The sequence below is a fragment of the Sabethes cyaneus genome, chromosome 3 (assembly GCF_943734655.1).
Source record: "Sabethes cyaneus chromosome 3, idSabCyanKW18_F2, whole genome shotgun sequence".
Lineage (NCBI taxonomy): Eukaryota > Metazoa > Arthropoda > Insecta > Diptera > Culicidae > Sabethes > Sabethes cyaneus.
This window is the reverse complement of record NC_071355.1, coordinates 180,725,662-180,786,267: the sequence shown is the minus strand read 5'-3', so window position 1 is coordinate 180,786,267 and position 60,606 is coordinate 180,725,662. Positions and strand designations below refer to the sequence as shown.

At 39.9% G+C, this 60,606-nt stretch overlaps 6 protein-coding genes across 7 annotated transcripts; 3 read left to right on the top strand and 3 right to left on the bottom strand.

Annotated features, from left to right (window-relative positions):
- Positions 1-3,987: 3,987 nt before the first annotated feature.
- Positions 3,988-7,092, bottom strand: LOC128742643 (mRNA-decapping enzyme 1A). The gene is made up of 2 exons (XM_053839067.1): positions 6,414-7,092; positions 3,988-5,180 (listed from the first exon to the last, which is right to left on the bottom strand). The coding sequence occupies exons 1-2, from the start codon at positions 6,853-6,855 to the stop codon at positions 4,213-4,215; spliced, it is 1,410 nt and encodes a 469-aa protein (XP_053695042.1). The 5' UTR covers positions 6,856-7,092; the 3' UTR covers positions 3,988-4,212.
- A 3,476-nt stretch (positions 7,093-10,568) lies between these two features.
- LOC128742486 (fatty-acid amide hydrolase 2) lies at positions 10,569-13,230 on the top strand. The gene is made up of 5 exons (XM_053838862.1): positions 10,569-10,804; positions 11,088-11,653; positions 11,712-11,836; positions 11,985-12,166; positions 12,225-13,230. The coding sequence occupies exons 1-5, from the start codon at positions 10,772-10,774 to the stop codon at positions 12,942-12,944; spliced, it is 1,626 nt and encodes a 541-aa protein (XP_053694837.1). The 5' UTR covers positions 10,569-10,771; the 3' UTR covers positions 12,945-13,230.
- A 6,166-nt stretch (positions 13,231-19,396) lies between these two features.
- Positions 19,397-20,737, bottom strand: LOC128743262 (BLOC-1-related complex subunit 6). The gene is made up of 3 exons (XM_053839808.1): positions 20,348-20,737; positions 19,795-20,296; positions 19,397-19,713 (listed from the first exon to the last, which is right to left on the bottom strand). Exons 1-3 carry the CDS (start codon positions 20,625-20,627, stop codon positions 19,668-19,670), a joined length of 828 nt encoding a protein of 275 aa, XP_053695783.1. The 5' UTR covers positions 20,628-20,737; the 3' UTR covers positions 19,397-19,667.
- Positions 20,738-20,962: 225 nt separating this feature from the next.
- On the top strand, positions 20,963-41,632 carry LOC128741967 (S-adenosylmethionine decarboxylase proenzyme). Of its 2 annotated transcripts, XM_053838114.1 has the most exons (8): positions 20,963-21,113; positions 21,291-21,502; positions 27,301-27,387; positions 36,152-36,716; positions 36,782-36,874; positions 37,594-37,614; positions 37,802-37,957; positions 39,319-41,632. In XM_053838114.1, the coding sequence occupies exons 2-8, from the start codon at positions 21,351-21,353 to the stop codon at positions 39,454-39,456; spliced, it is 1,212 nt and encodes a 403-aa protein (XP_053694089.1). In that variant the 5' UTR covers positions 20,963-21,113; positions 21,291-21,350; the 3' UTR covers positions 39,457-41,632. The 2 variants fall into 2 exon arrangements, with proteins under 2 accessions (XP_053694089.1, XP_053694088.1); XM_053838113.1 differs by having other exon boundaries at positions 20,963-21,502.
- Positions 41,633-42,458: 826 nt separating this feature from the next.
- Positions 42,459-43,188, bottom strand: LOC128743663 (protein PPP1R35 homolog). The gene is made up of 2 exons (XM_053840282.1): positions 42,816-43,188; positions 42,459-42,752 (listed from the first exon to the last, which is right to left on the bottom strand). Exons 1-2 carry the CDS (start codon positions 43,119-43,121, stop codon positions 42,459-42,461), a joined length of 600 nt encoding a protein of 199 aa, XP_053696257.1. The 5' UTR covers positions 43,122-43,188.
- A 670-nt stretch (positions 43,189-43,858) lies between these two features.
- On the top strand, positions 43,859-48,197 carry LOC128741629 (transmembrane protein 62-like). The gene is made up of 4 exons (XM_053837583.1): positions 43,859-44,418; positions 45,048-46,275; positions 46,339-46,642; positions 46,705-48,197. The coding sequence occupies exons 1-4, from the start codon at positions 44,194-44,196 to the stop codon at positions 46,988-46,990; spliced, it is 2,043 nt and encodes a 680-aa protein (XP_053693558.1). The 5' UTR covers positions 43,859-44,193; the 3' UTR covers positions 46,991-48,197.
- Positions 48,198-60,606: the final 12,409 nt, after the last annotated feature.

The following is a 60,606-nucleotide window of genomic DNA, read 5'->3' as shown; positions in this document are numbered from 1 at the left end:
CCCCATTTGCCCAATTTTCAAAAAGGGACATCGACTGGAGTGTAAAAACTATCGATTGCTCAATTCTGCCTACAAGGTGCTTTCCCGTATCCTGTTCTGCAGACTGAGACCGTTTGCGGAGTCCTTCGTCGGCTCCACGACGGATCAGATGTTTACCCTGCGTCATTTGCTAGACTAGTTCCGGGAGTACAACTTGCAGACACACTATCTGTTTGTGGACTTTAAAGCGGCGTGCGATTCAGTTAAAAGAAATGAGCTGTGGCAGATAATGCTAGAACATGGTTTTCCGACGAAACTAGTTACGCTGATTCGTGCAACGCTAGACGGATCCAAATCATGCGTTAAAATAGCGGGTGAGATCTCAGCTGCTCTCGTGACGTTGGATGGACTGAAGCAAGGGGATGCACTCTCTAACCTGCTATTCAACATTGCCTTGGAAGGTGCATTACGAAGGGCAAACGTGGAAAGGAATGGAAGTATCATCACGAAATCTCACATGTTTCTTGGTTTTGCGGATGACGTCGATATCATCGGAATCAACCGTAGAGCAGTGGAAGAGGCCTTCAGGCCTTTTAAAAGGGAAGCGGCGAGATTGGTACTTACCATTAACACCGCCAAAACGAAGTACATGTTTGCTGGTAGGGAACGTGGGAGCCCAAATGGTGTTGGTGCCGAGGTGGAGTTAGATGGGGAACGATATGAAATAGTGAAGGAATTTATATACCTTGGTACACTCGTGACTTGTGACAACGATGTAAGCCGCGAAGGGAAACGATGAGGTGCAGCCGCGAATCATGCTTTCTACGGATTACGTAGCCAGTTGAAGTCCCCTAGTTTGCAAATTCGCACAAAACTGGCGGTCTAAAGACCACAAATCTTTCCGGTGGCCCTGTACGGACATGATTCGTGGACCTTAAAGAAAGCTGATCAAAGATTGCTTGGGAGTTTTGTGCGTAAAATTCTACGGTCAAAATGAAATGTGGTGCAGATGCATAAACCACGAGTTGTATCATGTATACAAATATGCTGACATAGTAAAGGTAGGACAAGGTGGCAGGCTGCGGTTGACTGGGCACGTGGCCAGAATGTCCATCGAAAGAGTAGCCAAAACTATTTGCACAAGAGAACCATGAAGAGGCCCTAGGCTTCGGGGCAGTCCCCACGCTCGATGCATGTGCGCTGTCGGGGACGAGGGGATTGGAGAACGGCCGTCCAGGACCGACAGTATTGAAGGACCATAATTCGTTTCGCGCGGAATCGATAACGTACCGCCACTAATAAAGTAAAGTAAGTAAGGAACCAGTTGACTATGATCCAGAGGAATAAAAAGTTTCAAAAGCAGATCGTGAAGAATTAGAACTATTCCGAGCTACGCGCAAGTTTTACAAGAAGGTAAACCAAAGGTGGGCGACATAGTCGGCAGGTGGAAGTAGTTCTTCGATGAACACTTCAATGGTAAAGTTGCAGGAGGCGGAACGGAAGTTAAACTAGGAGCATCCATGGAATGTAGTAATGTCCTAGACTGTGGCGAACCAACTATCGGTTGAAAGCTCAATTAAAAACAGTAAGTGAATAAAATGTCCCAGCACATGAGCTCCAAGAAGTCAAACAAAAAATCGGGCTGATGAAGACCAATAAAGCCGTTGATAACGACCGCCTACCAGCAGAGTTTTATAAACATAGCATAGAAACGCTGGTATCGGTTCTACATTGGGTTGCTTCCTAAATTTGGGAGGAGAATCCACCAGAGGAATGGAAGGAAAGAGTGGTTTGTCCTATCTACAAAAAGGATGATCGGCTCGACTGTTGCAATTATCGCGGTATAACGTTGGTAACCGCCGCCTACAGGATACTTTTCCAGATCCTGTTACACCGACTGTAACCGATAGCACAAGGTTTCATAGGGAAATTATAGGGTGGTTTCATGGGGGCTCGCGCAGCTGCGGACCAAATTTTTTACCACCCGAAAGATTTTTCAGAAAAGTCGAGAGTACAACGTGCTCACGAATCAAATTTTTATTGATTTTAAAGCAGCATACGATACAGTCGATCAAGACCAGCTATGGCAGAGAATGCACGTATATGGTTTTTCGGACAACCTGAAGCGACTGATCCGAGCTACATTGGACCGAGTGTTTTGTTTTGTGCGCCTGTTAGGGACATTCTCGAGTTTCTTCGAGACGCGGCGAAGGTTGCATCCTATTCAACATCGCTCTTGAGGGGGTGATCCGACGAGCATCGAAACGAGAGGCATGACTTTCATTAATGGAAGTCATTTCCTAGACTTTGCAGATGACTTTGATGTCATTGCCAGGAATTTTGCGACGGTGCATGCAATCCACCGCCAGACTGAAAGCGAAGACTAGGAGGATTAGGTTAAAAATAGATACGGCTTAAAGGAGACAAACGCACGCCTCTCACGGTAGCCGGTAGCCGTTGACGGCGATGAACTAGAAGTGGTAGACAGGGATAGCACGATCACTTTGACTCAATTCACATTTATTGGACAGTACCGTCTGAGCCAAGCAAAATTTGACAAAGTTTTATATGGGACATTTGTAGAATTATTTAATTATCTACAATTTTGCTGTATCTTTTGTAGTTACGGCGCTACAATGCTAGTAACTCATTAATGACTAAATGAACGTTCACCTAGTCATTAAAGAGGTACTAGCATTGTAGCACGTAGCACCGTAAATACAAAAGATACAGCAATACAAGGTGTGTCTCACTTCGCAATTTTGCATTAGCTTTTTACATCATTTGCATTCATTACAAAAATGCAAGCGAGATTTTTTTGCTGCAATTTTTTTTATTGGGTGCAACCGTGGATGCAAAGCGATATTTGCAGCATTTGCAGTGAATATATTTAATATAAATCTTGTGAGACGCCCCTAGCAGCAATACTTAATATAGAAAAGTTGTAGATAATAACTAGTTCTTCAATCATCCCATATATAACTTTTTGCCTTTCTACTATATAAATATATAGTATAAAGGTATAGAAATCACTTGGAAAACCGGAAATGGAAAGAAACTCCTGCGGGCCGAATGTCATATACCACTCGACTCAGTTTCGAAAACTGAGCATTTTCTGTGTGTGTGTATGTATGTGTGTGTGTGTGTGTGTGTGTGTGTGTGTGTGTGTGTGTGTGTGTGTGTGTATGTAACGCTTTTAATCTCACTCACTTTTCTCGGAGATGGCTGGACCGATTTTTATGTTCTTAGTGTCAAATGAAAGGTCTAGGTGTCCCATTGGTCGCTATTGAATTTCATACTGATCGGACTTTTAGTTCAAAAGTTATGTATAAAAATATGAAAAATATGGGACTTCATTATCTCATAGGTCTCTTAACCGATTTGAACAAAATTGATTGCATATGAAAGAGGAGCCTAGTCAAGTTAATTATAGATGTTTCTGAGAAATTAAATAATGATTATTGTGGCAGTAGAAAGGCTAGGTCACGCCGCTAGGTGGATTAATTCGGGTTTTTAAATTCTGTATGACTGAGACGGTACTGTCAAATGAATGTGAATTGAGTGGTGGTAGATGAGTTCTAGTACCTACCTGGGATCAATGGTAAACGCGGACAACACTAGTAAGCAGATTAAGCGGCACGTTCATGTGGGAAATCGGGCCTGCTTTGTCTTTCACAAAATGCAACAAAAGCATACGCATACGAGCTTGACAATGTACAAACACGTACCTGTAGTTCTTTACGTACTTAAAGCCGTGACGCTGCTCTCGGAACACATTCACTCTTTTGCCGTGTTCAAGCGGAAGAGGCTGCGAACGCTATTTGGTGGAAACACTGGGAAAATCTGTCGTTCTTGACAATTTGTAAACCCCTCTATCCCACCGCCGTCACTTGGTCGAGTGACCAATGACAGAAATTCCAAAATTTCTATAATATCAATGGTGGTTCATCTCGGCGTTGTCAAAACTGCGGTGATAAAAAACATAGCTTTGATAATTTACTTGCTGTAGCAACATATATTTTCTTTGTAAAATGAAAAAACGATTATACGAATGAGTTATAACAGAACGACAATGCATTAAAATGTAGGTAGAATTAAAATTGAAAAGCAAGAAACATGTATCGCCATTATTCTTTCTTCTCTCGATGCCTATCAAGTTATCAAACGCGTTAAGTCTTTTTCCCTCGCATTTCACGCACTGGGTTCCTTTATCGCACTTCGTACGGATTCAAGTTATAGTGCCATCATCTCCTGGAAAGATTTCAAGTAGGCCTCGTGCAGCTTCCGCACAAAGTCAGGGTCATGTTTGATGAGATAACTGATGGCCTGAATTAGCTGCGCTTGAGTCAGAGGCTCTACGGGGGTTCCAACCATTGGGAAAAAACCCGGTGGAGGAGGATGGTGACTGTTGCTGTTGCCACCACCGGCGTTGGCCTTAGTGAGAAGATCTGCTATCGAAGTGCTATTTCCGTTAATATGCTGTTGTTCATGGTGTTTTTTGTTTGCTGCGTTTGCAAAGAAATCGGAGAGACCCTTGGCTGCTGTGGAGCTTGTGGCAAACATGGTCGGAGGCATAAGAGCCGGCTTTCCAGCACTGCCAGTGTTTGAAGTAATATTTAGCAAGGAAGAGCTTTCAGATTTTTTCAAAAGCTCATGCAACGGCTGTTGCTGCTGTTGATGTTGTTGCTGATGTCGTGATTCGAGTACACTGATCTCAATAGGTTTCGTTTTCGGAATTGGTTGGTTATTGTTTCGAACTGCACCCAAATTAGTGACACTGAGGAACTTCGCCAAAGGTGAAGTTCCAAGCTCCTGTGCCGGCTGTGGACCTGAGCCCACAGGAATGCCCATTAATTTGAAATTATTTTCAAGTTCGCTAACCTCGGGGGTTAATTTTCCAGTTGCCTCCTTCGATGGTGTCGTAGCACGATGCAGTTTCTCAATTTGCTCCAACGTAGGTACCGGATTAGACATCAACGTTTGAACAAGAGGGACTTCCGATGCGGCCGGTTGCTTAGCGGCATTGAAAAAATTTACCACACTTTGTGGTGTACTCTGATCTGGCACTTTGCTAGGGCCAGCAGTAGGATTTCTAAGTGGCAATTGATCCGGTTGTGAAAGGACTGGCTGTTTCACTGCGGTGCTGTTGTTGAAATCCTCCTGTGCCTTCGTCAACATTGTGAAGATGTCCACTTGATTGCCTGACAATAGATTGATAAATAGCTTATTAAATGCCGCACGATAAAATAATAAACAAAAGGTAAAAAATATTTAAAAATGACCAATCAATGTGACTCAAGCTTTGATTTTTTTGACGTAGGACTATGTCTTTGTTTACTATACTGGGACTGGGTAGCACTTTATGAAAACGAAAATAGAAGTGTAACGTTTGAATGAAAGATTTCAAATGCTAATAACTACTAAACTACTGAACGAAACTGAACAATTTATATTTCCAAAACAAATTTCCTCAAAACTCTAGAACTAATCAAGCAAATGAAACCAAATTTGGCATGTTGGGGTTTTAGAAAGCATTTTTTCTATGGTATAATGAGACCCATCCGTCTTTTAACAGGGGGGGGGGGGGGGGGGGGGAGATCCCATACAAATGAAATACAAATTTCTTCATAACTCGCGAACTAAACAAGCAAATGGCACCGAATTTGGCGTGTGGGGTTTTCTGGAGGCATGAATTTATTTTGAATTCATTTATTTTATTATGCTTTGAGACCCCTCACCCCTGTGGTAGGAGGATAATTCATTACCATTTCAACCTTTATAATGCACACAAGTGATTTTTAAAAGAAATTTCTATGCCTCAAAGGTTGCAGGCATTGTAGTTATGAACCGCCGGCCAGGTATTTTCAAAGTCACCATTGCATTCAATGAAGATTTTAATCTAAATATTTCACTCTTCTCTTTTAAACATTCACTTAAATAATGACACTCACAGATTCTTATAAACATACATATGCCAGAAATGCAGTTTACATTAGTCTTTAAACTGATGATCTGATATAGTCCTACGTCACCCTTTCGTACAACCCTTAAGGCTGTATATCTTGCAATTTTTTAAATAGTACATAATAATAATAATAATAATAATAATAATATGATAATACGCAACACAAAATGGTTGTTTATACAAAATAATACTTCATATCATTTAAACTTTGGGTAAAACGTCTCGAATAAAAAAAGTCATTGAAACGTGGTAAAGCAAATCATCTGCTCGTATACAATTCGTATATTAAAAGGGGTAAAGTATTAAGTGCATTGTAAATGGTTCAAATGTTTAACTAATTGAAATTGAACATGTTGATGCAGAAAAACTTTCCAACCACAATCGTATCTTCCCTCCAGCAAGTTTAATCGATTCTGCCTCAAATTGGGGAAGTTTGCTAGCAACACAAGGTACGAATCAGAAAACTTACCGCCGACGTTTCCGTTTGCATGACTTTTGCCCATGTCGGTGACTTTTTTATTTTCACTGTTACACTCTGCAATCAGTTTAGAAATGACGTCCCGAATGCGGTCACACTCCGAGTCGTTGTAAAACCAGAATCCTCGAATACGGGAACGCTCGTTGCGGTACAAGAGGAATGGCGTTTGGCACTCCAAATCAATTTGGCCGTTGATCGGCTCGACCAGCGAGTTAGTGTTAAGCCGATTGTTGATAAAAATGCTGTGATACGGTTCTGCGTTCCGGCTGTAGATAAACAAGGCTCCTTCAATATCGGTTTTCTCCCACTCGTTTTTTGTGGTGTTAAAGGTATAGAATGCAACGTGAGCGGATGAATTAACTATGTCCTTTGCATATGGATCTGAGCGCTGAATTGCCACTAAGTTCATACGTAGCTCGGTCTGATCAGCCATAACTTTTTCAGCCCAAGTCGAAAGCGATTCAGTTCTGTGCTACTTAGTACTGGCTTTGTCTAACTACTATGCACTGAAAACAAAACACAAATTTTACCATCTACAACTTCCGAGTTCACCCGGTGCACTTAATAAACGAAGAACAGTTTTTTTACATTAACTAGAAACTACTATCCTGCGTTTTTTCGGCTTCTGAAAGGGAAAAGAACCTTTTTCTTTCCCACAGAAATGTTGCAATCACTCGTGAAAAACAATGACAGTTGATGGCTTTGCTGCTGTTCAGCAGAGATGCCAAATGTAGTAAAAAAAATTCTGAACTTGATCGAAAACCTGTAAAAAGCTGCTCGAAAACCTCAAAAGGCCTGTACCAAGGGGTTTCCAACAGCAATAATTACAACACACCACAGCGAAATATTACTTTTAACGGGAAACTAGCAGTCATTAACTTTTCGTCGGAAAGCCCAATTTCGGAAGCAGTTTTTCGTGCCAAAAGCGGGATTCTGTTTATAAAAATGTAAATACTGCATTCTTCTTGCCAATCAGAACACAGCGAATATATTTTCATAAACAGAATTTTTGTTCCAAACAAAAAAACTGCTTTTGAAATTGGCAGAATCGATGACGACTAATTTCACCTTAACACAGAAAACCACATAGGAGTATGAAAAACAAAAACGTGGCCAAAATTATTGTACCTGGCAGTAATTTAACGAGTCCTACGCAAATTATTTTTTTAATAATAATTATCCCGTACTTACTAAATACATTGAAAATATGCTTGTCAAGCAAGGGGAGGTGCAGTGGGGAGGCAATAACGAAAAACTGATAGTTCAAATTGGTAAATTGCAAACATGCGTGGTAAACGCAGAAAATAACCACGCTAATAATTTTCGCGTGGGACTCTAAATAGGTGGAAACTCCGTAATATTTCAAAGGATTTTTAGTCAGTTAATGCATCAAATAGCTCAAAAAAGTCAGCTGTCAGCAAGTTTCTTTATTCTGATGCTTTTGAGGCATTTTGAGTGATGTCTTTAATGATGCTGGCAACCGTCGTATTTCCCACAGAACTCTGACTCATTTGTATTGCATAGCTTAAAAACTCAACTGGTTTTAATCGCAGACCAAGTATATAACTTGATTGTAGAACACAGCCAACTTTTGTTTGCCTGTTTAAACCGATCCTTATGGTTAGAAGAAAGCGCGCATCGTTTATACTGTGTTTTAAAACCTCTCAACTGATGTTTCAGTGCTTGACAGTGATTTGGAGGACATTTAAGAGTTTCTTTAAGTCTTTTTTCCATAAACAAAAGTTTTTCAGGACAATGATCAGGACACTGCTGTATAAACTGAAAAAGGTGGTTTCTGGAAAATTTCCAGTCAGTTCTCTCAGAATCTGAAAGAATATATCGAAATTTCTTAAGTAATGCATGAAAAAACGCACAAAAAATCGTCAAAACTTCAAATCCAAAAATAAATTGAGAGCGTGAAGATATAGTAGAATCAATATATATATAGAATGACAGTGTCGCTGTTTTTCTACAGGACTCATTGTGGTAAACATGATACTAACAATCTGTATCAAGTCTGTGAATCGGGAACTTCATTGTCAAAGTTGCTTATTGTTATTTATCTGTTCTTTATCTGTGCGCTGGTTGGTGCTGTCATCAGTGCGCTCATCGGTGTGTTTTCATGCCAGTGAAATGTTTTTAAACGCTCATTTTCTTTTCGTCCGGATGAATTGAATCCCTCAACTGAGTCTTTTTGCACCGATTTTTTCAGAAATTTGAAGCAAGCGAAGTTTACAATCACATGGCAGCCATATTCGAAATTTTAAACTGGTTGTCAAAGTTTGACAATGAGATTCCCCTTTTGCTGAATCTCAGGCACACACACATATGCAAGTATAATGTAAATACATTATCTGAATATGTATGATGTTTGCCACGCGCACTGCTGCGACACTGGCATTCTATATATTTTGATTATACTGTGAGGATGCGGGAAATTTTCTTTTGGAACTCCAGATCTTTCTAATGATAGTAAAATTTTTGCTTAGAAATGCTTAGAACATAAACAAATAATTGTAAAAAAACTTAAAAAAAGAAGGCAAAAAGTTGCTGCTTCCACGCCCGACTTACGGGTCTCACCTAAATGTGTATAAATAAACTTATGCTGAAATTTACTCTATAAACCTTTGTCTTGATTATCCAAATTGAATTTTTACGAGGCATTTACTAGAACATATCAAAAACACAGCAGGAACTCAACCTTGTTGGTCGGACTACTTGCAAAAAAATCATGTTGCGAATTATAGCAAGGTTTTGACAGTTGTGCAATTCTGTAAACAATCGAGATGTTTTCAAAATGCCCGACATATGATGCTATAAGTATCTAACAATAAAACATTGATAAATAGCAAGCGGTTCATTGATATTTTGATTTTTGAATTTTGGCCAGGTTTTTGGCTGATGTACTCCTACGTGGGTCGTTTGCTTGCAAGATGTTGTAAGTCAAAAATGAAACGTCCGTGTCACGCAGAGATGCCAGGTGATTTTTTGAAAAGTCTTCACGAATCAAGGAAAAATGTCTTCATTTGTCTGCTTTCGGCTTTCCGCCCATTTAAATTGCATGGTGAAGACATTTCACTTTTTTGTAACAAAAATGTCTTCAAAATGAAGACATGTTTTCACTTCTGGCATCTCTGGTGTCACGTCAGTGCGTCAGTGGAAATACAGTCAACTTTCGCTAATTGCACTAAGCTCTTAGCCCATTTAGTGAAAGACTTTCGTTAATTGGACTGAGACGTCAAAACCGAGGGATGTATCGATTGTTTTTGTCGAAATCGTCGCAGAAAGGTTTATACAAATATGCACTTATATTAAATACGGAATCAAAGTGGAAACTAATCTTTTCGTTGTTGAAATTTATTTCTAGATTATTTAACAAGTAAATAGTAGAATTTCAAGCGACAATGTTAATATATATTGACATTTTAACTGTTTCATCGTGATTCTAAAAATGGGAGGGCCAAGTTCATAATTGATGATGGAAAACGATGTGATGCTATTGTATTTCATTTAATTAATTTTAATATTTTCTATATAAAATATTTTCCACACTTGAATGAACTATATTCAAGAGCCCCTCAGAGGAACAAATACGCTGTCAGAAATGACGTTTGACTTCGTTTTAGATGGGCTATAGTCCAATTAACGGGAGCCCGATTAAAACGTAGCCTACTTAAAGATAGTCCAACGAACGAAAGTTGACTGTACCCCAGAGATGCCAGAAGTGAAGACATGTCTTCATTTTGAAGACATTTTGGTTATGAAAAAGTGAAATGTCTTCGCTTGAAGACATGTGAAGACATGTCTTCACCATGCAATTTAAATGAGCGGAAACCGAAAGAAGACAAATGAAGACATTTTTCCTTGATTCGTGAAGATTTTTCAAAAAATCACCTGGCATCCCTGCTGTACCCCGAAACGTCCAAATCGGGTGATTTATCAATACCTCCACCCCCTGCTGCGTTATGTAATTATTAAACAACACCAAAAGTCTTTTCAAATGTGCGTTGTAATCATAGCTGTTGAGGACCCCTTGTCTACAAGTATCGATTTCAAGTGTTTAAGACCGATATGATAGATATCGATATAGTGTAATTAAATATTACGTTACGCGTATACTCTATCGCGTAGCGTACTCGTCGTAAGCGTAACGTTTGCGCCGGGAGGGACCAGACCAAGTCCAAAACAGTTATATGAGTGTTGTGTTGTGCGATATATCTATATGGTGTGTAATCAGACAGAGAGAAAGTTAAAACGGGTTTGATCAAATTTGCGTCGGCCTGTGAATTTACTTTTAAATATTAGTTGGAGCCAATATAGCTGGTGAAAGAAAATAAAAAATAGCTAAGATGTCCACCAATGAAAGGCGTGAAACGAAAAACGTAAGTAAAATATTAATAAATAACAATAGAATTTATTTTGGTCTGATGTCGCTACAACTTTGAACTGAACCTATTTGATCCGTGATGACGTCGCATAATCTGTACTAGATACGGTTATTTAATTATCTATTGGGACATGTACGTCAATTTATCGTGGTGACGTTAATTAGCTGAGCTAATGCAACTTGTATGAATTTTAATTAATATACGGGACTCGGGCACTTGAAGCTGAGTTCAACATGAGCTAGTCCAGAGAGATACTAAAATTTTTCTTTTAATTCAGAAACGGAATAAACCCAATCAAATAATGAGAGACATAGGATACAGTATTCTGTTTAATATATTTATGGTGCTTCATATGGCTGTGGATTTTTTGATCGAGCTGGTCCTGAAATGGTACTGGGGCCCTGCAAGAATGCGGTGCCCACCGTTGCGGAGGAAACAAATAATTCTTACCTACAGCGCGCAAGAGATAGCCAAAATGATTCGCAATAAGGAGATCAGCTGTCATGAGGTGGTTAGTGCCTTTATCGATCGCCTTAATGAAGTAAACCCAATCATTAATGCCGTCGTTGATGGTCCATTCATTGAGGCATTAGAGGAAGCTAAACTCATTGATGAACGCATACAACGCGGATTGATATCGGAGAATGAGTTTGCTGAGAAACCGTTTTTGGGGGTCCCATTTACGACAAAAGATAGCACAGCGGTTAAGGACAAATTACAAACATTGGGAATTCTCGCACGAAAAACTGCGAAAGCCAAAGAAGATGCTGAATGCGTGAAGCTGATCAAAGATGCGGGAGCTATTATTATAGCAACATCTAACATTCCGGAAATAAATAGATGGTAAAATTGATATTGTATTACTCTCGGTGATTGGATGTTAATGAGACTCTATTTATAGGCAAGAAACTAGAAATAACATTATTGGTCAAACCAATAATCCATACGACAGCCGCCGCACCGTAGGCGGATCCAGTGGCGGCGAGGCAGCGCTTATCGCGACTTGTGGCAGTGCCTTCGGAATAGGTTCGAAACTAATATCTCTCACTAAAATATTGATAGCATACTAGCAATAGCATTCCTGCATACTCTATTACACTACTCAAATGCAAAATATCTATTCAATTTCAGTTTAGTCTAAATAACTTTTTTTTAAATAATTTTACACTTTTAGGCACGGATATCGGAGGGTCAATCCGTATGCCTGCATTCTACTGTGGAATATTTGGACATAAGCCCACATCTGGCATTGTAAACACACGTGGTTGTACTTTCCGCACCGGTCGTGAAGTTTCCACGATGGTCGTCGCTGGGCCGATGACTCGTTATGCATCCGACTTACGACCCTTAATGAAGGTAAGGACAAGATTACACGACAGTTACAAAATCACATTTTATACGACATGTTTTGCAGGTTTTAGTTGGACCAAAGAGCACAATCGCGCTGAAGCTGAATGAAAAGACTGATTTAAAAAAGTTACGCTATTTTTATTGTACTAGTTCTGGGGATATACGTTGCAGTCCAATTCATTCGCAACTGCATAGAGCTATGAACCGAGTTGTGGATCATTTTCAAACTGTATCACCTGAAGGTGTGCAAAAGGTAACGTTGCAGGGGACTGAAAAAACAAGCCAGATGTGGCGCTACTGGATGACCCAAGAGCCAGCGAGTTTCAATAATTTGCTGGGCAACGGAAAGCAACTGTCGCCGCTAGTCGAACTTGTCAAGAAAATAAGCGGAAGTAGCGAATATACGCTTGCGTCTATATACTCTCTGATAGATAGTATTTTGCCACCGGAAAAGGCAGACAAAATAAAGGAAATTACTCGTCAGTGCGACCAAGCGCTGACTGACCTGCTCGGGGACGACGGAATTTTGTTCTATCATAGTACGACCCACACGGCTCCGTACCACTACTCGGCCTTTGTGAATGTGTACAATTTTAGCTACTGGTGTTTGTTTAATGTTCTGCATGTGCCGGTCACTCAGGTACCGCTCGGGCTAGATCCGGACGGTTTGCCGCTCGGAATTCAAATTGTAGCAACCCGCAATCGCGATCGGCATTGTTTGGCCGTTGCCGAGGAGCTTGAACGTGTTTTCAGCGGACACATTCCACCGTTCATTATTGATTAAGGCTGTGACTCGTAGTCGATTTTTTTTTATTCAAAATATTTAATAATTCGTCGTAAATTTGTGAACGAAGCGGTATTGGTATTATGGTTTAGATGTATTGTTCCCGATTTTATTTATCTACTTGCCGTAAATGTGGTCGAACTATTTTTTTGTAAACTAACTATTGAAATGTTTTACTCTTTCTGTTAATTCACACCGAGTGACATCGCTCATATAGTGTTAGTAGCAGTTTCGTCCGAATTGTGTTTGTATACGGTATAGGCATTATATATAGCACATGGTTGCAAAGAAACAGTCAATTTTTTATTCTCGGTGAAACAAAAAATCCAAAATGGTAAATCAACTTTTTTTAAAATTTGCTCTGTTCCTTTTTTTGTTAAACTCCAACTACGTTTGTTGAGGCACATTTTCACTATCAATTGCAAAGGTAAGTTATAAATTATCTCCTATTTTGTTTTGACCAGGGTTACCAGTACTAGAAAGCTTTGGCTGGCCGTCAAGTTAAAGCAGCATTTACAGCGAGAATAATAAATCACGTTCGTGATTTTGCTTGGCATTATAGATGTAATTTTGGTAGTGTAAATTTGCGGGAATTCTTCTTTCATTCGAAGAAAACAGCGCAGGAAGCGTCCGCGTGAAGGAAGATCAAACCCTCCGAAGACGCTGAAATGGTTGTAATGCACGATGAAGATCCGGGCCAAATTCCAGAATTCAGTATTGCATCTGCATCTGGATCAATATTAAAAAATTAATTCATTACAGCAAATAAAAAGAAGTTAAAAGCAAATAAACAATAGAATCTATTTGGTCATGCTTCTAAATCGTCGGTTTGGTCAATATTTACACTGGTGAAGGTTATCCTGTGATTTGGTGGCCGGATTATTTGGAGTGCCGTACCAAGAATTCTTCTCCATTGTAGTAGGTCCTTGGCAACTCGTCGCCAACTATATAGCTCCTCTATTTTTTGTGCTGTTGGGGTTCTTTAAAAACGCGGATTAAACTACACAGTCGTCAGGCAACGTGGTCGGTCCCAACTTTCGCTAGGTGACGATGGGAATCCCTCCCAATAGTGCCTGCAGCACGTGATTCATACGCCTTCACCACTCTCGGCTTTCGGTTTGTACTCCGCCAAAGATAGTTCGCTAAACTTTTCATCCAAATACGGCTAGTGCACGTATGTCTTGCGTAAGCAAAGCTACAATCTCAAGTTCATAGAGGACTACCGGTCTGATTATCTTTTTGTACATCGTCAGCTTTGTGCGGTAGCATATGCTTCTTGATCGAAGCGTCTTGCGGAGGAAAAAGCAGGCGCGACTCCAAGCTTGAATCCGTCGTTGAATTTCCTTACTTGTATTGCCGATATGTATTGGTCCATATCCGCCGGTCCAGTAGAAGGAAGGATGAAATCAATGATTTCCACCGCCGACGGTTTCCCGCCATGGCTTTCATCTATCGCCAGGACAGGTTCTCGTCAACAGCCCGGATGACTAAGCTGCGTCGTCATCAGCCTCTGAGTCTGCCTCTTCTTCGTTGTCCTTGCGGATTCCAGTTGAGTGCTTCTCTGCAGATGTCGTTCGCTCCTTCCCCCAAGGTGTGACCGATTCCCTTCCACCTACGCTGTCGAATTTCTATTGCTATCGACGGTTGATGAGATCAACAATAGACGATAGCGGTGACCAGAGATCTCAAAAAAGAAGTGCCCCCAATCCACGCACGTAGCAGATATCTCGCACCAGTGTTACTTTGATCAGCCGCGTCAGTTTGCCCGTTGTTGTTCGCGCTCGATTGTATAGATGCTGCCTTGAAATCCACGAAAATATGATGTGTGGGCACGTTGTATTCCCGACATTTCTGAAGGATTTGTCGAAGAGTGATAATTTGAATGGCCTATATGCCACCATTGCACGGAACCCCATAAAGCTTGCCTGATACTGCCCTACGATTTTTTTTGCTATTGGGCATAGACGACGCAACAAAATCGTACGTTGCCTCCAGCTGCGCATATAACGCTTTCTTCTCGTCGTCAGCTTTACCATCGTGTGGACAATGCGCGTTTATGGTGGTATAGTTGAAGAAACGGCCTTTTATCTTCAACATATAACTTCTCTCGTTGATCGCCCTGGGCATGGCATAACCTTGAGGATTGATTAACTGCAACCAGGTCCCAGGGCTGGTCTGTATCTTTACACAAATGAAAGATGCACACTAGTGATGCCAAATGTGGTGAAGCCTACCAAAAGTATGTTTGAATCAATTTGATAGAACGTTCAAAATAGTAGCAAGACGTTTGAAGATTCGATTTACGAATCTTAATTTATATACATATTTTCTATTGATTCAGGGCGTTTGGGAAGGTTAATCACAAAGATATTACCTTTGACTTGGCTTGCCCGAACCGCGAATTTTAATCTATCCAGGGTAGTTGCCCAAGGGGTTTTCGTCTTTTTTTTCAGTTTGTTTTCGCTGGAAGACCGAGTAAATGTCGACAAACTAACACGACCTGAACAAGAAAAGAATCTGGAACAACATGATAACAACAAAAATATGGACCAATAGACGATTCAGGTGATGTAACGGGCTACAGAGAAACCAGGTAAAGCTAACAAAGAAAAAGGCAAGAGAAAGGTAAGCGAACCAGTGATATTCAAAATTTATAAAGTTTTCTAATAGGTTTAAATATTACTAAGTTTATTATTATTTCTATAGCGAAAAACATAACATAATTGCATACTAAATGAAGACTTGCCTAGATGCAGGTGTTACATTGGTCAACAGTGACTCAAAAATTCATTAATACATTTGTCAATCAATTGAGTTTTCTTAGTTTTCAGAAGTATTAAGCGAACAAAGTTTTCTTATCAGATTCACGTCAATGCACTGCATATACACATACCATTATGCACATATCAAGTATGTACACTGTTGATGGAGATATACGCATGATGCTAGTAAAACAATATTTTAGTGGGTGATATTATCTTTAAAGACTCAAAAAGACAAAGTTTAAAAATTCTAAAATCCTATAAAGAATCTTTAAATCGATAAAGCATTACCAAGTTCAAATTTGTTTCCCGACTTGTTTCTTAGCTAAGATGGGAGAAACACTCGACGTGACGTACCTATTCATCTGACCTTATCACTCGTCTTCAGACTCATATTCAGCCACCATGAACAACCACATCGCACTACAGTCAATTTGTTTTATTTTGAAAACCTATCTAAAGACAGTACTGGCCAACCAGTGTTCAACCGGCCAACATAGGCTAGTCCGTCTGGAGTACTGTGCAAGATACAAGCTAAAATTTATTATTCTTTTGGGTTGAGCCTTGAAAATCAAGCTGCCAGGCAGCTCCAACTCAACACCCCACAAAAAAAAAACATAACTTCTCTCGTTGATCGCCTTCCCGTCCATCACTCGATTCTGCATTCTACCCATCATTATAAAACCCGTTCCTAGCCGTCACAAATCATTCACACCTTCTAGCAACACCATGTCGCCACCCATGAAATTCAGCAATCTGTAGTTTCAGGTACCAAGCATCCATGTCCATGTCCTCATTTCGTCGCCTTTGTCCATGCCGAATGTTCCGAGTCGAATTTACCTGGTTATTCGTAGTAAAAATTGGTTTAAATAGGTGGCCTTAGTAGGGCCAAGCTACCGAATCTCGTGAGGGGCTGCCATCTTAGGTGTAGTACCGAGACGACACATTTCTTATTTCAGCAGCCCGCTCCGGATCAGATGCTTTTATGAGCCGCTCTAGGAGCCGCCACTGGTATGGGAACAGACGCTCAAGGCTATTTCTCGTTGCTACACTCAACGTTCGCATGAGTGCCTCATTTTCTGTCGGTACACGACCCTAGTTTCCACCGGGGTTGGTAACCCAATCTCCGCTAAGGTTGTTCATATTCCGGCTGGTACCACTAGGAGGTGGGGATAGAAGCTGCTCGATAAAACCAAATCAATATTATTATTTTTTATTTATCATGAGTTATTGAAACAGAACAAAACCATCTAAGAATGGAATCATGTCACTCCTGGTAAAAATTTTTTAGTAACAAACAAATGGAAGATCCTAGCCACCCGCCGTATTTTACAATTATTACGACGTCATTATTACATATTCCGTTTAATGCTACATGGTCTGGTTGACCATCTTTAATGGGAAACTATAGCAGTCATTAACTTTTCGTCGAAGCGCCCAATTTCGGAAGCAGTTTTTGGGCCCAAAAGCGGGGTTCTGTTTATAAAAATGTATTCACTGCATTCTTCTTGCCAATCTGAATACAGCGAATATACCTATTTCAATGAACAAAATTTTTATTTAAAAAAAAACTTAAATTTTGCAGAATCGATGACGACTAATTTCATCTTAATGCTTATATGAAAACATTAAAAAATGGCTTGATTCGTGATACTTTTTGCCCTACGATAAAACTGAACCTTGTCGTGGTGTAGGGCTTTTTAACTAATCAGTAAATGAACAGCGGTCACGTTTACTTCTGAATGTGGGTTTATTTCAAAATACTTTTGTGATTTCAAGTGGGACTTCGGGTAAAAATGTATGTTGCGTTGTTCAGAAAGTGCTTTTATTTCGTTTAAGAATAAGGCCAGTATGGGGATCTCTGATAATTAATAGATGAATGTTTCTGGCATTCATCCCTATTTATCACAGCTGTCACAAATATCTCCGAAAAATGTCGAATTGATTGGCTCGGGGGCTTACGGTTAGTAAAGGGATGTAAGCGGGATAGCAGATCCGGTTTGATGCCGAAGGACCACTCTACAATGTTTACAGGTAATAATAGAAGTGCTTAGGTAGCAGAAGGGAAAATTAGGTCAATTCGTGTCGTGTGTTCAAGTCTCGGCTGGGCGGTGCTGCTGGATAGAGTCAGTAGGCACTGGTCCCGTGGCTGTCCTGTGCTCTGATGGTCGGCCACGGGGTCTGTCGATGGGGAGAGCTGTGGGCTTAAACGTTGCTCTAAGACTCGACCCCTTTAAGCCCACAGCTTGGGGGGCTCCGTAGCCGCAAGTTTACCGAGTCTGCTTTGACAAGCGAGTGGTCGTGGGTTCGAATCTTAGTAGAATCAAGGCATTCGATGTCAAGTGACTTTAGCATGGCTTTATTCTCAGGCCCCTCCATATACCCTTCCTTCATGCTGAATTCTATATATTCACCCACTGAAGCCTCCTGACTGTGCAAATGTCCCTCCTATAGTTAAGTGTACTGGTCAGAGGTACGAATGAGTCCTCGCCAGGGACGGCTATAATATGGGATAGTGCTGGCAGAGAGGAATATGTGGGTAAAAAGTAGATCAAGCTTTGAAGGAAGGGAACCCCAATACACACAAGCACGCATAAATTTAATGAGCATATCGCTCACTCAATAGCGATTATAGCAAAAAGAAATGCCGTGCAGGTCATACAGCAAACACCCGGGCGATATTACAATAGATCAACTATACTGGTCGCAGTAATGAGTCCACACATGGAAAAAAAGCCCACAGCTTTACTGCACTAGCTCTTTGGTCTAGAGGGTTGGAAGGCGGGTGCGTTTCTAATATTTTAAAGGTTCTGTCGACTACCACGAACGTCCAGCTTGTGCTGCGCTCAATTTACTTTGTATCTTGGGACAGTGCATAAATGCTGGGGGGATGAAAGATTAAATTTGCCCTGATAAGTTGATAACCACTAATACTCCGAAATTTGTCTTTCCTATCGGTTCATTTCTGGTTGTTTGTGTTGGAAAACTGACAGCGGGCGCGCGGTTGAGGACCGGTGTTAGGCGGGGCTGACGAATACTCCACTTCTTCACTATATTGCAATTTACAACTCAAGCAGTACAAAAAGTCCAAAGCACATTTACAAATTCGATCTATCATATTTCTTCTCATCATCATCATCATCATTATATTTAAAATATGACATTCCGGCCTTTGGCAGAGAGATCTTAGAGTCAGTTCGTGGTGTCTGCGCAGAGCCAGAACGCCTCCGCCTGCGGGCATAGGCGTTGTCGGCTATGGTTGGGGCTCTACCTGTGTTTTAGTTAGCGAAATTGCCTGTCTCGTCAGGTAGAACTGATGTTTGAAGTCTCCCTGATACTTTGTTGACATCACAAAAGGGCCCAGCGCAGAGTATTATACGCTATTAAGCGACCAGTTCGATAACCCGAAAAAAAGGAAAAAAAAGGTTTGATTCGTGATACTTTTTGACTGGTATATGTGAGGATAACAAAACACATTTCCTAGAATATCAGGCTGCTCCCATTAATTACAACTTTTAAACTATTTATAAGTGTTTGTAAGGAAGACAAGTATAAATCTTCGAAATTGGTTTACCGCAAATTATTTAGACTAACAAGCTGATGATACAAAAATGTAAGCATAAGAAATAAGAATATGAAAAAACATAAATTATCTTGATTTGAATTTACATATACACTTTTATTCTATTTTGTAGACAATCGAATGAATTTGTATAAACATAAAAGAATTTATCGCTTTACCGGATTATTAATAGTATCATCATTATATCAATCGTCATTATAAGTAGCCCTAAACATTGACTTTACATTTCTATGGATACAATGAAAACTTAATCCTACTATCTGTCGAACAAATAAATAAATACTGTCTAGTTTAGCGCTTCTGTTTGTAATGCACTGAAACGCTTAGTACGATATATAGTTTTGTGTACATCCTTCGCTCGGGAGAGTATATTTTAGTCTAGAGGTTACTTTCAAACATATCCACCAGCCTTTTAATTTCGCGACTGACAGTACCATAAAATGAATAAAATAGTTAAAATAGTACATAATCAGTAATCTACCGTGTAAGGCGAACGCATACTTACATTCTGGTGGCCAGCGCTTCGGCAGGTTTGATGGCTTTAGATATTTCCTCTGCTTTGGCCATAATTGTGTACATGCATTTAATGTTTGCGTCCATACAATCTGTCAATTTCGTGACGGCATTCTTGTAAATTTCCACATTATCAGCAGTGATTGAGGATATCGAATGTAGGACGGAGCAAAGATTCTCCGTTAGATTATCAACCGAAGCAGCCAATGACTGGGCCTCTCGTTCCACTTCATTCAAAACATTTGGATCTATTTGATTAAGCTGTGGTGGCATCATAAATGGTTTCGGCATTAAACCATAATTACTGGAACTGCCCGCGCCCGTTGCAGCCGATGGCGTGCTTTGACGTGAGATAGAGGGATTGCCCGAGTCTTTTCTCGTAACTGACACAGGACTTGCCAGTTTGATTTTGTATTCTAGATTCTCAGCAACAAAATGTGTCATATTGCCGTCAACCCGGACTGTACCTTCTAAGTTATATGGAAACGATGTATCTGTGAAAGGTACATGATTATCATTTGGTACTTTATTCTGATTCAAACTACCTTTTCGCTTATCACAGTTTAGTGAATCTGGTCGTTTCCTAGTTTGTGAAGAAGACGACGACGAAGAGGCAGAATCCACTGCGGTACCACTTTGTTTTGTCCCATCTAGTTCTCGATTGTTTCCGGTTTCAAAAAAATCTTGTGTGTAGGAAATTTCGCTGTAAGACTCGGTCATGGCTGCAGGAATGTCTTCTAGCTCTTCACCGTCTAGATCTGGTGCATCAGGGCCAGCCACGTCTTGATCGAAGCGAATTTGATTACCTGGTTCTTCGGTAGACATCGTCACAGTTAAATGTAAGGAAAAACTTATGAAGTAATTCTAAGATATTAAAGTTATCAAGCACTCTTGAACAAACAATTTAGTACGGATTTTCCGGGAATAATGAGCCAGGTAATCGATTATTATAAATATAGGATTTCTATAAAACATGCAGTCAGCACAGTGGACAGGATCTATTTAGGTTCAGCTAGGTACACACTAATGCATTAAATGGTGCTGTCAAAACTCTCTGCGTGTGTGCGTTTGCTTACAAACACGGTTTACACGCATACAGTGATAAGAGTGAAGTTTTTACCGTGGTGTGAATTCGCACAGGCGTTTTCAGCCAGTCTTCGACTGACTTTTGTTGTGAACAGACTTTTCTGAACCCATCGGGAAGGTCCTCTCTCTCGCGGCCAATCGATTTTGGAAGTTAATAAAATTCTAGCAAAAAAAATTTGCTGAAAAGTGTACAAGTTTCGCCAAGTTTTCCTGTCTACGTTTATGGTATTATATGCCCGTTTTGTTTCTTTTTCTTTAGTTTCTATTAACAGTGCTAGTTGAAATTGTTCCGTAAATGAAAAAATTGCAGAATTTTTCTATCTGCATTCGCATGGTGTGCTAAGAGTGCGTATTTGTGGTTAATTTTTTGTCAAGCCTTTTTTTTGCGATCCATCTTTCAAGTGAATACTACAACGTGTAAAAAGAGGTACAGATAAGAAAGCCGGGAACAACGTTGGAATTATGGCGGAGAACGAAGATTTAAGTAGCAGTAATAGCAGTAGTAGCAGCAGTAGGGAGGATATGCACTTTTTTGAAGGAGTCGAGAAGCTGCTGGAGATCTGGTTTGAATCGAACTCATCTGACAAAAATGCCGATCTGAGGAAGATCCCAAGGTAAGCGGGTTTTTAATTATTTACGAATGTGCCGACAAACTATATTCTCTTATCGTGCATCGTGCTATGTAATTAGGTAAAAATATTTTTAAGTAAGTGTTTGATTCTAGCAAAAATCAGCATCAAATTTTCAGGTAGAGGGTATTCTTATTTTTCTTTCCAAAAACCAGCAAAGAATCGCATGGCAACAGAAACAGACAGACGCAACGAAATACAGGGTCAACAGAACAACACATACAGACTACAGGCAGCAGGTTTTTTTTTCTGCTGATGCCTGGGTTGGCACACTGGAATATTCGAGATCATATTGGCTGAGTATTGAAAAATGTGCGGTTAGAGTAAAGGAGTACATGTGGAAGGTTTACCAGACGTCGATGTACATTTTATGCTTTAAACTTTTCTTTCTGTCTACCTTGCACATGCTATTCGTAAATGCTTATGGTAGCCCGTAATACTCGTCTTTGGAAGCGGATATGCTTTTGCCAAAATAAGTATAGTTTGACCTGCACGAAAAAAACGGAAAACCGCATACAGCCTTCGTCGGTGCAATCAACCGGTATTTTGTTTTACATACATTGTCGTGCCGACCTTATTCGTAGCACTTATAGATGAGATAAGTTTGATAAAGAATATTAAAACTCGGAATATTGGTTTCCTGGTTGACCTTGAGGTGTAATGCTGATTAAACTTATATTTTTACTTATGATAAAAAGTTCCGATCCAAAGTAAACAGGTTGCGAAAGTTCCTTACGCTGTAAAATGTTAACATTTAGAAACTTTTTAAAGTTATTTCATTCCATACGCTGTCAAAATGTTAACGTTTAGAAACTTTTTACGCTTATTTTATTTACAAAATGCAAATATTGAGTGCTGGTACATCTTTTCAATATGATTCCGGTTATTTATCACATGTTCCCAGACGAACGAAAACTGTGATTTCGGTTTAAGTAAACAGTTCCAGCAGGTTAAGTATTAATTGCATGGCTTTAACTTATATGATGTGTTGTAAGCCGCATTGGAAAAGTTTACCTTCATGCTCTTGTTTTGTAAGCATATGCAGTAATATGTTCAAAGTTGAAGTCTTGTAAGAAAAGACTATTCATGGCAAAATTGCTTCAAAAATACGGAAATCAAGAAATTCGCAGACAAAATGCAAGTAAAATCTCTGCAGTGAGTTGTCAATGATTTAGGATCAAATTATGGGGAGCTGTCAAAATGCTGATTACGAAAACAGCAGATGCAGAAGAAAAGTGAGATAATAGATAGGTTTTGAGGTCAGAATGGATGATATTAAATGTCATTTTGAAGTACATAACTGCAAATGATACAGCATATAATGTTAATACACCAGTGACTTAAATTTAAGGTCTTGAAGCAGCTGCGCTCATATTCAGTGATGCCAAAATTCCGGAGAACTTTGAAATAAAATTATATCAATGTAGCCAACAGGTTTCCATCATAATCTTAGGAAAGTTTATGGATTTTATCACGCAATTTCTATTAAAAATATTCTGAAAAATAGAAAATGCTATAAAACCAATTCGATTGACGAGTGAAAAACAACTGATAATTTAACTAATATAAAGTACTGCGGTGGTTTTACTTAGATGTCAACACTGACTGCAAGATCTTTGGCTACCTCTCAGCAGTTGCTGTGCATTTACTAGACATTCCACTGCAATCAGCAATATTACCTGAGCTGTTCCGTTATAGATTGGTCCATTTTGGGCCAAAAACGAAATTTTTGCATAAACCATATCTAATTGCATAAATATACTTTGCAAACAATAGGAAACAGACATAAAACTTGATTTTTTGTGTTGAATTTTTGATCAGAAAAATTTGGTATGTTCATGAAATTGGTTAATTACCGAAAATGATGTAAAATTGGCTTATTCTAACGTCAAAATACTATATTTCTCAAGCACTTTTATATTTTTTACAGTGACTGACAGCATATAGAAAGTCACCACCCTGGAATCTATACATGACCTTATAACACTACTGCTCCTCTTGCTTTATACAGTTTTTGACACTACAGAAAACTTATATCTCGGGTACGTTTTCATTTCGACATAAGTGACAATGACAGATTCTCTTCGTGTCCCTTCTCTTCCGCTTATTACGGTGAAGCAAATGCACTTAAACTCATCAAGTTTGTATGAATCGGTTGCTGGCGTTACCAGTTAGTTAAACGCTGGGAAAATTTTCTTTAAATTATATTTATGTCGCCGTAAAAATCGAAAGAGAGGAACATGAAAAAGAATCTCTTATTTTCACTTACGTCGAAATGAAAAAGTACCCGAGATACGTGGAATCAGGGGGCTATATACATTGATATAAAAAAAAATCACATATACTGTCATAAGTTATGATTTTTTTGTATATTCTTATGTTGATCTCTTTACACATTTACACTACGCATTAAAGCACTTAATTCTGAGCAAATAGTTGAATAGATCTTTTAGTTTTTTCGACATTAGTGCCTCTTGTAAAATTTACTTACTAGACTGATTGCAGAAGTGCTACAAAGCAGTAATTTAGGACCACTGTTGTTGTGCTGTTTATAAATGGTGTATGGTGATAACGTGAAATTATTCAACGTTGTTTGAAATGCTACAGATTGCACTGAGCTTTCGACAGCTTTTTTTTCGTTTTTAAAATAACCGATGAGTTTCGAGATCTACCGTGCCTCAGAACACTATACTACTCTTTAGTGCGACCCATGTTCGTAGCCAGTTCCGTTGTTTAATGTCTATACCAGAACAAAGAATTGTTAGAGTTCAACCCGTGGAACGAAAAAAAATTATTCGCTTTGCTCTACGATAGACGTGGTCCCTTCAAATGACCGATTTACTGTGATCGTTGCCAATTTCGTGGCAGGCAGACATTGGAGACTAAGATTGATTTCTGTGATAATTTTCCCCTTCATTCTTCTTGAAGATATCGCAGAAAGATTGTTTACGTCATAAAAAGCAGAAGTCATATGAAATTTAAATAGAAATATGCTTTTGTTTCGCAGTAATCATGCATTTAGTCATAAAAATGATCAGTTTTATTCTCGCTCAATAATAATGAATCTTATACTATCCCGCAGAACGTTGGCCTGGATCAGGCTGGATACTCTGGAATAATCGTAGACGGTATTACCGAGACACAAACCGGTAATTTCAAATGTTCCCTTGAAATATGGCAAAGGGGCTATCAAATCACAGGTTTTTTTAAGAAGATCTTTGGGTGGACATTTGGATGTATATTGAGACAATCTGGATACTTTGGAATAACCGTTATCGGTTTTGCCGGGACTCGAAAGTAGGTGTTTTCGATGTTAACGAGTAATGTAGCAAATGGGATAATAAATCACAAAATTTTTCTAAACGAATTCGTTGGTGGACTTTTAGATGCATTTTAGACATGTTGGAGATAGCCGTAATTGGTTTCACCGGGATCTAACGTGGACATTTTTAATTATCTTTTGAAATGTAACCGACTATGCGTCAAATATCAGGGTCTGCTTAAAAATCGAAAATGACTAATTTTGAATACCGGAAAAAGGAAAAGCAATATTCCTGAGTGTCCAGATAGGCTTAAAATTAATTCAAATGTCCATCTTAGGACTCCTTTTGAAACATAATTTGATTTGATACTCCATTTGCTATAAAAAAACTGTGAACCTAGTAATTGCTGCTGCAATGGCCCCTCCTAATCTAACTTTTTGCTTCTATCACTTCTTGTGGCCTGATTATGGTATTTGCTGGCCACGATCTTTTATTTATTCTCGAGTTTCTCATTTGCTTTGTTCGTGAATTTGGCGTTTAAGACGTAGTTGCCTAACTAAACAATTAAACATGAAGAAGGAAGTATAATGGTCCACAGTTGGTCCGAAGATCTATTTTTGGATGTAACTACTAAAATTGCAATGCAATACCGGCAGGCATACATGCTGGAAAATACCATGGTACCATATATGGTCGGTGTTAAGTCAGACCGAACCAAGTGACAAAATTCTGATTTCGAGAAAAACACGTTCAAAGTTTGCTGCTCTGCATGGTGTATAGCTATCAATCGCTCGAAATTATCTCATAACTCTGTCTGTTTGCAACATTTATGTAGTCTAATTAGAGTAAAATGCAGCTTAGAAAATTCTTGATCGTTTCCTGTCATTAAGTCATTTTTTTAAAAATTTTGCAACTTGGTCCAGTCTGATTTAACACCGACCATATAGAGTGTGGGATGTCATGGAAGTATAGTAATTCTGATATACATAATAACGAAAGGATTTGAGGACCACAAAATTGATGTTGCCGTATATGGCCTTGCTAGCGTACTTCTCCGATCTCAATTCAATTGTAGACTTGATAAAAATCAACTAACCTACAGTTTTGCTTCGTTTTTTTATACCGATGACTATTGTTTAAAACGTTTTTTATTTTATAACGTGCAGTCATCTGGGATATCAGTTTTTATTCTATCTGAAATGCTAATACGTTCCACTTCTGTAACGCAATTTCACGAGCTAACAGTAAAACAACAGTAAGAAATGCCCAACCCAAGCTGATTAGTACACTGATTCAGCTGTCCAATCAAAACAATATAAAATTGTAACAAAATACTGCATACTCTATTAGAGTGAGTGAGTGAAAATACAGTAAAAACACTTATTGTCAACTGTTCGCAGTTGGTTGATTATCGCTTGGCAGTATGTAGTATACTTAAAAAGCAGTTTACACGTGACTAGGCCATAAAACATGTGCCAGCCAGGCAAAGGGCTAGTAGCAAAAAGAAAAGCGTCAGCGCTATCGATTGCGTTTCACCGAATACAATGACGAACCTTAGAGTGAGCAAACCGGACGGATTTTCCGTTGATTTTTCATTCAAAGCCTCCTCCTGGTTAATTGCGCTGTGCTCTGTTTGGTGTGATAAAAATAATTGAATTCAGTCGGTGCAATTCAACCAATAATAATAGCAATGGCAATAATAATGAATGATGAAGCCTAGATAGATAGAGTGCAGCCATTGATCGACTAAGTATGGGTTGCTATTCATTTTTGATTTACTACCGATAAGTGAATTGTGTAGTTGGTATGGGCTAGGCAGATGTTGAGCAGCATATTGTATTTGTTAAATTTACTTTCAGAAATAGTGAAACATAAGCCACTCACATTTCAGTCGTATTAATAGTACAATTCTGCTAAGCGTAGGTCACAATCTCGGGAGGGCAGTGGTACCCAGAAATAATTAAAAGAGCGATCATAGAACAATACGGCACAATAATTACGTTATATTACATAACGCAAAGCGTGCATCTAAAAATAAATCCGGCGACATAAGTTCCACTAATGGTTGCCGGGCTGCCACTTTTCGCTTCAAATCCTGGGCTTCCTTGCTTGAATCGGCAAACGAGCAGCAGGATTTACCTTGAAAATACCGGCTCGTTCGTGAATTTCCATTAGTGTGTTTCGCACCAGAGAGGGCGTGAGAATTGATAGGAGAGACTGACGGAGTAACATTCTCAATTTTATCTCAAACATAAACATGCTCGTAATCGTAACGTACAATTAAGACGAATTTTGCTTTCGCAGCTGTTTCCGGTCGAATATGTGTTGGTGAGTTTTACCACCGGAGGAGAGTGGTCTTTTATGAAAGATGATGGTTAAAATGAATGCACTATCTATTAGGTACATGTCTATGAGGTCCCGTTTAGTGATAGTAGCGTACCGACAGATAATGAACGATGTTATCTTATCAGCCATTGACCATTCGTGTGTTTTAATTAGTTTTATTTGTCTTCGTTACAGGTCCATGTGGGATGCACTTTTGAAAACGGTCCGATGTGAAATAATCAGTTTCACTAGAAACGAACAAATTGATGCGTATGTGCTAAGGTGAGTATACAGAATAGTATTTCCTCGTAGGATCATTTGACCACATCGAGACAGAGTGCTTCCGGTTGGAATAACCTAACAGGAAAGTCTAACCTAATAACCATGCAGGGAGAAGGATCACATGTTTTTTTTTAATTTACCTTTCCAGCGTCATGCAAGCCACCCAATCATGCTATTAAATTTTTCCGATGAGTCAGAGCTATTGTCAAACATTTGAGCTTTAAACCTTTTCGTTTAAGTTCTTTGTGTCTTATTTTTCGCAGTCTGGAGCACAAAAATATTTATTTAGTATAAAAATGGTCTATTTTTTGACGTAGTACTACGTCTTTGTTTACTATACTGGGACTGGGTAGCACTTTGTAAAAACGAGAAATAGAAGTGTAACGTTTGAATGAAATATTTCAAACGTTAATAGCTACTATACTACTGAACGAAACATAACAGTTAATATGTCGTTGGATAGATAAAATGTCCAGCAATTTTATGGTAACATACTAATAATAATTTTTTATACGCTAAATAGTGAAAATGTGTGTAAAGTTTTAAGGTCGAATTTTCCCATACATTTCCCTTGTGATCACCTAGCTTCACAGGCACGGACGACAATTAGATACACCAAAGGATTTGGATCCAAATGATAACCTTTGAGACCACTTTGTAAGCCACACCTCTTTTCCAATCCAATTGGCAACATCGATGGCTATTGACGGCAACACCGACCCCGAAGACAAGTGGAATCAGCGGGCAATTGCCAACGTGAATCCCACACGATGCACTTTACGTTACATTTTGCATTATCCCCATCGCAGACATGCGAAATTGTTCGATAGCTTGCTCAATCAGTGTCGGACAATCATTTAAGCAGCAGCAGCCGATATGGTTTCCTCCACCACCTACACGCTTACAAGCAGCAGCGGCAGTGCCAGTGACTATAAAATGGTACTCTTGGTTTGCCGTCTGCTCATTCATCGCACAATCGCACTGACGGACGGTCAGTATTTACCATCGACGGCTATTGGTGGCGAAAGCAACGGCATTTGGCGGCAACACCAGCGATCGGAGGCAACACCGATGGCAATTGGGAGGTAAAAACGATAGCATTTTGGCGGCAGTTGGAGGCAAATCCAAGGACTTTTGCGGCAATTAATGTCATCTTCGATGACAATTCGAGGCAAACCCAATGGCATTTTGGCGGTAATTTTCGCAAACCAACACTGAAGGCAAATGGAAACGGATCGACTGACGGGCAGCAAATTCAGCAGTAGGCCGTTGTGGTCTTAAACAGTTCTTATAAGAACTGTAGTAATTGAAGAATGGAAAGATTTTTCTACACTTTCTAAATGATTAACGTTCCATTCGGATAATTATTTGAGCAGCAGCAGCAGCCGATCTGGTTTCTCCCATACCTACACTAGCTTACAAGTAGCAACGGCAGTGCCAGTGACTATAAAATAGCACACTAGGTTCGCCGTCTGCTCATTTATCGCACGATCGCACTGACGGACGGTCAGTATTTTGATAAAACTAATCCATTTCTACTTTACAGTGATTTGGTATTTCCTATCACTCCTGTATTAGCGGGCAACCATCATCCTAGAGTCTAAAGGACCGAATAGCGACATCCATCTATATATTGGCAACAGTAATTATAGTACTGATTTTTAAGAAGTTCAGGGCCACCAAACAATTTCAAACGGTTTTTTTCAAAACCACCATTGATTCAATGAAGAATTAAATCAGAATATTTCGCTCTTCTTTTACAAATAAACACTCAAACAATGATACTCACAAATATTCAAATATGCATATGCCAGAAATGCAGTTTACATTAGTCTTTGATTTAATGATCAGATATAAAGTTATACTTCATCGATTAAAACATGTTATCAATATAATGAGTATTATATGACACAGTCCTACGTCACCCTTTCGTACAACCCTTAGGGCTGTATACCTTGTAGTTTTTTAAATAAATATTTCTGCAATTTGAACAAAGCGGCAAAATTAATTACCGCAAGAACAAGCAAAAGAATGAAATGTACTCTAAGCATTTTTAATCCTTTTTTTTATTTATCAAAGAGATTTTAAATTTTAAATTCATTCATCTCTAAGTTTACATTCTTTTCTTGTTTAATGAATTTTACTATTGAGACTCGTTTTTTCATATGTCAGAAGGAATATGTCTAAAATATTACTTCGACAGTCTTAATGATCGTTTCGCATGATTGGCGATCCAGATACGGTCGTATTTGAATATACCCAATATCTGAATGTTTTTTAATCGAATGCTACTAGTACGAATAGTTGTATTAATTGTTTAGTGAAGACAATGCTCACCGATTAATCGGTAATTGAATAGTTGAAAAAACTACAAGGTATGCAGCCCTAAGGGTTGTACGAAAGGGTGACGTAGGACTATATCAGATCATTAGATCAAAGACTAATATAAACTGCATTTCTAGCATAGGTATGTGTATAAGAGTCTGTGACTGTCATTGTTTAAGTGAATGTTTAAAAGAGAAGAGTGAAATATTCAGATTAAATTCTTCATTGAATGCAATGGTGGCTTTAAAAATATGTGGACGGGGGTTCATAAGTACAACGCCTGCAACCATTGAGACATAGAGATTTCTTTTAAAAATCACTTGTGTGCATCATAAAGGTTGAAATAGTAATGAATGACCAGCCCACAGATTATTGTATTAAATATGATTATGCGTAGCTTGACATGTTTCAATAACCTTACTCTAACTCGCTTATGGCCGTCAAAAGGGCCATTGGTTACAAATAACATTGAAGCCAAAACACATTCATCGTAAATATGACGTGCCATCCGAATGCCCTTCTCTTTTGACATGAATGGCAACATGCACATAAGTTAGCGGCGTCGATTAATTGTCCCTTGCTTCGAGAAGGTTTTACTAGTTTACTTTTACAGCTTACCGCTGTAAGCAGAAAATATCGCGCATACGCAAAAATTTCTGTTTTATTTGATGAGAGTCATAAAGTAAATTCATGCCTCCCAAAACCCCCAGATGCCAAATTTGGTTCCATTTGCTTGATTAGTTATCGAGTTATGAGGAAATTTGTATTTCATTTGTATGAGAGCTTTCCCTCCTAAAGAGGACAGGGGTCTTAATTCACCATAGAAAAAAATCTTACCTTCTGAAACCTCCACATTCCAAATTCGGTTCCATTTGCTTGATTAGTTCTCGTGTTATGAGGCCCCCCTCCTAAACGGGGAAGGGGTCTAAGTACACGATAGAAAAAAATCCTGCCTTCTAAAACCTCCAAATAACAAATTTGGTTCCATGTACTCGATTAGTTCTCGAGTTTTGAGGAAATTTGTGCTTCATCTGTATTGGAGCCCCCCCTCTTACGCCCCCCTTAAAATTGCTCTCTTACCCCCTCCATAAAATTGCTGGTCATATTATCTATCCAACGATATATAAATTGTTCGGTTTCGTTCACTAATTTAGTAGTTATTACCATTTGAATTCTTTCATTCAAACGTTACACTTCTATTTTCGTTTTCACAAAGTGCTACCCAGTCCCAGTATAGTAAACAAAGACGTAGTCCTACGTCAAAATCGGACATCACTAAATACCTGGAATGTTAATGAAAACTGTTTATACGACTTTGACGCTTGAATAGCCATCCAAGTTCACGGACAAATGGCTAGTCAATGCCAGTTTTTTAGCGTCACCTGATATGCTGTCAATCCATTCTTTTTCCTAATTTTTTACAACTTTCGCTAACTGTACCTAAAACCTTAGCCCACTTAGTGAAAAACTTTCGTTAATTGCGTTGAGCTGTGTTTATGTACTTTGCGGGATACATCGATTGATTTTGTAGAAATCGAACGCAGAAAAGATAAAGGAGGGTCCTTGAAGCAACGCTTATTAAGTTTGTATAACGTTTCTCTTCATCGAAGTTGGGGAATCCGCGGAGCGTTTAACCGTCGTTTCAATTCCAATGACCCACAACACAGCCAATCAACTCCTTTTTAACAGCAAATCGACCTCTTTTCGATACGAGTTCTCACGTCCTGTCCTTGCGAGTGCTCATGGTACGACAACAAGCACTGCTCGTCGATTTCGCAACTCCTCTGTTGTCCAATCCTGTTGTTTCGTGTTCTGTCTTGTTCGCTCTGTTGAATGAATATTACACTCTCAGGCGAGCAAAATTTGACAAAGTTATACATGGGACCTTTTTTTGTCGGAAGGTTTGACCATTGCGACCATTATTTTGATCTATTGTGGTATATATGGGACCTTTGTGTAATTAGTTATTATCTACAATTTTGCTGAATAAAGTTTTCCTTTTTTCTTTTTTAGTTACTGTGCTACAATGCTAGTACCTATATAAGGAAACGTATTACGATAAAAGAAAATTTGATATCTTCTGCACCCTGCGCGACTACGGCAGTCAAAAAGCTTTTACAAACACTCTGCAGAACAAAAAAAATTAATTAGTGATCTCTATTACCGACGGTTATCCGCCGTGGCTTTCATCTGTTGCCAGGACAGGTTCTCGACAACAGCTCGGATGTCGAGCTTCTTGGTATGCTTCTTCTACGTTGTCCATACGAAATCCAGTCGAGGGCTTCTCTGAAGATCTCGTTCGCTCTTTTCCTTAAGGCGTGTCCGATCCACTTTCACCGACTTTCACGAATTTCTGTTGCTGTCGGCCGGTGGTGATATCGACGATGGAGTTTCTCGTTGGATAGCCGGTTGACCAGGCGCACATATATCGAAGGCAGCGATTACTCAATATCTGCAGTTTTTACGTAGTATTCGTTGAAACGCACAACGTTTCGCAGGCGTACAGTAATACGGACTCAACGTTAGTGTTGAAAATTCGGGTTTTGTAATATAGAGTGTCTGGTTTGAACGCCATAAACCTGCAAAGACACCCCTGGCTTTCCTGATCCGTGTATTTCCGTGTCCGTCTGTGTAGTTAGAGGATTCCTTGGTAATCCTTGATTTAGTCTACTGTTAATTGCTTAAACTAGTATCTCATCCATAACGGTGAGAAACAGCAGCGGTGATAATGCAGACTATTGTTGGGTCGGACAAGATGCCGTTGTGAACACCCTGAAGAGAACGCCTCGTACTGAACGTCGATGCAATAACCTTACGCTGACTAAAAATTTTTGTTAAAGGAACAATGAAACCTTTCGCAAATTTCAATCAGGTTACTAAATTCATACGAAGCGCGATGCCTGACTAGGAGAATAGACACTCAATAATAGTGCCTTGTCCTGCCACATTAAATAAAGATAAAGAATAAATCACTAGATTGAAAAAATGGTCGGAGTAGACCTAATCTTTTCACAAAAAAAAACTTGAAAATCCTGGCTATTAGTTTACTCATTGACACGAAAGTCAGATTCACGGTGCATGTATCCAAGATTACTTCTAAGGCATATGCAACGGTCGGTTTATTAAAAAGAAACACTAACGACTTTCAAGACATCTATGCGCTGAAATCGCTATACTGTACACTCGTTCGGAGCTTGCTTGAGTATGGGGTCGTTGTTTGGGCACCCTATTACGCGGTACATGCGAATAGAATTGAGTCCATCCAAAAGAACTTTATAAGTTATGCGTTACGTGTCCTACCGTGGAACGATACAACGAATCTTCCTCCATATGTAGAATGTTGCAGGCTTATTGACATCGATACGTTAGCAGCCAGAAGAAAACTACTTCAGCGAATGTTTATTTTCGGACTAATCAACGGGGATATTGACTGCAGCCCACTTCTTTTACTGAACACTTTTAAAGAAGCTTCGAGAATAGCAGTGCGCTGTAGAGGCTATTTCCATATCTTGTAAGCTGTAAGGAATTCTCATAACATGTTCAACGTAACATGAAATAAAATAAATCCAATTAATTTCTCATTATCTAGGTACATGACAGCCTCAATTTCGATCGCATTCCTATTGGAGAGTGTACTATTTTTAAGCAGTTGGAGTGCGCAGTTCTCTGAAAGCGTAAAAAAACCTAAAAAATGTTCAGTTTCAGCTTCATAAGATGCCCAAATTACTTTGAAATGCGATGTCATCGCTAAAGAGGGTGGTTGATTACAACTGCTGTAGTTTAGCTTTTGACAGGCAACAAGGTAAAAGGAAAATTGCTCTGGAAAGGCACCAATCATGATTGACGAGTTATGAATTCTAAGTTGGGATGTACCATCTTGAAGAATTTTTTAATTATACTGTTTAGAATAAAAAAGAGGACATTTTTAGAGTCAGAACCGAACTATATTTTGTATATGTTTAACATGACGTTAGGCGATGGTACGTTGGATATGTTCAAAATATAAATTACGTCAATTTTAAGATGCTTTCCTACGAAACAAATTCAACTAATCAGCTGTTCGGGACGCCGCAACTGTGTACGTATGATGTTGGGTTCATTTTCCGGTTATAAATAAACATTTTTGCCAGTAGGTAGTGTTGCAGCTGAACGTACAAAACAGACGGCCAGACAGGAAAAGCGAGAACACTTAGAACACAGCTAATTTGATACTGGCTTAGAAATAAATTCGGTGAGGTTTGAATGTGCTGTGTATCTCTCACCAACAAAATAAGAAAAATTAGATAATGTTACATTGACCTAAGCATTTGATGATTTTTTGGCCTAGTACAGAATCTTTGTAAACTTTTCAACAAGAATGAGGGGACTTTTCTTGAAGAAAATATAAGTAGTGACATGCCATCAACAAAATACACAAACGGTAATTACCGTACACCCATCCACCAATTTATAAAGTTCATCCTAGCTGTCAGTATGTAGTAATTCCAAGGAAAAAGGTACTCCCCGTGTACTTAAAATTTGAGTATGTATTTGTTTCTTTTCTAAAATTTCTAAATTCGTGCAGTTTATATCTGGTAAATTTAAAACAGAATAAAGGTAATTGCGTGATCTGGTTTTCATTTGAAACGTAATTCTATATTTGAAATATAATATAGAAAAAAATTATGACGTCCTAATTGCGTGTTGGCCAAATGTCTGTAGTATATTGTATTACACAGCACAGGTAATGTTTAATTCGGTATCAACAAAATTGCTGGAAACGACATGAAACGTGATTCGATTGTAATAAAGTTAACTTAGCTAAATGAATGACGATTCAAAACTTTTGATTTTTGCGAGGTACTTTTGCAATGCTTTATGTTTTATTGCTTATGCAAAAATATCAAGAAAATTAACGCGCCCGAGCTCACCAACCACGGGAACTGAATGAAATTTGCAAATGAATGGCGATAATGATTGCCGTTAATTAAAAAGTCGAGTACAAATAGCTCATCGTGGAGATAACAACGAAGTCGATGGCTGCCATTTGAAATGAAATCGAAGCGAAAACGTACTTGACTGCTACGATAACCTTTTGGTACGGAATTTACGATGCACGTGCTCTACTTGGGAGAGTCTGGTTAGTGACTAGCTATATTAGTGATGATTGCAAGTTCCCGAAAAGTGCTGTTCGTTGAGTCATTGATAACCGCTATTAACCTTATGTAAACCATGCTGTAGTAAATTATGCTCTGTTCTCATAATGCCTCTTACCATATGTTAGCACTTAGAAACAGTGGTATAATAATCGTACTAAATGCTTAATTATCTTCCGCATTTGATATTGATAGCAGTTAATCGTAACGGGTATTTTGGTGAAGTACCTTAAAGAATGTTATCATATAGTGTTGATTCACGATCGAATATGTTCATCGATCAATGCCAAATTAATATTCGTTCTATGGACAATTAATATGTTATTCTTTACGAGGATTGAGGACTGGTGATGATAGTGAAGGTTAATTAGGATCATTAGATTCACCTTGCACACCACAGTAAACAACGTGACACATACCTACCTATTGACAGGATTTTTCATCTATCCGGGTCAGCCGGATCACTTCAGCCGAGCCGAACATTCATAATTACAGAAGCCACGTCTCACTGTAATATTTTAAAGCTCTAACTAACTGCGTGTTTATGTTAACATTAATCTTTTCATAAATTTCTCCTAAAATGATATATTTTATGTGGAAGAGTTTAATCTTTCTAAAAGTGTTTTTTAGGCCTTCAAAGTTCACTGTAGAACATCGACTGGGATGCACTAATTTCAACGCTACAGTCCATGACTTTTTGAATGCTCCGCAACTTCGTTAATCATACTGAGAAACCAATAATAAACCCTTCGAATTCAGCACCTCGTTTATTGGCAAATTTTATTGAGGAAGAGTCTGCATTTGTGCATTATTCCGATGGGCACGCTTTGTTGTCGGAAAATCGGCTCATTTACTCGACTTTGAGGCAATTTGTTCACTCGCTGAAGTCGTAAGAAACGAATGAATGCCGGCAGGCGGAGTCTTTTAATCACTCGTGTTAATGATTTTTCCCGTAAAATTATTTGCGATTCTATGATTTAGGTTGTTTTAAATATTGTTGTATCATTGGACGCTAAATTGAAAAAATAATTCAATTGTTTCTTTTCGAAAAAATCTGTACGTTTGATAAAACTAATCATGAAATAACTGCGGCGCGCAATAAATGCAAAACTCACAAATATCAGGATGCTTGGGCCAGAACACACTGTCTCGTTTGTGCCGTTTCATATTACGTATTAGATTTCAATCTATCCATTTGCTAAAATTTCCCATTTTCCTTATTGCACTTTTTTTTTTCTTTCGCGCCATTGACGTCAACTGTGGTCTACGCCTGACGAACCATCATCATTCTTTATGCGGAACAGCGAGAGCAGCATGTTCGTATCGAAGCGTCGTTGGATCTTGAAAACGTGCGGCACGACGACGCCACTACAGTGTCTGGAGCCGTTGCTGCGTCTCGCGTCGGAGATTGCCGGCTACAGCGAGATAGCGGATCTGTTCTACTCGCGCAAGAACTTTAAACGACCGGAGCTGCAGGTCTCTCCTCATCGAGGCTTCGATGAAGAGGTGGCCTTTTTGGATTCATTTTTCGAGGATGGGCGTGCCTATAGTCTGGGTGCGATTAATCGTGACTGCTGGTATCTCTACATGTTGAGCCGCGGGGGAGGGGGCTCCGCCAATAAGCAATTTTTGAATAATATGAAAAATAATAATAACAATATGATGAATCATTGCAAAAGCAATATGATTAGCAACACTATCCAAGCAACAAATGTCGCGCTGACTCCGTTGGCTGACTTGAATCTGCTTGAATCTCTGCAGTTGCCTGATCCAGATCAGACCATCGAGATACTGATGACTCATCTGGACCCGAATGTAATGGCAATCTTTACCAAGGACATGTGTAATAGTGCCATGGAGGCAACGCAGGTAATTCCTCGTCAGAGAATGTAAGATGTATGAAATATTTGTACAAATTTCGTTTCTTCAAACAGAAATCTGGAATTCACAAGCTGATTCCTGGAATGGTCATCGACGATTATCTTTTTGATCCTTGTGGATATTCAATGAATGGAGTGTCCAAGAATGTAAGTGCAATGAAGTTGCTTTTCTTTGATTTAAATAGTGATAGGCAAAAAACGGTAGTGTAGAGTGGTACAAATACTAGATTTCACGAAATTAAGCCACCCAAATATTTTTCTTATTTATTAGTTTACAAATTGTGATACCTATACAAAAGTTATTCGGCTATGATGAAAGGTAGGCTTTTGTTTTGACTAATATGAGAAACTAATCCTTCCTTCGACCAAGATGGTAACATTTTGGTTCCCTTAGCGTAGTGTTTTATTCCGTTTATCTTTCGAACAATAATTTAAAACAGTATAATCGTATAAAGTATTTGCTTTCATTTAACAATAACCCTTAGTACTTAACACTCGCCCTGCTAAGGCTCATGCTTCTTAGCGCCAGACAAGGGCGAGGGCCAGTTTGGCCATAGGCACGCTTCTGGGGATATGAATATGTCTAGTATAAGTTGAACATTGAATACAATTGTATTGGATTGATTTAGTCCTTTTTCTAAATTAAATCCAATAGGAGATAGGACCTATGGTGGCTCTCGCATTCTACTCATACATTTCTACGTAGTTTGTACCACTCTCAACGTATGCAAGAAAACAATTACTAATATGTCTATTACCATTTTTCAATTTTGAACACTCTTGTTCTGTTTCGCTGGTGGTGGCGCGCTTCCGTTGATTTTTTTCCGGAATGCTTCGATTGACGCTTCACGCTTATTATAATTTAGTGCGGAAAAAATTATAAGCAGGTAAGCTGGTTAGTAATTAAATAAACAGGTTGGGCTGATTTTTAGGAATATTCATAGAATCCTAGCATAACTCTTTTGATTCTAAAATACTATTTTTGTAGAATATGTTTGTGATGAATTTTCTTTCGCTTTTCTATTATGAATTCACTGATTCTACTATTGTTGTCGTTTCTCAATCATCGATCAGGGATGCTACATGACGATCCACATAACACCGGAGCCGGACTTCTCATACGTTAGCTTCGAGAGTAATGTCGCTTCTTCCAGCTACGGTGATTTGATTGCACGTGTGATTGATACTTTTCAACCAGGAAAATTTGTTGTAACTGTTTTCGCTAATAAGGTAAGTTTAGTAAGACGTTTTTTTGCATAATTCAAAGAATAGATCAAATCTTGCCTCCCTTTTCAAAACGATATAAGTAGCAATAAGAGCCTCTTTTCGGTGTCCGTTTTTTCGATTATCACGACGATATAAATTCATATCCTAACACGTCGGACTACCCGTCCCTGCGGACACTCTAGTCAGCAGCCTTACGTTGCATGTGGTTATAGTTTACGAAACATTTTTATACCATCTCACAGTGGTTCAAACAGCGAAATACGTGATCGTGTGTTATTGCGCCGAAACGTGAAGTTTTCCGCATGTAGTGTCTTTAGGAACATTTCTCGGTATAACAGGCCCCTTCTTGTGAGAGAAATCTTTGGGTGATTAATTCCCTTAAAAGTGAGATACGAAATTTATTTTCCCGTATATTCGAGATACAGGTGTGGTACTTTCGGCAAAGTTGTAGTAAATATTATTACAAACAACTTTGTCAAAGACACCATACTTGTTTTGGCGAAAAAATGGCTGGTAACTTAACTTGTTAGAAAGAGATTGTCAACGTAAACAAAATGGCGTTTATTGCATCCGAAGTACAGTTTAATTGTTCTGTAAACATGACTGAGATGGATTTTTAAAACAACTATAACTTTTTTGGATACAAACAGATACAGTCAGTTGACACTTGCTTTTATAGGTTTTTTGTTGTACTTTTAGGTAGGAGTTGTTTGATCTGCCACCATTTGCCACCTAGGGAAATATTTAAGCTCAAAGAAGTGCTATTTTTCACCAAAAAAGCTCAAAATCTCCGAAACTTTGGAAAATAACATATAATAATGTTCTACAGAAACGTTGATTTTAGCAAGATAAACAACTTTCTATAACACTATGAACACGTAAAAATTGACCAGAATAAGTTGGGGATTAAAAACTGTTTTAAAGGGTTTGTCCACGAATAACGCTTAATAGATAATTTCCATGAAGAGATACAAGTATGGTGTCTTTGACAAAGTTGTTTGTAATAATATTTACTACAACTTTGCCGAAAGTACCACACCTGTATCCCGAATATACGGGAAAATAAATTTCGTATCTCACTTTTAAGGGAATTAATCACCCAAAGATTTCTCTCACAAGAAGGGGCCTGTTATACCGAGAAATGTTCCTAAAGACACTACATGCGGAAAACTTCACGTTTCGGCACAATTACACACGATCACGTATTTCGCTGTTTGAACCACTGTGCATCTGTGTTAACCGAAACGCGAATTTTTTTTACATAGCAACATGCATATTTCCAGATGTGCCAATTTTTTGGCAGCAGAATGAATCAATTCGTTCCGAGAAACAATACTAAACTTTATGCATTTTCTTCCTTTCAGACTTCGCCAGCCGCCAATGCATTCCGTGAGCTCGAGCATCTGGGAACGATCGATCAGTGGAAGCGTCGCGACATTCAATTTTCTCGTTTTGCCAGTTACGATTTGACTTACGCGCAATACTGCAAATACCCGAGCTGAGGTTTACCGTGCTTAGCCCCTGAAGGGGCTAATCCCACATCTACCCCCTCCCCCTTGCTACCGTTAACTTCCCCGATAAAATCTTCCATTTCCTCCGTTTTCATTAATCGTCCTTCTCCGTTCTCCTGTTTGTCCTCTTCCATTGCTTTGTTCCGTTTGTTCTTCAACATTTTCCCGGTGCTGACCTCGCTGAAATATGCCAAGCGTTTGTGCTTTGGTGTTGTCGATGAAGAATTTAATAATAATAATAACAATAATAATGGCCAATTGGATGACATTGGGAAATTAGATAACGTTATCGGTAAATCCAAGAAGCGATACTTCGAACAATGGAGCACTGAAGACGAGCATGACAACTTCGAAAAAGTCTATAACCAATTCAGAAAATTGATTGATCTACCAACGGTTCTCTTTACAATTATTCTCATTCAACTGATTTCCTTCGTGCTGGTCCTGAACATTGAAGAGTGCTCGCCGCTAGTCTTATTTTCCTGGTGGCGCAACAAGATATCCTGAAATTGACTACCACGTGGCAAACGAGCGGCCAGAAGTAACAGCACATTCAGCTGTCGTCTTTTGTACTATCCGTTCTGATGCCTTTCCTGATGTTCATCCTTGTCGTTACTGTTATTATTTTGATAATAATACATTATCGATCACGATGCGTTTTCGATTCGCTCTGCCGTTGCGGAGCAAAGTTTTTAGTGACGATTTATCTGGTCCACGCAGTGGCAATTTTTGGTTTCACAACAACCAAACAGCAGCAACCGGTGGCCAAATACTACTGGCTATCATCATAATCGTTGCAGTAACCGTTTGCGACTCATGTACGTCACTTTTATCACCATCGTTAATTTCCTTCAATACCAGCAAAATAATTAGCGGTGACTCGATTCGCAGCCGGAACACAGTTTTAAAGAAAGATTTAAGTAAAAACAGAAAATCAGTAATCACTGGTGGCATTGGTGACTGTCGGTGGAGCGCACTTTCTCTCGAGCAATTTATCTACAATCAACAGCTAGTAGCAGATGTCGTCGTCATACAATATAACCAGCACCACCGAGAGAAGCACCGCCGAAGTAGCACACTTTTTAGCACTTTATACATCAAATTGGCAAACAAAAACGGTGTCAACTATTCGCTAAATGTCGTAGAGTTCAATTTTATCGTTAGGATTGCCATCTACAAAATGGTTCTAGTTGATAATATAATATTTTCCTATCTAATATCATTGGATTTATACTCGTAGCAATGAAATTCACGTTTAATCAATAACTTTCAATAAGCATATATGATAACCATTCAAATGAAAAGCATTTTAACAACAACAAAAAAGAATGTCAACTATAATAGAAATCAAAGGTCAACAAAATATTTACTTATCACTCCTTTACCATACAAAAACAAACATCTCCAAACAGAAATGAAAATTCTTTTATTTTTTGAAAATGGCTGAAATCAGCATTAACTGTCTCGTGAAATATAGAAGAGTATAATGCAGAAATTGCAAAGCAAATGAATTTAAAAAAAGATTACAATTACTGTTATAAACAACAAATTATAATTCTAGAATAACAAGCAAAGCAACAAATACCTAAACGGACAAGAGTATAAATCTAACCTAGTTAATAAGATTACTGCAGCCATGATGTAACAGAAATGCGATATGAAAAAAATGAGGGTCTAAAGAGAAATTAAACGCATAAGATTGAGTACATTGCTGATGAAAAAAAATTAAGGGCAAAATACTGATAGGTAATTATGTAATGAAATGTTTATTTGATCATTGAATCTGTTACATAGTAGTATCTAAATAAACAGGAAAATAAAGCAAAGCTAAACAGTTCAATTCCTGCTTTCTATTTCTCATTAAACATTAAGAGTGGTCTGTTAGACGATTTGGCATGATTTGACAATTGTGCAAAGTATGGTGCAATGGTTCGATTAGCGAACTGTGTCGTTTCTGAGAGCAGTGATAAATACGTCGAATCGTTAAAGAAATGATTCGAGTTTGCTTTATGCTTAGAATATTTGACATTCATTTGAAATATATAATTTTCAAATTCCGTGAAGGCCAGTTATGATTAGGTGCTAAGTGATGTTTTTTAATTGCATCGGAAAATCCATGTTTATTACATTTATTTCAATAAAGCTATTTAAGTTGGTGAGCGGGTCATTTGAACTGTGTTTTCATTTAAATAATAGTTCTAGTTGATTTTAAAAAGTGCCAAAATCTCTAAACGACGCAAGAGTAAGTATTTCATATGAACTGTTGCTGACACCTTCCATACTAGCAGCTGGTGCTTTCTAATAAATCGAAATGAAATTAAATAATTATGCTCCCCTTCTATGCAAGCTATTTTCGGCAATTTTACTTGTCGCGGGATGGACGCATTATTCTGCAAGGTGAGTGACGTGCACTCCAATTCCCCGTCTTTGCTTTTCATTCGGTATTAGCAGAGTAGTCGAATTGAGTAACGTGAGTTTCTCGATAAAACTTTTGCAGCATGTGGCTCAATTCACGTAACACCGATGCAATTACGAATGAAATTTGGTCTGTCACGTCAATCGCCTCGCAGAGTGATTTGATTCAGCGCGGCGAAAATAAAAGAAATTCTTGGCTACTCCCTTGAGGAACACCGCAAAGACTGAATAGTTTAAAACAAATCTTCAATTATAATGCAGAAATCCGTACGATATTTTTCGAAACGAAATGAACTAAAAGTGTCCCTGAGGTTCGACATTGGTCTAACACTGTATAATACGACTGATCGTATGCTCGAATCTCCATTACCCTCGTAATTAGGTATCCATCAATGTTGTAAAGCCTGTCTAAAAGAAAAGGCCGGGTTCCTACCTTTGAAAGCCTGCTTCGATTAATCTTTTTTCTAATCGAAATGCAGAATATAGGGTGAAGAAACCCGTGAAAGGTAGCTTAGTCAAAATAAGCTTCATTGTTTTAGTTTTCAATAGTTTTATTCTATATTTTAAAACCTATTTACTCAGGCACCAAAGTCGATTTTATTAAATACATCGATAATGTTTTTAGTATTGTTTCCATTCGGTTTATTAGGTGACATCTCGGGTGGCAGGTACGGATCGAAATTCATGTTGAATTCTGGAATGGGGCGCAGAAAATCCGCAAGCTCCGGTTCGGGGTCTCGTTTTTCTTTGGAAACATATTTTGTACGCAGTGGCTTTTTCGTAATGGGAATTAGGACAGAATCGTTTACATTCACTGGTTTTAGACCTTTGAAAACGTTTTCGTCGTGCTGAAAGTTTAACCTTTTAGTTATCTGTAAACGAAAACAAAATAGAATCAGTAGAGATTTATAATTAAATTCATCGGTGCCACAAACTTGTTCACGAATATTCTTTTTGCTTTTCGGAGTTAGTTCCCCAATGTTGGTGGGCACAGCTGATTTAGTAGCTTTAATTTTTTCAATTTGCTTACAAACATTGAGAGCTGTTTGCAGTTCAGGTTGTTGAAATTTGCTGGATACGCTAGTTCTTGGATGGTCGTTCAGCCGGTTATTCACCGTTGATCCACTTTTAATTGCAGGAGCTGTGTTCTCGGACAAGGGTTTCAAAACTTTTGCATTGGTTTTATTTAACGGAATTTCTACATCTCGCAAAAATGCTTTACGAAATTTAGATTTCTTCATCTTTCGTCTTGTGGACTATGAGATTAAAAAGCTATACGTGTGTTCAAACGTAAACAGCATCAGAACTGAACAGTTTTTGAAGCACTTTTACACTATTTTATTTTCTTATTTCGTGGTTAATGTTAAAATCTTTAAAATGTTAAAATCACAAGTAATATTGTTGTTGTTTTTTACGGTGTAGTTCCTTTACACCGTTCAGCGATGTTTATTGGAAAAACAAAAACGGTGTTGCTAGGGTTGCGCACGCTCTTTTTTTATTCTACATTGGGTAACATTTACTCGTTTGTGTCGTTTCGTTCAAAATATCAAAAATGAGTAATTTCGAATGTTAAACTAAAGTAAAGTAAACTAATTAAAGTAAAAATGCGCCGTATGCCTTAGTAACTTAGAACCGGAATGCCCTATGCGAGTGCCATTGCACTCGGTTCTGGGTTACTCGTCACTCGTCACCTGACAGTTTCAGCTTAGTCGAGTTTTATCTAGAACGTTGAGCCCCTGTAGCTCGCTCTGCAGTTCTGGTGCCTGTAGGGTCCTTAAGAGAACAGATTTCGCCGCTCAGTTGTCCGCCATCTTTAACCAAGTCTTTAACACTGTCTTTAACCTTTTCAAATGTTAATCAAGAATAGGTCAGCAGCAAGAGTGTAAATTCAGCACATCACTTGGGTACTATTAATTCACGGTGTACCGATATTTCTGTCAGAAAACGATACATTCTGGCAGCACAGATTTCTTATCGAGCAGGTAAACAAACCGTTTTCTTGGCAAAAAATCAATAACCAAAAGCTAACGGGATTGACCGGATTGGCCAATTTATTCACCGTTCACCGTGTCGCTAGAATAAGAATCAATTAGGTGCTCCGTGATCGTTTCTTTTTTATTAGGATATCTGCGGTCGTTCACGTTTATTTTGAAACCAAAAATTTTGAGTGCTCATGGTTATTTGCGTTGTATTGTCGGAAAACCATGAAAACAGGGATTAATCAGCTGAGCTAAGTCACTTTGGTGGGGTCGGCGGAAAGTCACGTCGTAGAGTTCAACAAACGAGGAACGTATTTTCTTCAAGAATATCATAATGCGTTTTACCACAGCCGCAATATCTTTGATTACTTTTATTGTGATATTTTCGATATTTGTGGCAAATGTCGCGAATTTGGTTGGTATTGACAGCAAGCTGAGTAAGCGGCTGGATGCCGCTTATAGTGAAGGCCAGCAACGATGGAATGCGGAACGACAACGGTGGACGGGTGGTTCTTTCAAGCTTGACGATAGCCCGCGGCATCTCATGTGGTTTCTACAGGTAAGTAAAATTCGAGTAATGTAAGATAAGTATTTACTTCGTCATTGTGTTAGGTGTTTAATAAATAAAGCAAGATAATCATTGGATTACGTACCTATATGTTTAACTTCTACTGCTTCTCCTTGTTGGTGAAGCAAAATGCAGAAAAGTTGTCTGGTGGAAAGCACAAAGCACCTGTGTTGTGATTTGATTTCTTCCAGACATTGTAGTGCAGGTTTATCTAATCCTGAGTTATTTATTTGTTATATTCATTTGATCAGGTTTGTGTCATTTACAGTTGGGTGAACAAGCAAAATACTGTCGTCAATCACATAACAATCCCATTTATATAGGGAGCTCCATAGAAAGTGGGACTGTTATGTGATTCACGGCAGAATAGGTTGTTGAATAAGTTTTTTTTTTGTAACTGCCTATCTTTTTGAAATATTTCGTGTCTGCTAGACATTTGTTTTGTAAAATGTTTTTTAAATTTTTTACGTTGATTAACGATAGTTGCCCCTATTTATTTGCAATGAGAAAATGTTAAAAGTCTGGTACTAAGAGGATTTATTCAACGGCTCTTAAACATTTTTGCCTAACTTTCAACAAAGTTGATTTTGTAATTAATTTTCACCCTCACCTATTTGCAGATCTCCGATCTTCACATCAGCCTCTATTTAGACCCGACGCGCATTCCCCACCTGATCGAGTTTTGTAATCGCACGGTGGATATAATTCGACCGTCGGTGGTTTTAGCATCCGGCGATCTGACGGATGCGAAAACGGCCAACTTTCTTGGATCCCAGCAGCACGAGAAAGAGTGGCGTTGGTATCGGGACGTTCTGCGAGATACAAACGTGTTAAACAAAACTGTTTGGTTGGACATTCGAGGCAATCATGATAACTTTAACGTCCCAGCACTGCAAGCCAAGCAGGATCTGTTTACCAACTATTCCGTTCAGGGCAGAGCACACCCACGCTCATACATGCATCATTTAGCGACGAAGGATGGCGATCGTTACAGCTTCATAGGGGTTGACGCCTGCTTAGAACCAGGCCCAAAACGACCATTTAATTTTGTCGGAATGTTGTCTATGAATGAAACACAACATATCATGAGTCTGGCAGAAAAGTCAAGGGACATGGGAACGAATTATACGATTTGGTTTGGCCATTATCCTACGTCGTGTATACTGACACCAGGCTTGGGAACAAGTGGAGTTCGGAACTTGGTTGGCAAATACCAGGAAGGGTATGCCTATCTTTGCGGACATTTTCACAAGCTGGGTGGAGCAGTTCCACAAATGTATACGATGCAGAGGGAAGGTTTTCTTGAGCTTGAGCTTGGGGATTGGATGAAAAACCGCCTCTACCGGTTGGCCGCTTTCGATCATGGACAATTTTCGTTCGTTGATTTGCAACATAATCAATGGCCGGTGGTATTGATAACGAATCCCAAGAATGCACTCTTCAACATACCTGACAAAGAGGATCCTCATGCCCAGCTTCATTCTAGTCATGTTCGGTTGCTTGCCTTTTCTCCAGCCAAGATTACTGAGTGCCAGGTAAAATTGGATAAGCAAAATTGGGTCGACTGCACTCCTGTCAGTAGGGAACTGTTTGTGGTCCCGTGGATAGCGGAACATTACTCGCATGGCATACATAAAATATCCGTTTTTGTACGTGATGAAGATGGGCGGTATCGGGTGATTGAACAAGAATTCACCCTTGATGGATCACGGAAGAAATTTAGCCTGTTGGCACGCTTTGTGTTGATGTACGATACAAACAAAATTTTCCAAGCTTTCTTTAGCGTGGCTTTGATTTCCTGCTTGGTGCCGCTATGTGTGTTTCGCATATGGCACATGCTCGTGAGAAGTAAGCATAACACAATAGATAAGTAATGTTCATTGTTTTCTAACATTCTCTTTTGAATTACAGATGGAACTGTGGCTCGTCCTCGAATCCGAAGTTTATGCTGTCGCGGTTGGATTAGAAAGATGTGGATACTTTCGACGGTCGATCGGCTTATATTTCCCATTGTTGGATACTGTTTGTACTTGACGTGCGGCCCGTGGTCATTCGGGGAAGTTATAGACGGTCACATGGGCGTTGTTTTCGTTTGGGGCATTTTCGTAAACGGTGCTTTTCTGCCAGGAACTTTAACCTATTTTTACGGGTTCTTCCAACTAGTATTCTGTCAGTTTCCGTTGATAAATATTTACGCTAATAACGCACAGAAACGGTACTCTATTGAGTAAAGGTTTGTTAAAATATTTGCCAGTACATGTTGGATTTTCTTTGTAGATTCTATCGTGGACCATCCAGCGGGGAAAAAAAGTTAAACTTTTTGGCCGCCACGTGGCAGAATCTTTCTTTCATCCTCATTATGGCGGTTGAATTGCTGTTGGCTTTGATCTTCTGGAATGCTTACGGAACGTTGGCATTTATCATCACCCCACTGCGGACATGGTCTATCGTGCTAAATATACTGCTGTGGTATCAATCGAAAAATTTGCCTATAAAGTGTCTTCAATCGGCGGCTGCTGTTTGGTCTCCGCCAACAGAGTCTAAATCGGCGCTTTCCCAGTGATTAGTTCATTACTATGACTGAAAATGTTTCACGCGAATTTGGTATTAAATTAGGAATTGAGTGTTTTCACCTTTTTCTGCCTTCGAAGGAAGCTATTAGTTAGTAAAATTTATTTTTATATAGAATATATTGACTAAGCAAATTTGTTATCCACATAATACAATACAGATCATTGGTTTGAAATATAATAGAATAACCACTGTAACTAGAGACAATTTTACAAACAACATTCAAAATTTCTAAGCAATCGTGCGTAGTCTTTGATGTACAAAAATAATATGAATGCCAGTAGCGTCACTTGAAAAGTTTTTGTTTTCTGTTAGTATTAGGTAAAATGTAAAACGGATATTTTTCTGCTAATTTATTTACTGATCACTACATTACAATATGACGATTTCTAACTGATTAGTAACATGTGTGTCAACGTTATTTTAAGCTGAATTGTTACAGTACCAAAGTATTTAATTTTCAGGGTTAAGTTTTTTATTGATAAGCACAGTACAGAATGTTTATTTTTAATTTGGGTTGCTGCATTCAGTTACACTCATACTGGCTTATTCCACTTTGAGGCCTAACAGAGGCAAACTCTATAAAAGTAATGTATGAAACATTTATAGAACTGAGCGTAATGTACTATCTCCATAATTGCCAATGTTTTTCTTATGAGGGAGTGTTTTTTTGTAAAGAACGAATATTGGTAGAACTGGAAAAAATGATATACAAACTGTGAAAAATAATTGACTGTCTAGGTCGGATTTCAGCCCACAACCCTCAATCATTGTTTTTTTTATTGTTTATTATTGCTAATGAAAAAATTACAACTTTAGCAACAGCGTAAGTACAGAAAATAATACAGTACTTTATTCAGAAAGATTGTAGATTACACTAAAGTCTACAAATGTTACATCCATGACTTTTGCAGATTTTACTTCTGAAGCAGAACAGTTCGATGAGAGTAGGTGAGCGTAAGTGAGCCCAGTAACCCCTTTTTTAATATTGGTATTTAGATATATTTTCCTATAGCCAAAGTAGGTTTTGTAAAATTGGCTGTTTTTATTCTAACTATTTTTTGAGCCACCGAATACAAAATAATCGAACTCCCTGTTATATAATTTATATTATATTTTATCTGTTACTACACTTCAAGAATAGTTGATGTGAAAAAGGGCAATTATTGTATGAGGCACATTTATTTTTTGTGATGATATAGACCTAACTACATACTGTAAAATAAAGTTTTGATTAGTATATGTATTATATGAAAAAATAGACTTTTTTTAATACTGCATGACAAATAGGTTCTCATACTATTTTTTTTAAAACGGGAAAAAATAATTGCGAACATGTCTTCAATGTGTCGCTCTCTACCTCTTCTTTTTTATAGCAGCATAGAGCCGAGATGTCCCTGGTTGCATCAAGAATTCCTCTCCACTGTTACTGCCGTGAATCGCATAACAGTCCCATTTATATAGGAAACTCCATAGAAAATAGGACTGATATGCGATTCACGGTAGTGTACTCGGCCCTGGGCTTCAGTAGACCCTAGGCAAGCCGACTTTAACTTGGTCGACTCATCTAGCACGTTGGGCCCTTCTATTCTTGGTGCTGAAACGGATTTCACTTCACAGTCGTCCGGCATCCTTGCGACGTGGCTGGCGCACCGAAATCTCCCAACTTTTGCCAGGTGTACGATGGGAATCTCTCCAAGTAGTGCCTGCAGCTCGTCGTTCATACGCCTGTGCCACTCTTCGCTTTTCGTTTGTACGCCACCAAAAATAGTCCGTAACAAATTTCGTTAAAGTACGGCTAGTGCACCCATGTCTTCTGTAATCAAAAGTCTCAAGTTCGTAGAGGACTACCGGTCTGATCAGCGTTTTGTACATCGTCAGGATTGTGCGGCGGTATATGCTCCTTGATCTAAGCGTCTTGCAAAGGGAAAAGTACTTCCAGCTTGAATGCGTGCGTTGTTTGGTATTTGCCTCCGCCTTGCCAAACATCGTTCCTCACGCTTCGATACTCGCTCGCCGGATTACACTTTCAATAGTGATATTGAATAACATACAGGAAAGTTCATTCCCTTGCCGGAACCTTTTGCGCGATTGGAACGGGCTCGTGAGGGCCCCCGAAATACGCACGTAGCACATCACTCGCTCCAGGGTAGTTTTGATCAGCTGCGTCAGGTTGTCCGGAAAACCGTACTCGTGCATTATCTGCTATAGCCTATAGCTATTGGCGTTCAACTGCATCGTATGCTGCTCTGAAATTTACGAAAACATGATGCGTGGGCACGTTGTACTTCCGACATTTCTGGAGGATTTGCCGGAGAGTAAAAATTTGATCCGTAATAGCACGGGCCCCCATAAAGCCCGCCTGATACTGCCCTACCAATTCTCTTACTATTGGGGATAGACGACGCTACAAAATCTGGGAGAGCACCTTGCAGGCGGTGTTGACCAACGTGATACTGCGGTAATTACAGTAATATAGCCAGTCGCCCTTTTTGTAGATGGGACATAGTACACCTTCCATCCACTCCTCCGATAGTTTCTCCACCTCTTCAGTCCTAGAAATTATCCAATAAAGTGCCGTTGCTAGCGGTTCTTGGCCATTTTTGTAGAACTCTGCCTAGAGTTTGTTCTTACCGGCGGCTCTGTTATTCTTCAGCTGACGAATTTCCAGCCGGATCTCTTCGAGATCGGAAGCCGGAACGCTGTTGTCGTTTGCAGCCACTCCGAAGTTTACTTTCGTTACGTCTCCTGCTGCTACATCGCCCGTTGAGGTGCTCAATGAAATACTGTTTGTGATTAGATCCCCTCCCTCGTCCCTACACATGTCAGGTTTAGGTCTGTAGCCATTACGAGTTTGGTGCACCTTCTCGTAAAACTAACGCGTGTCATTAGCTCGGAATAGTTATTCTAGCTCCTCACGATCTCTGTCCTCCTTCTGGCGTTTTTTCCTCCTTAGGATTGTGGTAAACTTATTCCGCGCTCATCGAAACTTGGCCAAATTCGCTCTCGTGAATATGCTTAGATAGTTTTTCCAAGTTCTTTTTTTCCTCTCTATCGTTTGTGTGCATCCCCTGCAGGGATGGTTCGATCACTTTGTCTCAATTTTGATTCATTTGACAGTACCGTCTTAACGGGGCCAAATATGGCAAAGTTATATATGGGACATTTGTAGAACAGCTTACTATCTATAATGTTGTTGAATAAAGCTTTGCTGTATCTTTTGTAGTTACGGCGCTACAATGATAGTATCTTATTAGTGACTAAATGAAAGTTCATTTAGTCACTGATGAGTTACTAGCGTTGTAGCACGGTAACTACAAACGATACAGCAAAACTTTGTTTAGAAAAATTGTAGATTACAACTAGTTCTACAAATGTCCCATACATAATATTGTCATATTTGGCTCGGCTGAGACGGTACTGTCAAATGAATCAAAATTGAGTCAAAATGATCGAACCATCCCTGATCTCCTGTCAAACTAATCATTTCGTACATTCGAGGTTTCCACTCCTAGAACCGCGGTTGCGACCTCGTTGACGGCCGAGCGTCTAGCTCCACAGAGGAAGGCAGAGCTTCATCCAGTACGCGCGCGTAGTTTTCGGTAACTGGCGGATTGTTTAGCTGCCGAATCTTTAACCGAGGAGGGCGGCTTTGTCGCGAGGTATAAACCGTCGATAATTTTGAGCGCACGTGTACTGCTGCTAGGTAATGGTCCGAGTCGATATCCGCACCTCGTATGGAGCGTACGTTGTTGATCGTCGAGAAAGACCGGCCCTCGATGCGAATATGGTCGATTTGGTTCGAAGTTCGTTAGTCAGATGATCTCCAGGTTGTTTTTGTGGATATCTTTGTGGGAAAAGAAAGTGCTTTTGATCATCAAGTCTCGGGAAGCTGCAAAGTTGATGCATCGCTGGCCGTTATCGGTGTTATCGGCTATGAGCCCGATCACCGGTCTATACATTGCTTCCCTGATGACCTTGGCGTTCATATCCCCGATGACGATCTTTATGTCACGTTGTGAGCAGCTGTCGTACGTTGCCTCCAACTACCCATAGAACGCATTCTTCTCGTCGTCAGGTCTGCCGCCGTGTGGACAATGCACGTTTGTGATGGTGTAGTTGAAGAAACGGCTTTTTATCCTCAACACGCACATCCTCTTGTTGGTCGCTTTCTATAGTTATTACGCGATCCTGAATTTTGCCCAACCACTTTCCCAGTTCGTTGGTCGCTCCACCGCTTTGGAAAGATTGGGCTTTGCCGCCACGGATCCTCCACACCTTCTCGCCTTTGCGACAGATCTCCTGCAGTGCCACGATGCCAAACTTCGAGGGTCCAAAGTGATCGAGCAGCCGCCTGTCACTGCCAACGAAATTTAGCAATCTGCAGTTCCAGGTACCAAGTCTCCATTCCATGTCCTTATTTCGTCGCTTTTGTCCATGCCGAATGTTCCGAGTAGAATTTTCTCGACTCTTTTTAGTTTTAGTCTTTTAGTTTAGTGCGTTTTCTCAACAATCATGGTGCTGGTCGTTACGTCGACTATGCATCCATGGGCAGTGTGCCTCCTTCCCTGTTGTTATACGACCTTAGTTTCTTCCGGGGATGGTTACCCGATCTCCGCTAAGGTTGCTCGGATTCCGGCTGGTACCACGTGGAGGTAGGGATAGGAGTGGATAAGAGACTAAGAGCCACTGTCCTGTTTTACGCATTATCCAAACATTTACCAATATACACCTGGAAAAGCTCGTAAATTACGTCGTAATTCATGCGCCTGTGTCACTCTTCTTTTTCTAATTTGGCGTCAAATAATGTTCGCAGTATTTTACGTGTAAAAGCACCTAGAGCTCCCCTTCAATGTCCGTGCTTAATGGCTGTAGACTACCACCGGAACAATTAGCGTCTTATAGAGCGTGAGTAGTTTCGTACGAGGTTGCATCATCCGAAAGCCCACCACGCCCTTTGCCAGCCACGTAATGGCAGAGTTCACGATAAGCTCAATTCTCGCATTGACCGGCAAAGAGTGAATATGTCCAAACCTATCACATCTGTTTCCTAACTCCTATCCCTACTACCACGTGGTGCCAGCTGGGAGACGCCATCTTTGTTGCATACGCAGACAGGAAAGGCGGAACAGCGAACCCCGCCCACTCTAAAATGGCAACCCCACCAGGTGGATAGCGAATTTAGGGTAACATTCTGCTGTACACGGAAACCTATACTAAGTCATAGAAAATGAAAGAAGAAATCGATCAGGGTTATTGGCTACGACCTTTAGCATGAAACTACGGACCCGAATTGGAGCATTTAATATACTGACTTGGTTGGTAAACGGCTGGATAATGCGGAATATAGACCCCATAGTGGTCGTTAGCCTCTTATCCAGCAACTCCGATCCCGACCTCCTCGCGATACCAACCGGAATACGAGCAACCTTAGCGGAGATCGGGTAACCAACCCCGGTGGAAACTAAGGTCGTATACTAACCGGGAAGGAGGTATAGTGAGTCTCGGCACTATAAGATGGCAGCCCCATCACGAGACTCGGTAGTGTTGCCCCAGTACGGCTACACACCTAAATAAACTGAAACTAACAACATTCAAGCATATTCGGAGCGGAATATTCGGCATCGACCTAGGCGACGGAATAAGGACGACGAATGGAGACTCGGGACTTGGAACTGCAGATCGCTAAATTTCGAAGGTTGCGAGCGTGTGCTGATTGAACAGCTGGAACCCCACAAACTCGGCATCGTAGCTCTGCAGGAAATCTGTCGCAAAGGAGAGAAGGTATGGAAGATCCGTGGCGGAAAGGCCCAGTTTTACCAGAGCGGTGGCGCAACCAACGAACTGGGAACGGGCTTTGTAATGCTGGGCGGAATGCAGAATCGCGTAATAGATTGGAAGGCGATCAACGAGAGAATGTGCGCATTGAGGATAAAGGGCCGCTTCTTCAATTATAGCATCATTAACGTGCACTGCCCGCACGAAGGTAGACCCGACGATGAGAAAGAAGCGTTCTACGCGAGGCTGGAGGCAACGTACGACAGCTGCTCACCACGGGACATCAAGATCGTCATCGGGGATATGAACACCCAGGTTGGTAGGGAAGAAATGTATAGACCGGTGGTAGGAGCCCATAGCCTGCACACCGACACAAACGATAACGGCCAACGATGTATAAACTTTGCAGCTTCCCGAGGCCTGGTGATCCGAAGCACCTTTTTCCCGCGCAAGGATATTCACAAAGCCACCTGGAGATCACCTGACCAACGTACAATGAACCAAATTGACCACGTTCTCATAGAGGGCCGGTTCTTCTCTAACATCACGAACGTACGCTCCCGTCGGGGTGCGGATATCGATTCTGACCATTACCTAGTAGCAGTACATGTGCGCTCAAAGCTGTCCACCGTATACCGGACACGTCAAAGCCGCCCTCCTCGGCTGAACATCAGGCAGCTAGATAACCCACAAGCTGCCGAGAACTACGCCCGATTACTGAATGAGGCACTGCCTTCTTTCGAGGAGTTAGGTGCTTCAAACCTCGAAGACGGTTGGGGCAGAATACGCTCGGCCATCGGAGAGGCCGCTACCGCGGCACTAGGTATTGAGCCTCGGAGTACACAAAATGATTGGTTTGATGGGGAATGCCAACAAGCGGTGGAGGAGAAAAAAAATGCTTGGAAAAATTATCAAAGTATTGCCACTAGAGAGAATCTGGCCAAGTACCGACGAGCGAGGAACCAGTTGACCACGATCCTGAGGAGAAAAAAGCGCCAAAAGGAGGACAGAGATCGTGAAGAATTAGAGCAACTATTCCGAGCTAATGACACGCGCAAGTTTTATGAGAAGGTGAACCAAACTCGGAAGGGCTACACACCGAAACCTGACATGTGTAGGGACGAAGGAGGGAATCTAATTACAAACGAGCGCGAGGTGGTCGACAGGTGGAAGTAGTTCTTCGATGAACAGCTCAATGGCGAAGTCGCAGAAGGAGGCGGAACGGAAATTAACCTAGGAGCGCCCATGGAAGATAGTGATGTCCTAGCACCTGATCTCCAAGAAGTCAAACGAGAAATCAGGCTGCTGAAGACCAATAAAGCCGCTGAGAAGGACCGCCTACCGGCACTGCCAATATAAACATGGCGGAGAAACGCTAGCAAAGGCTCTACACCCCGGCTCTATGCTGCTGAAGAAGAAGAAGAATATACTGACTTGCCTAGCAGGGTAAGCTGACTCAACTTACAAGGCGAGAAGTTTGAAATCCTGGGGCTGAGCGAGGTCCGTTAGTCGGATACTGGCGAACACAAAACAATATCCGGACCCGGAGACGTCTTGCTCTACTCTGGTATACGAGGTTAAAATGCTACTTGAGAGAGAGGAGTTGGATTCCTACTGTACCTAGAGGCTTATGCGGCCCTGATAAAGTGGGAACTGATTAAAGAAAGAATAATGGTGACCAGATTTAGAACACCAGTTAGAAACCTTGCAGCAATCCAGTGCTATGCACCAACAGATGCTGCCGGCCTGCAGGAGAAAGAGAGTTTCTGCAGTCAGCCAAATAATGTAGTTGAAAAAATTCGGAAGGGGGTATTCAAATCCACTTCGGTGTCTTATTCGCGTAGATTGGTTCAAACAACACGGAACTGGAACGCGTCATGTAATGCCATGGCCTAGGAGGGATGATCGAAAACGAGGAGCTGTTTACAGAGTTTTGTGGTAATAACTACATGCTCATTGGTGGATCGATCTTTCCTCATAGACCAACACGTAGGTTTCCTGCGACGGACACACAGAAAACTAAATAGACCACATCTGCAAGAGTTGAAAGCGGAGAAACAGCCTTCCTAATACCTCACCTTGTTATCGATGAGAACCGTTCGTGAATCACACATGTCTCACGGCGGGAGGAAGAAGTTGGGTGTCATTACGGCATCCATCGATTAGAGAATTCTTAGGTTAAAAGAGCCTTTGTCGAACAAAGTGAATACTGAGCTTCACGTCTACGATGCGCCGAACTGGAGAAGACTATTAAACAAGCTTGTAGGTGGGACAAGAGAGCCTGGACTAACTCACTATTCGAAGAAGGGGACCGGATACAAGAGAAGATCGACGCTACTCTTCGGCAACAGCAAACTGGCCGATCATGTGTAGACTATATCATTGCGCTCCGCATTATATTGGAGCAGATCAGCGAATTCCAGCTCCAGTACTCTTTTCTGCTGGTGTTCGTTGATTTTGGAAAAGCGTTTTACAAACTCAACCACACAAACATCTGAGCGTATTTAGGCGTAGAGGAGTTTTAGGTAAGCTAGTCTATCCCATCGAGACTCGCCGAATCGATATGCAGAGCAAGTTTGATGACCTCTCCGTGAGCTCCCAGATGACAGATCACCCAGTCAATGTGGTAAAAACTAAGTCTATAGTTGTGAACACCGACAATCTCGCCCTCTCCACAGTAGCAGCGGGACAACAAGTTGAACAGCTGGTAGCATTCCAATATGGTGGCCGATGGTGGTACCAAGACTGGTAGGGGTCCACGGGTCAGGAAGGCCAGAATAGTGCCACTGCAGGTCTGCGAAATTTATGACGCTTGAAACAGATTACTCTATAGATCAAAATCTAAATGTTTAACACAAACGTTAAATTCGTATTATTGTGCGCCTGCGAAACGTGGAGCGTCCCAGCGGAGACAACACAAAAATTGCAGATATTTATTAATCGTTGCCTGCAATATATCGGTGGCCTGGCAACTGGATATCCGATGAGGGACTCCATCGTCGATATCATCAATCGTTGATAGCAACTGAAAGTATAGAAATTAGATTGGAGTTTATCGGATACACTTTAAGGAGAATAGCGAACGAGCCATGCAGTGAAGCACTTGGCGGGAATCCACAAAGACAACAAAGAAGAGGTACTCTTAACCAACGACATCCAGGCTGTTGACAACAACCTGTGCTGGCGACAGCTAAAAAACATGGCGGGTAACCATCGGCAGTGCAAATCGCTGATGATTTCATCCCTTCTGTCGGACCTAGTTAGCTACGAGGTGCGATCCCAAGCAACAATGTGAGTTTTATTGTACTCTTACGGTGGTCTTCAAGACCAACTGTGGTCTTAAATGACATCATAAGAGTGTAATAAAACCCAAATTGTTACTTGGGATGCTGGTCCCACAAACCAGTCCATGTATGTTCGAGTCTAGGTTGGGCGCTGCTTAATAAAGTCAGTAGCATCGTTGCGCTAACTTCGTAATTGTTCTGTACTCTAACAGCGGTCTGTGTAGTCATGGCATCTCCCTCTTAGGATTCGTGCTTCCATAGCTCTATGGTTACCAATAATGAGAATGTGAGATTTCGTGATTTGTCTCCTTGAATCCTGAAGACTCTTTAACTGCTCTGAACCTAGTATAAACCGCTGGTAAATGTGCGAAAACCACACATAACTTTAAGATAGCTTGTAGCAACCGCAAAGGTTAGCTGAACTAAAAGGTTAAATTTTTAATCTAGACATCCGTAATCCGGAAAGGAAATTTGTTTCTCTTTTAAAAATATTTCAAACTTCAAGTTCAAAGTTTAAAATTATTTTAAATTCGCCGATGTGCATCTCTTCATCTCTTAGTGAAATAACAAATGAGCACTTGCGTGTCAGCCGTAGGGTGAGCTAATGCGTTTAAAGATCTTTCAGCAAATACACATATCAAGAAATAGCTAGGGATTTATTCCCTTTTTCCAGACAGCATGTGTACCTACTACACACACTGGCTCTCGAAAAAACCATATCGCACTGATGTGTGTCGAGAGTACATCTGCATTATTCTTTGGTGAGTTTCCTTCCCACTTGCCAGGAGCCGTCCATCCGGTGCATTCACAGCTTGGCTGCACAATGCAAAGCCGCCGCATCAATCGGGTTCGGACTGAATGGACTGAAGAGCGGACGAAAGAAAAGCACCGGAACAAATTGTACGAAGGAGGGTTGCAATATGTGTAATGGTTCTTGCAGTACATCATTGGGTTTCGATGTATCACCCAGAAGTAGACGTCCATTTTTCCCAATGGCACTTCGCTCGCTTTGATACGCGCCTTTCGAAAGGGTGTTAGTCAAAGTGGCTAGATTTAGAGTTTTCCTTTGTGATATTTGAAGAAGACGTTGTAATGGATCGTTTTTTTCAAACAGCTCTTGAGAATGAGTAGATGATAAAGGTTTCAGAAAAATGTTCTTTGAATCTTAAATTGTGTTGATATATTTTAGGCCCGTTCACAAAAACAGCAAATGGTGGTAATTTATTGCGCTTGAAGAAAAACAACTACATTCCTTTGTAACAAGTCTAGTCTTTCCCCACTACTTTTTTACATCTGCAGAGTCATTGTTTTCCATTTGCGATGCAATTACATTTAAGAAGACTACCTGCAACCGTCGACTGAATCCGTCAGCGGACACGCCATTCATGAGTGATAGCATCCTTCTTCCAGAATCTGTTCTGGCGCCAGATGACTCTCGTCACAGTTCGCCCAATCATGCATACACAGCCGCCAGCTTCCCCTGCCGAGCTTTCCCCTAATACGATGGCTATCTGCATAGTTTCACTAGGACAAATTGCAACACTAAATACAAGACATCAGGAAAATTCGCCTGCCAAGACATCCAATAGCTCGTAAGACACGTGATTGCACAATAAGGACTCTGTTGTGCCCTGCCAGCACGACTAACAGCTGCTACCTCCTACATCATTTCGTGCAATGTTTTGCTTATGCAAGCTAAAAACCATATTGCCATGCATAGTGTGAACAAACTTGGGACTATAAAGAAAGCACGAGTGGAAACTGTGGCGAAAAGCTGAGATGTCGAGAAAAGTGACTGTTCATTTGCAACTTATTTTTCATTTTACGAAATATTATGTGTTCGCTTTTGACTCCCGTTGAGCTAAGGCATCAGTTGTGTTGGATGGGTTTTTTGCCATACTCTGATTGTAAGCTGAAACATAACGAATGAAGGTGAATCGAGTAAGAAATGGGAATAATGCAGCAACCATCTGACGCAACCTGATAGAAACTATGTAGAAAAAGATTGTCGAGAAATTCAAAACTGTGCTTAAGTTGAATCGGTCACGGGAGTAAAGTTCGAGCAGTCATACACTTTCGTTGCTAATCTATACCGGCAGTCGAATAGCCATACACATGGAGAAATGTCACCATTGAAGGGTGAAATATGAATAACCCATACGGATTTTATCCATGAAATCAAAACAGAAAATCAGTTGGAAACAGTAGACGTTATCGCAATTGTTTGTCAAGAGTGTGGATAGGCTAACTTTTAAATCATGATGTTTTAAAATCTTTAGAAAAACTATCATATACAACTACTTATGTCAAGATAGCGAAATGCTGTATTTATTTTCACAGTTGGGGTTTCTCGCCCGCAGATGTTAGGTTGAAATCGGTGGCAATATAACCCAACTAATTCAAAAGTTTGCTAGAATGGGAAAACTTTCACATTGTATTTCTCACAGTGGTAAAACTTCAATCAAACCTTTCAGAAATGAAAAATCATCTTTGAATAAATAAGTCAGACGCCACTATTTTTTGAAATTCTTGTGCCTTTTTCTCGGAAACTAAACAAAGCGTACTAAAGCAAACTTTTTTGTTCTACTGACTTTTATAATTTTCAAGCCTGACGAAAGTAAAAACAGTTGGAAAAAGTTGGTCAGAAATATATACTTCTTCTAGCAACATAGAGCCGGTGAAAACGGCTTTCACTGCCTTGTCATCCGGCATCCTTGCGACGTGTCCAGCCCAACGTAACGGGTGACAACTAAAATTTTGGAGCTATGTTCTCAAGCTGTCAAAAAAGACAAAGATACATGAAGAAGATCTGATTTACCGAAATTAAAGATACATTATCCATTGTGGAAAAAAATTAGTCTACATTTGAAAACGGTCCGTAATCGGCTGTTCGGCGAAGCTTCCGCTTGAACCGAACTGACCGAGCAGGAGCGTTGTACGGCCGTCATGTCAACTTTGTGAATGCATCTCTTGATTCTACCAATCAAATGTTTGTAATTCGTGGCTCTCCAGTTATTTTTGAGCATCAAGGAACTCAAAATCCCGAAGAAATCTTCGATTGGGCGCACTGAGATAGATTTTTCGGGCCGTGGTTTTTGGGTACAAATGGAATCGAATGGGTATTCAGGAACGATTGTGTTTTTTTTCGTGTAATGTGATGATGATCTATCCGGCCAAAACACGTATTGTCCATCTGCATGATGTTTTTGTAGAAACGGGATCAGAATTTTCTTCAAACATTCGTCTTAATTGATAGCCAAACCAGAGGGCTTGTTGTTGAAGAAACGAGAAAGAGAACGATGTCCTTCTACGTCCATAATTTTGGCTGGTCTTCCACTACCTTGCTTGCGAATAGTTGTTGGGCATCTTAGGATATAGTAAACAGTCGAAGCCGTAACATATTTGCTTTTTAAATGTTGTACCGTATACTTTTATCTGAGATTTCTGTGGCAGTTCGTAGAAGTGTACAACGCGCTCCCGAAATGCTTCTTGTTTCGACGTCATTTTAAGCGAAACAAGGCAAGCAAAAACAAAACAAAAAATGTTGACAATAAGAGGAGAGAGAGAGAGCTAACACATACATACTCTCATTTTTCTCTGAGCTCGTTTGTTGTTGAGTATAGAGGCTTAAATCCAAAATTTTAGTTGTCACCCGTTAGTCTCCCTTTCCGGCATTCTGTTTGTACTCTGCCTAAGAATAATCCGTATCAACTTTCGTTCAAATACGGCAAGTGCACGAATGTCTTCCGTAAACAAAGTTACAATCTCAATTCTGTAGAGGACCGGTATAATTAGCGTTTTGGACATTGTCTGCTTTGTGCAGCGGCGAATGCTCCTTGATCGAAGCGGCTTGCGGTGAGGAAAGTAGATTCGACTTCTAGCTTGAATGCGTCGTTGAATTTCCTTACTAGTATTATTGTCAGTGGTGACTATAGATCCCAATATATGAACTTATAAACTACTTCCAGTTCACTCCGCTCAATAGCACAATCGAGCCGATCGCCCTTTTCATAAATGGAATAAATAACACTTTCCATCATCTTCTTCCGTATTTCAGGATCGCAGTCAACTCATTCCGCGCTTGTTGATACTTGGCAAAATTCTTCCTCGTGGCAATTCTTAGATAGGTTTTCCAAACAATTTTTTCCACTCCTTTACTTGTTGGCCAGATAAACCAATCATTTAGTGCAGTCGAGGTTCCTTAACACAGCACCGCACAGTTGTAGTAAAGACAAACAGACATAACACTCGTTTTCCATTCTTCGTACCGATTAAACCGTCATTTCAAATTTGGACTTAGTTGGGAATGTCTCCGTTTTGGTCAAAGTGGCGATTTTTGACGAACGAAAGGGAATTCCCTATAAAAAATACTTGCTACTTCGAGAGATACTCCTGTTGCTATTTGATATTTGGGAATGTCTATCATAGATGGTGCTGGTGTTCAGGTTAAATGTGAGGAACGATAATTTTTGTAGATTTTTCTTACAAGAGTTATGTCTATTTGTCTGTGGTTGTAGTCTGCTTCACACCCGAGCATGTCCCGTAC

Excerpts from the sequence above, each read along its gene's own strand:
- LOC128742643 (XM_053839067.1), bottom strand. The coding sequence starts at position 6,855 with ATGGCTGATCAGACCGAGCTACGTATGAACTTAGTGGCAATTCAGCGC. Across the intron at positions 5,181-6,413 it reads TGCAAACGGAAACGTCGGCG|GCAATCAAGTGGACATCTTC; the intron begins GTAAGTTTTCTG and ends ATCTATTGTCAG.
- LOC128742486 (XM_053838862.1), top strand. The coding sequence starts at position 10,772 with ATGTCCACCAATGAAAGGCGTGAAACGAAAAAC. Across the intron at positions 11,654-11,711 it reads ATTCCGGAAATAAATAGATG|GCAAGAAACTAGAAATAACA; the intron begins GTAAAATTGATA and ends CTCTATTTATAG. Across the intron at positions 11,837-11,984 it reads TGGCAGTGCCTTCGGAATAG|GCACGGATATCGGAGGGTCA; the intron begins GTTCGAAACTAA and ends TTACACTTTTAG.
- LOC128743262 (XM_053839808.1), bottom strand. The coding sequence starts at position 20,627 with ATGTCTACCGAAGAACCAGGTAATCAAATTCGCTTCGATCAAGACGTG. Across the intron at positions 20,297-20,347 it reads AAACTGTGATAAGCGAAAAG|ATACATCGTTTCCATATAAC; the intron begins GTAGTTTGAATC and ends TACCTTTCACAG. Across the intron at positions 19,714-19,794 it reads GAAGCGCTGGCCACCAGAAT|TCGCGAAATTAAAAGGCTGG; the intron begins GTAAGTATGCGT and ends TGGTACTGTCAG.
- LOC128741967 (XM_053838114.1), top strand. The coding sequence starts at position 21,351 with ATGGCGGAGAACGAAGATTTAAGTAGCAGTAATAGCAGTAGTAGCAGC. Across the intron at positions 27,388-36,151 it reads ATTGATGCGTATGTGCTAAG|CGAGAGCAGCATGTTCGTAT; the intron begins GTGAGTATACAG and ends TATGCGGAACAG. Across the intron at positions 37,958-39,318 it reads TAACTGTTTTCGCTAATAAG|ACTTCGCCAGCCGCCAATGC; the intron begins GTAAGTTTAGTA and ends TCTTCCTTTCAG.
- LOC128743663 (XM_053840282.1), bottom strand. The coding sequence starts at position 43,121 with ATGAAGAAATCTAAATTTCGTAAAGCATTTTTGCGAGATGTAGAAATT. Across the intron at positions 42,753-42,815 it reads AAAAGAATATTCGTGAACAA|ATAACTAAAAGGTTAAACTT; the intron begins GTTTGTGGCACC and ends TTTCGTTTACAG.
- LOC128741629 (XM_053837583.1), top strand. The coding sequence starts at position 44,194 with ATGCGTTTTACCACAGCCGCAATATCTTTGATTACTTTTATTGTGATA. Across the intron at positions 46,276-46,338 it reads ATGGCACATGCTCGTGAGAA|ATGGAACTGTGGCTCGTCCT; the intron begins GTAAGCATAACA and ends TTTGAATTACAG. Across the intron at positions 46,643-46,704 it reads GCTAATAACGCACAGAAACG|ATTCTATCGTGGACCATCCA; the intron begins GTACTCTATTGA and ends TTTTCTTTGTAG.